The sequence below is a fragment of the Adiantum capillus-veneris genome, chromosome 17 (assembly GCF_014529385.1).
Source record: "Adiantum capillus-veneris isolate H3 chromosome 17, ASM1452938v2, whole genome shotgun sequence".
Classification (NCBI taxonomy): Eukaryota; Viridiplantae; Streptophyta; class Polypodiopsida; order Polypodiales; family Pteridaceae; genus Adiantum; species Adiantum capillus-veneris.
Genome location: NC_140947.1, coordinates 11078512 through 11150600, shown reverse-complemented (window position 1 = coordinate 11150600; position 72089 = coordinate 11078512). Strand labels below are relative to the sequence as shown.

At 41.8% G+C, this 72089-nt stretch overlaps 1 protein-coding gene across 1 annotated transcript; it reads right to left on the bottom strand.

Annotated features, from left to right (window-relative positions):
• Window positions 1-36952: 36952 nt before the first annotated feature.
• Window positions 36953-43647, bottom strand: LOC147436804 (uncharacterized). Its single transcript, XM_086486215.1, has 3 exons — window positions 43448-43647; window positions 43211-43356; window positions 36953-37263 (listed from the first exon to the last, which is right to left on the bottom strand). The coding sequence occupies exons 1-3, from the start codon at window positions 43560-43562 to the stop codon at window positions 37189-37191; spliced, it is 336 nt and encodes a 111-aa protein (XP_086342341.1). The 5' UTR covers window positions 43563-43647; the 3' UTR covers window positions 36953-37188.
• Window positions 43648-72089: the final 28442 nt, after the last annotated feature.

Genomic DNA, 72089 nt, shown 5'->3' with positions numbered 1-72089 from the left:
GAATGATATTGTAGGGTAAAAAGGGATTCTCTACCCGCTAAGAAACATTGACTAATGACTAAGGCTTTATCTCTTCTACCTCATAGTCAATGACGACTATGATGTCAAGAGAGAGGTAATGTCATAAAATCTAATATCTAACCATTCCAAATGATTCTCTCATATTAAGCTGATCATTTAATGTGGGAGAATAACCGGGAACCAGGGTTAGGATATAGACATGTGCTTATGGATCTATCTCAACACGGGGCCAAAGTAAAAGGGTCCAAATGAGAGATGGTCTGTCAAAGAGCAATGCTACCTAATGGAGACTAAAGACCTTAGGGCTAGCTTCATTAAATACCTCCAAAGGTTAGTGTTAGAAATTCCTTTGACCTTAGGCAAACCTTAGGCAAGCTGGGGCTATGCTTGAGGTGGGAACCCGGCCCAAGCTTGAGGTGCTTGTCGTGCTTGCTAAGACTAAGGTGCTTGAGGTGTTTAATGACTAAGGTGCTTGAGGGGCTTGAGGTGTTCCACAAAGTCAGACACATCCCTAATCATGAGGGGGTGAACCCTCATTGTAGGAGCATGAGAGAGAACACACACACCCTCACACAAGGCAAGCTTGGTCTAAAGAAGCAACTAGGACACTTGTCAAGTTCCTCTTCATGTTGCCCTCATGGTGTGCCTAAAGCTTTTGGTTGGGCTCTCAAGGGGTCCAACGATAATTTAGTTAATTATATTAATTGATTATGCATTTATCAAGTCCTCTCTCTCAAAGGGGAAAGGGGGACACTTGTCCCAAGGCTATCATGCTTGCTTGATATGCACTCTACATGTGATTCGCCAGGCTTGAAGGGTCCAATGAGATTCCGTCATGAGCTACAAGGAGGGGTCAACCAAGAGAAGCTAGGGGTGTTCTTGGGGGGATACTCTCTCTCACTCACACACTCACAAGCTCATTCTCAAGCGTAAGAACTCCATCTCCTTCTACAAGCTTGTTGAGAAATTGAGAGCTGACACCAACACTCTTGGCTATGGAATGCAAATCCAACCAAGAGCCATGCTTCAATACTTAAGGTTGCCATATTCTATATCTTCATTACTATGCTATTATGCTATGCTAAGCAAAAAGAGTGATGATAAGTGAGAAACTATGTCTCTCCTGTAAATGTTTCTTCTTCCTCTTCCCTACCCTCATTCCCCGCTAGCTCTCTCCACCTTTGAAGGTGTTTGAGGCCTTGGGACTGGGACAAGGGATGGTTAAAGCTTTTTGCAAAGATTATGTTATGCTCATGATGCATGAATTTTTCCATCTTCATTGCATCCTAGGTCTTCATTGCATCACCTAGGTCACAAGGAACACAAATATTGTATTGTACCAAGTCTTTGTTGATGGGAGAATCTATAATACAAAAGCCTATTGGAGGGGGACCGACTCCACATAAATCTAGTCCTCAACTGTTGGAGAATTTTTATCAAGTTCTCTAACTCTCTCTCTTGCAAAATTATTTTTCATGACAAGTTAATTAAGTATTATAGTTATGTTGCTATCGCTAATTAAAATCACCTTCTATGTTTTGAAAGTAGTCTCACAAAAATGCTCACTCTAATTCTCTTAATTCTGCTATTTTAAAAGTTCATAGGCCATTTCCATTACATGCCCAACTTGGCCAAGAAGCTATGGGATGTTTTTGGTGGATACGAAGCAAGGGTGTCTCTCAAAATGCACCAAAACAACGCCAAGAAAGGAGCATTATTCGCTACCCAAGTAAACATGGAGGGGAAGAGCGCTATAGGTCCTTGACAAGCTTCTTGTCCACAATTTTGTCGCAGGGAGTGCATTGATTGCACAATATGTCCAAAACGGTCAGGGTCCGGAAGCTCTGGGCTGTTTTTAGCAGACGCAAAGCAAGGACATCTCTCCAAATGCAATCACGTACAATTGCACCGTGAAGGCATTTGGCATTACACAACTGCGTTGGTCAACATGTATACCAAATGTGGCGTGCTTCATAAAGCACAAAAAGTGCTTGAGGAGATTCTTGTCCGGGATGTCGTTTCTTGGAATGCACTGATTGTGGGATAGGCCCAACTTGGCCAAGATGACTAGGGGGGCTGTTTTTGGCGGATGCCAACTGAGGGTGTCTCACTAGACGCAATCAGCAGAGCAACGCCAAAAATCACTAATATCTACTACACAAGCAAACATGGAGGGGAAGAAAAAAACACGTCCTTGACAAGCTTTCACTCCACAATGTTGTCTCATGGAGTGCATTGATTGCATGATATGTCCAGCATGGGGAGGGTTAGGAAGCTCTGGGCTATTTTTCACATATGCAGAGAGAGGTCATCTCTCCAAATGCAATCGCGTATTCTTGCACCTTGAAGACATGTGGCATTACACAACTGCCTTGGTCAACATGTATCCCAAATGTGGTGCACTTCATAAACCACAAAAAGTACTTGAGGAGCTTCTTGTCCAGCATGTCACCTCATGGAATGCACTGATTGTGAGATACGCCCAACTTGGCCAAGAAGCTTAGGGCTATTTTTTACGGATGCCAAGCGAGGGTGTCTCTCGAGATGCAATCAACAAAGCAATGCCAAGAACTAAAAAATATCCGCTACACAAGCAAACACGGAGGGGAAGAGCGCACTACCTTCGTCGACATGTATGCCAAATGTGGTGCATTTCATAAATCACAAAAAGTGTTTGAGAAGCTTGTTGTCCAGGATGTCGTCTCTTGGAGTGAATAATTAGTGTGGGATATGCCCAGCTTGGCCAAGAAGCCTTGGGTTGTTTTTGGCAGATGCCAAGTGAGGGTGTCGCTTCAAATGCAGTCAACAGAGCAGCGCCAAGAAAACAACATATCCACTACACAAGCAAACATAGAGGGAAAGAGAAAAACACGTCCTTGACAAGCTTTCTGTCCACAATGTTGTCTCATGGAGTGTATTAATTACATGATATGTCCAATAGGGTTAGGGTCAGTAGGAAGCTTTGGGCTGTTTTTAGCAGATGTAGAGAGAGTGCATCTCTCCAACAATTACGCACACTTGCATCTTGAAGGCATATAAAACTGCCTTGGTCCAATTGTATGCCAAATGTGGTGCACTTCATAAAGCACAAAAAGTGCTTAATGAGCTTCTTGTCCGGGATGTCGTCTCTTGGAATGCACTAATTGTGGGATATGTTCAACTTGGCCAAGAAGCTCTGAGCTGTTTTTGGCGGATTCCAAGCAAGGGTCTCTCACTAGATGCAGTCAGCAGAGAAACACCAAGAAAGTAGCAATATCTGCTACAAAATCAAACATGGAGGGGAAGAGAGCAATAGGTCCTCGACAAGATTCATGTCTGCAATGTTGTCTCATTGAGTGCATTGATTACACGATATGTCCAATGGGGTCATATTCAAGAAGATTTAAACTGTTTTTAGCACATGCAAAGAGTGGGCATCTCTCCAAATGCAATCACGTACACTTGTACCTTGAAGGCATGTGGAGTTACAAAATTGTCTTGCTTGACATGTATGCCAAATCTATTGCACTTCATAAAGCACAAAAAGTGCTTGTGGAGACTTCTTTTCAAGATGTCATCTCTTGGAATAATGCACTGATTGTGGGATATGCCCAACTTGGCCAAGAAGTTTTGAGCTGTTGCGGTGGATGCCAAACAAGGGTGTCTCTCTAAAGGCAATCAACAGAGTAGCACCAAGAAAGCATCAATATCTGCTACACAAGAAAACATGGAGGGGAAGAGTGCAACAGGTCCTCGACAAGTTTCCTATGCGCAATGTTGTCTCATGGAGTGCATTGATTGTACAATATGTCCAACAGGGTCAGGGTCAAGAAGCTCTGGGGTGTTTTTAATAGATGCAAAGAGAGGGAATGCAATAACGTACACTTACACCTTGAAGGCACGTGGCATCACACAAGATACTACTATGTGCAAAAGAATATACGATGATAATATTAGTCAAGTCTTGTATAAAGAAACCGTCGTGCTCGACACTGCCTTAGTCGACATATATGTCAGATGTGGTGCACTTCATAAAGCACAAAACGTGCTTAAGGAGCTTCATGTCTGGGAGTATGTTTCTTAGAATGCACTAAAATGGACTACAAATCCAAATAGAGAGAGAGAGAGAGAGGGAGAGGATACTTGTATTGCAGAATGGAATAAATATGAGAGAGAGAGAGAGAGAGAGAATTATTATCCATGAAAGAGAGCAAATTAGACCGGAATAGAAATTTGTATATTGAAATGGGCTTCAAATTAAATAGATAGATAAGCAGAAAGGATGTCATCGTCTATGGACAAGAGAGAAAGGCATCAAGCACACATCTTAGACTGCACTAGAAGTTTGTATGTTGAAATGGGCTATAAATTAAATAGATAGATAGGATGAAAAGATGCCATCATCTATGGACAAGAGATAAAGGCATCAAGCACACATCTCTCTCTCTCTCTCTCTCTCTCTCTCTCTCTCTCTCTCTCTCTCTCTCTCTCTCTCTCTCTCTCTAAATGTAGGGCTTATGTAGATAGTGTTGGCATGCCTAAGCACCACTTGAGGCCTTACCATTGCACCATTGGTAAGAGCAAGAGGGACCCGCCCCATATGTGGGTCACACGAGCTATGATGCCATAGAAGACACAACTTTTCTTAGAAAGAATGCCACCCACCAATTATTGACAAGAAGTCTATATGAGAGACAAAAAGGTTAGTATCAATTCAAACTGGTTACACCACTTTAATGTATGGATATTGGCAGTTATGATAATGATATTTTTCCATTTGATGTCTTGTTTGATGGCATTGAATCATTGTAGCAAGTAGAAGACCACAAGAAGAAACTATTTTTGTTGCATCATATGTGGACAATAACACCCTAAGCCTCTTTTGAGATGGACATTGAGAGGAGGGAATCTTTCCCACTCTAAACATTGTTGCATAGTGGGCCCAAACTAATGTCAAATTTGGTCGAATAAGGGATGCAATAGGATCTTGCATCATGTACATTGACAATGTATTGCATCCCAAAGCATTGCTAGCTTAGGGTTGAGTTCATGTGAAGATTTTTTACTTCTCTTTTGATAAGAAGTGTTGATGTGTGAGTGTTGATATATTAGCTTGAATATATGCATCATAAGTAATTTGGAGAGAGTAATGTTATCAAATTTTATTTTTTTTTGAAATCTAGTTTCTCACTTATCATCACTCTTCTTGCTTAGCATAGCATAATAGCAGTAATGAAGATAAAGAAGAAGGCAAGCTTAAGCATTGAAGCATGGCTCTTGGTTGGATTTTCATTCCATTTCCAAGAGTGTTGGTGTAGGCTCTCAACTTCTCAACAAGCTTGGAGAAGGAGATGGAGTTCTTACACTTTGCCCAAGTGAGAATGAGCTTGTGAGTGTGTGTGTGTGTGTGTGTGTGTGTGTGTGTGTGAGTGAGAGAGAGAGAGAGAGAGAGAGAGAGAGAGAGAGAGAGAGTATCCCCCCCCAAGTACACCCCTAGATTCTCTTGGTCGACCCCTCCTTGTAGCTCATGATGGAAGCTCATTGGACCCCTTCAAGCTTGGCCAGTCACATAAAGAATGCATATCAAGCAAGCATGCTAGCCTTGGGACAAGTGTCCCCCTTTCCCCTTTGAGAGAGAGGACTTGATAAATGCATAATCAATTAACTTAATTATCATTGGACCCCTTGAGAGGCCAACCAATAGGCTTTAGGCACACCATGAAGGCAACATGAAGAGGAACTTGACAAGTATCCTAATTGCTTATTTAGACCAAGCTTGCCTTGTGTGAGGGTGTGTATGTTCTCTCTCATGCTCCTACAATGAGGGATTTCCCCCTCATGATTAGGGATGTTTTTGACTTTCTGGAACAACTCAAACCCCTCAAGCACCTTATTCATAGAGAACCTTATCAACTTAGTCATTAAACACCTCAAGCACCTTAATCAGAAAGCACGACAAGCACCTCAAGCTTGGGCCGGGTTCCCACCGGGTTCCCACCTCAAGCATATCCCTAACTTGCCTAAGGTCAAAGGACTTTCTAACACTAACCTTTGGAGGTTTTTAATGAAGCTAACCCTAAGGTTTTTAAGCTCCATTAAGTAGCATTACTCTTTGACAGACCATCTCTCATTTGGACCCTTTTACCTTGGCCCCGTATTGAGATAGATCCATAAGCACATGTCTATATCCTAACCCTTGTTTCCGTTTATTCTTTCACATTAAATGATTAGTTTAATATGAGAAAATCATTTGGGTTGGTTAGATATTAGATTTTATGACATGGCATATCCCACAACCAGTAAGAGATGGCATTCCATACAGCAAGCTCCTGAAGCACATAAGAGCTCCAAAGAGAGCACTTCTTGCCTTGCCAAAGTCCCCAAAGAGCTCAAGAGATAGGAAGTCCTCCCCTTCCTTGCCGAAGTCGAGAGAGTGAAGGTCTAATGTTCTTCCTTGCCAAAATCGAGAGGAGTCAAGACAGCGCCTTTGATGAGAGTGAAAGAACTCTCCCTTCTTACAAGGTACGATCGAAACAGCTACCTCTATAGCTCCAAGCCTCCATAGACAGGGAAACTATAATGCAAAAGTGGTTAAGTTTGGAGAGTATTGGCCAAACTTGATACTTGGAGCCAGTGCCTCTAGATGGGCTCTTGGTCAAAGTTTTCTGGGCCTAATTTGGATTCCAAATGGGGAAGTTAAGGCCAAAATGAATGTGCTAAGGTAAAGTTTTGTGAGTTGGAAAATTTCAATGAGGGGATTCTCCCCCTGAATGCCACATGGCAGGGTGAGAAATCCAAAATGGGATTTTTTGGCAATGAATGTAAAGATTTATATAATGCTACTAGCTTATCATTTTTGACAACCAAGTGGAGAGAAAAGATCTCCTCCATGAGCTCCCAACGATGGTGCTTGTCTGCAAGCTTTGTGTATGGCATGGGGACATTTGTGAGTGGCCAATGGTGGGTGTAGTGATTATTATGGGTGTGTTCACACATTCTCATAAAGGGCTAAGTTATTTTGTTATTGGGATGAAATCCTAAGGGCTTAAAATAGGAAATAAAGGGTGGAAATGACATGCAAAGGCAAAGAGATCAAGAAAAGACAAAGGGAAGGGCAACGGTGTCGTCGTTGCCAAAGGCCTTGAGGCTAAACAACAGGATATTTTTAGAGAAAACAAACAGGTGCATGGGCATAAAGGATAAGATAGAAGGAAAACAAAGGGCTAAGGAGAGTTTTCTTCTTGGATTTATTTTTGTGATGAAGGAAAGGAAAGGAACTTGAGGGGAAAGGTTAAAGGTGAAGGGCAAGAAAGGTGGAATTTTTGCATTGAAAGGGAGGTTGGATCAAATTAAATCTCGTCAAACTGAACTAATCCCCCAGGCATGTATCTTGAGGCGGGTCCAAAAATTATAAACCCGATCCTTGAGAATATTGATGTGCCCATAACTTCCCCATTCGGATTATGATTGGTGAGTTGTAAGGATAAGCATGGAGAGCACTTTAAGCACTACATAATTAAGGCATAAATTTGCACTTTGGAATTTTTTAAACATCTTGGCTTACAGGAATCAAAAGCACACTTATTAGCCCCAAAAACTATATCTAGTATACATGTACCTTTTCACTTGCATGTCATCGTGCACCCTGATCAATGCATAATTAACATGTAAACCTCAAAAAGTTTAATCTACATCATTTCCCATCATGGAAGCGGAGTGACACAACAACGATACGTTGTAAGATGCTCTAGGCACAACATAGCTACAACAAGTTAGGAACTTAAAGTCATGACTTATGCAAAGGCTACTGTATGAAATTTATTATCAAGAGCTACACTTGCATCGAGCACACTCGTGCCATACAAGTCAATGAACTTAGTTTCAAGCACCAAAACTTTGTCCACTATATTGCCCACCAGATGGACATGCACTATGGTGTTGTCATCTAATAAAATTATCCCTTCAAGCTTGGGCATGAGTAACATGGACAAAGATGAAAGCAAGCATTCCAAATTATATGCATGTGCATATATGCATTCCAAATTATATGCATGTGCATTGGACATGTATCTATTAGTAAGTAAGGATTGATGAAAAAGACATTGGACTTAAAGCAATAAGCAAACATTGATCACAAGACTCTTATGATTTACTAGGAAAAAAGAGAGGCTTACATGGCCATGTACAAGAGTTAATTGCATAAGAAATGATCGAAGAAAATGATGACTTAATCAATCAACTCATAGGGTTTCCCACGCATAGAGAGTTTTTCCAAAGACTAAAGCTCAATCTAGGTACAGGGATCCTAATGTTGAGGTTGATATTTCAACACCCTCCCTCAAACTCAACATTCTAATCTACCTGAGTATATTCTAAGGACTTCCTAACCTTGCTAAGTGTGGATAGCACAATGGTAATCACTCCAGTGTTTGTTGCACAAATGTGGTTTGGTATAGGTAGCAAAGGCGATATGTAGATGTAAGACGGGCCTAGTATGAGTATGGTTCATCCTATCAAGGATACTTGTGAAGTGTGACTAGCACTCCAAGCTCTTATGTCAATGGTTGTGGCACATGATTTTTGTAAGTAATGATCATAGATTGTACACTAGGGAAAATTCCCACTAAGGTTAAGAGGACGGTTTGTACATAAAAGCTTGCTCATCCAGTGAATCTAATGCAAAGACTTTAGGGAGGTCTTACCACATGCAAAGTAGCATGGGTAGTATCTAGACCTAATGCAAAATGAGCACATGAATGTTTACATGCCCAAGTAAAACTACAAGGGGAAAAACATTGGAAATAATGAATGAAATGCACCTAAACTTTTAATCAAAATTATTGAGTGGGGAAAGTGGCTCATAGTCCAAGTTATCACATTGACTTTGAACATTTTTATGATCCTTTTTTATGTCGCCAAGGGATTTAAGAAAACTTGAGTCTCCTCTGGATGAGATGGGCTACTAAAGATATTCAATACCAAGACCATATAGCTCCAAGTTCTCTGCAAGGAGAGTACCCATGCCAATGATGATTGTTGGAGATCTCGGCTAGGGTGGATGGTGGAGAGATGTGGCCATGGCGAGCTTGGAGCGATGTGCAAAAGGAGAGAGAGAGAGAGAGAGAGAGAGAGAGAGAGAGAGACGAGTTTGACACCAAAAGAACACGCTTGTTTTTATTAAACAATCTATTACATATATAGAGTTAAATTTTACCCATTCATACTCCATGCAAACTGGAGGTGTTTTTGCATGTCATAAAAGATGTTCCCACGGGTGTCCATTTTCTGAATCAGGGTTTGCAAAACCCAACAACCCTCCCTCCCCCCCCCCTCAAGCCCGAACCACTGACAACGGAATTGATACAAGCTATGGCAGAGTTCAATCACCTGAAACTACGAGTAGAAGCCCCCCCCCCCCCATAACAACATAGGTGTGTGTGTGCACTTCCCTCAAACAAGAGTGAGACAACAAGAACTCATAACCAAACATAAATGGGAGGTCAAACCACTTATGTGTGGAAATGTCTATAACAATTTATTGACAATGACTAGCATAAAAGGCAATATAAAGACAAACTAAAACTACAGGACATCACTATCTACGAGAATCATCGGTGCTTCATCATCACCATCAACCATGTTGAGCTATCGTTGTTCTTCTCAAATCACTTATCTGACGGATGATTGGTCTTTCCATAGTGAATACAAGGGTTTTTTGTGAAACGGTCTTTGGTTTGATGATTGTTGCGGCCATAGATTGCACAAGGTCAAGTACTAATGGTAGGTATGGTTGAAGCTGCAATTGAAGTGCAACCACAAGCTACATATGTAGTGGGACTTATGGCAGAACTAATACGTGGTACTCGTTTCTCTTCTTCCTGCAATAAATTAACAATACCGTCCCAAGAAGGCAACAGATCCTTATCCTTTAAAATAGTTACAATTTGACTAAATTTTGCAAGTAGGCTATTAAGGAAAATAGTTATAGGATATTCATCTAGAACAGGGGCCTCAACATAAATTAACTGAGTGTGGATGCTCTTCAATCGGTTAGCTAAAGCGGCAATATCTCTGTTTTCATCATCACGCATGGTAAGAGAATATAACTCCATTTTAAGGCTCATTTTGGAGTACTTGGCTTTGGGACTGAAAACTTTCTCTAATTCCATCCAAGCAACATTCGAAGATTGCACGTCATCCAAATAATGAATAAACTTTTAAGAATGTGAGAATTATACCTAATTCTTGCTCGTCCTTGCATTGTTGCTCGGCAGATAACGCTCTCGTAACTGCAATGGATCTGCCTGATTCACTAGTTGAAAGGGGCTTGACCACGCACTAAAGATTCTTTCGCATCAGATAGCCCTTCCCTTTAATTTTCCAGGTATAAAAGCAAGATCCATCAAATTGTCCACTCTTGATGCCATATTGTAGTCTATTGCGGCTTTTCAAGATGCTTCAAGGTTCGGTTGATTATTTGTTGCGCCCTTGCCAACTACTCTTCTCAGTAGCCTACAAACCTGGCAGCCTTTTGAGATGCTTGCCTTGTAAGCTTGTCACCAACGGTGCACTGAGGCAGCATTTCAAAATGTTGTAGTGAGGACGTAGAGAATAGGAGCCTTGCAGTGTCGTCGCCTGCCAAGGATACCTTTTGATATGCTTGCAAAACTGCAACTTGGAGCGCTTGGGCTCTAATACCACGTGTTGGAGATCTTGGCCAGGGTGGGTGGGGGAGAGATGTGTCCATGTGGCGAGCTTGGAGCAATGTGCAAAAGGAACGAGAGAGAGAGAGAGAGAGAGAGAGAGACGAGTTTGACACCAAAATAACATGCTTGTTTTTTATTGAACAATCTACTACATATGTAGAGTTAAATTTTACCCATGCATACTCCATGCAAATTGAAGGTGTTTTTGCATGCCATAAAATATGTTCCCACGGGTGGCCACTTCTTGAACCAGGGCTTGCAAAACCCAACAACGATTACCAACTCATAGTACCATGGTTTGAGATGTCATGGCACGTTGTTCATGGACCCTTGCTCATCCTTTGGCCCAAATCTTTATTTGATGATGAGGTAACTCGCGTCGAGGACATAGCTTGCGGGCATTATATTCCCAATATTGCTTTTGCTTGTGCTTTGATCGGGCGGTCAATTTTTTTGACCATTCAATGTCATAAGACTCAATTGAAATTACAAAATTCTATTGGATACTGATCTCTTAGTCATATATGGAGCTTTAAGCATCTTTCTTTGATGCGATGTTTGCCAATTTATGCGCTTTGACACCAAAAATGTGCATCACATGCAATTTTTTACTCTTTATATTGCATAATAAGATTTTTGTTAATCTAGTTAGTTTATGGAAGATTTGATACACTTTTTGGAGTTTTTTACTCTCTCGTGAGTCGATGCCCCTTGTGCATCAATGCACTTTTTGGGATTTTTTTGCCCTCTCGTAAGTCAATCCCTCTAGACGAGGATTTTGATTCAAGCAAGAGTTGCTTGCTCTATCAGCATATTTGTGTGCATCTTCTACTTGATAGTAGTGTTTTGGTCTATAATTTTCATGTTTTATATAGAATGTTTGGGGATCATTTCCTTGTTCTCATGAGTGGTATTGTTTTTTGGCATTTTAGGGGAGTTGTCTTGGATTGAGTCATCATAGCTTTTTGTGAGGGTCTTAGTGAGGTTTTTTGAAGCCAAGCAAAGGAGGTCGCATTACCTCGTGTGAGGTGGATTAGGTCATTGGAGCTCCCCTTATCATTGTTGAAGATGATGAAACAGGAAACAGAAGGAAGACAGCAACTCAGAGTAGGAAGAAGATGGAGAAGGAGAAGACACAGAGCTTGTGTACGAGATCTCTGTAGTCTCTCTCTCTGTATTGGAATAATTAATTGTGTATATACAAACTCAGAGCTACAAAGCTTATATGAAACCCTAAGAGATAAGGTGTCCTTTCACACCAGATGTCCAGGGGGAAAAACCCAGTGGGAGAAAAGTGCCCCTGGTGAAGCGCATATACACACTAACACTACTACATGTCTACAAATCCCCCCTGTAGTGATAGTGTGAATCCGTACAAGGTAGCAGATCATCATGTGTATGAGAGTAAGCCCAAAGCTTTTCGGAAAGCTTCAAACTTTTCTCGTGATAACGCCTTCGTAAATAGATCTGCAATGTTATCCTGTGTAGGACAGTAAGTTAGTGTGATCTCCCCTGCATGTAGCCTTTCCCTGACATAGTGGTAGTGAACCTCTATGTGCTTTGTTCTTGCATGAAATACTGGATTCCTTGCAACTGCCATAGCACTCTGACTGTCAGTGAAAATGGTAGTGGGTGCCTGTTGACACTCACAAAGATCTGCCAATAACCTGCGTATCCATACACAATCAACTGTTGCCGTGAAAGCTGCCCTGTACTCAGCTTCACAAGTTGATGTAGCCACTGTGGGTTGCTTCTTGCTTAGCCAAGATATACATGCATTTCCCAAGAAAAAACAATTGCCACTTGTGGAATGTCGTGTGTCAAAATCACCAGCCCAATCTGAATCGCTGTAACCAAGAAGCTGCATAGAACTGTGCTTTCCATACATATCCCCCTTGGAAAGAACATGGCAAGATTAGGGGTACCTGAAAGGTAACGAAGTATGCGCTTCACAGCTTGCCAATGATGCATACCTGGGCTGTGCATAAATCTGCTTGCTTGTGAAACCCCAAATTGAATGTCTGGACGAGTGTTGCCTGCCAAATATATCAAGCAACCAACGGCTGCTGCATAAGTATGTACATCAAAAGGTTCTCCAGCATCATGCATGCTCAACTTTGATCTAGTTTCTACGGGTGTAGAGATTGGCTTACAATTTTGCATACCAAACTTGTCCAAAATTTTATGCAAATATTTTGCCTGCAACATGTATATGCCATCCTCTGATTGCACAAACTGAATACCCAAGTAATAATGTAGCAAACCAAGATCAGACATCTCAAAGGTTTTTCTCAAAGCATCTTTAAACGCTTCAATTTCATCTGCAGTATTGCCTGTAGGCAAGTCCACTAGATCCCATGTATGATTCTTATGAATAGAATCAATTTCTTGCTGCATAGCATCTTTCCACTGAACACACTCTAAAGCTTGTTCAAATGAATCAGGCTCATCTGCATCACAAAGAGTGCTAAAGCAAGCCAAATCTACTTGCTCTCTGCCAAAAGTAGTACCAGCACGTGTTTTTCGTGGCAACGGTGCATCCAACTTGCTATCCTGCAAAGTTTTCTGAACCCATTTAGGCAAGGTTCTTTCTTCCCTGAGAACTTCTTGCTCTTCACGCACAATTTCCTCTACATCATGAGGTGTCACATGCTGATCAAAAGATTGATCAAGATTATCAACCGGTTGTGATTCTTGATTCTCCACAAAAGAAGGAATCAAACCTTCAAATACATCATGTGTCTGCATATGAGGTACATCAAAAGAAACCATAGGTTGAGCAGTAGTTTCTGCAAAAATTACATCACGACTTTCAAAAATCTTGTTTGTAGCAGGATTGTAAAGTCTATAACCTTTACTTCCACTACTGTACCCCACAAATATACATTTGATTGCCTTATCATCAAGCTTCCCACGTAACTGCTGAGGGATGTGAGCATAAGCAAGACAACCAAAAACACGAAGATAACTGACTGAAGGTTTTTTGTCATACCAAGCTTCATATGCAGTAATGGTCTTCAAGGCACGAGTAGGACACCTGTTCAAAACATGTGCTGCACAAGCAACTGCCTCCATCCATAGCTTATGAGGCAAACTCTTAGCCTTGAGCATACATCTAGCTGTCTCCATTAAAGACCTGTTCTTCCTTTCTGCAACACCATTCTGTTGTGGTGTGTATGGCATAGTGCATTGGTGTTTAATGCCTTTCTTTCCCAAAAAATCCTTAAATGCACCTGACATGTATTCACCTCCTCGATCGGTACGAAGAGTCTGTACTTTGCAACCTGTTTCATTTTCAACCATGGCGACATAATGTTGAAAAACTGCAAACACATCTGACTTTGCTTTGAGTGGATACACCCAACAAAACCTGGAAAAGTCATCAATGAAGGTCACAAAATAAAGGCTGTTTCCTATAGATGGCGTCCTCATAGGACCACATACATCACTGTGTACAAGCTGCAACTTTCGTGTCGCTCTAACTGAACCATCCTGCGAAAATGCAAATCTGTGCATCTTTCCAAGAACGCAACCTTCACATACATGTCTTGGTGGCATCTCCAATAAAGACAAATCATGCACCATATTATGACGTTGTAAAGTCATCAAACTGCCATAACTAACATGCCCAAATCTAGCATGCCACAACTCAGCATCCTGCATGGCCTGAGTCTTTGTTTCTGCAATACATACCTGAATCTGCTTTTCATAACGATCTAGCACAAATAGTCCATTTTCCAGCGTACCTGTAGTGATAAGAGAATAACCATTCTCTCGATCTCGTACAACACATCTGTCATCCTCAAAAATGACCCGAAGACCATTTTTTGCAAGAGAGGATACAGACAACAAATTCTTCTTGATCCCTGGAACATATAAGACATCTGGCAAGCATAAATCTGAACCATCTGAAATGGTAATCAAAATCTTACCAACGCCTTTGATTGGATAAGAAGCATTATTTGCACATGTCACCTTCTTTCCTGCTGGAGCTGCATCCAATGAACAAAACAAATCCTTCCTTGAAGTAATATGCCTGGATGCACCACTATCAAAGTACCAAATCATTTGTGTCTTGTCCACACTGTAAGCAGAAAAATTTGAACATACTACAAAAGCATAAGAATCCTGCACAAAGTTTGCAGACTCTTCTTTAGCTGTAGAAGAATCACCAGAAGCTGAAACAACCAAACTTGACTCTTTCTTCTTTTCTTTAGCAATTCGCTTTTTACACTCACTAATGTAGTGACCAGGTTTCTTGCAGTAGTGACATTTACCTTTCTTCTTGGACTTGTCGGAATCACCTTTAGACTTCTCTGAAGACTGTTCTGCACCAGACTTGGAGTGATGAGCACTCTCTTTACCCCTGTTTTTGTTCTGTACAACAAGAGCATGATCCATACCATCCACCTGTAAAGACTTGTTCTTACGTGATTGATCCTCCTGCAATAGCAAAGCCACTAACTCTTCAAAATGAAGAGGGTCAGGATTAGCTCGCAAAGACAGAGTCAAAGAAGTCTGAAAAGTCAAATAAGATGGTGGTAGTGAATTGAGTGTTTTGGAAACCAAGTCCTTCTCTGGAATCACTTCATCAATGCTAAGCAATTGCTCTTTAAGATCCCTGATTTTTGTAAGATGCTCGACAATATCGTCACCTTCGTCCATCTGTATTTTGTCAAGTTGTTTCTTCAAAAACTCTATTCTGGCAGCGTTTCTTCCTCCAAACATAGCTTGCAGAGTGTTCCAAGCATCCTCAAAAGTTCTGCAAGATCTGATATGTGGTGTGATTGTCCTCTTTATGGTTAAGGCAATTTCGTTCTGAGCAGCGTAGCAGAAGTTACTTTTCCGAGGCGTTTAGATCAAGAGGGTGTGCTTTTTGACAGATTTTCTTCAGGTAAACAGTTCTTTTGGGACTATCAACCCAATGTTTATGTATGTCATAATTTAAAATTTATGCCAAAATACTATCAAAACTTTTCTAGAACTTGATAGATCTTTTCCCATAGTTTTCTACTTGGTTTACACATCTCTTTATCATAGTTTTTGCTTGACACATTGTGTGTTTAGTGTCAAAGTTTTGCCAAATTTTCTTGCCATGGTTTTGACTATTGCTTTATGTATTTTCTCGAGCAATTTTTGGCTGAGATATTGTCCAATTATTGCCAAAATTCCATCAAAAGTTTTTTAAAGTCTTCCATAGTCTCATGCTTGAATATGGAATCTTTTGCGTCAATTAAAGAGCTTTATAATATACATAAGTACATGGTAGAAATTTCCTTTGTGGAAAAAGAAAATTCAATATTTTCTTTTCCCTTGGTTTGTCGTCTAAGCCTACTACCATGTTTGATGAGGATTGGCTTGAGTTACATTTATTGACAAAGTCTACAATTTTAGAGTTCACAAAGTTTACATTCATTGACAAAGTCTACAGTTTTAGAGTTCACTTCGTAGATTATTTCTTTCATTGTGACTAATGAGAAGACCAATGTGTCCTAATTGACAAAGTTATGTAGCAATTTGTGAGAAGCAAACTGACACAAATAAGGTAGGTGTTAAACGAGATTTTATCAATGTCAACATTTGCACTATCGTGAAATCAAAAGTACTTTGATGTTGATCATATCTCTGAAGAAATTTGACCCGTCATCTACAAGCAGTTGCACTTCCATGAGCAAAGAATATTAATCATATCTTCGTAGAACTTTGGCTAGTTGCACTTCCATGAGTAGGATCAACATATTGAGTTCTCGATTACATTGGCTTTTAACATAACCATGGACATCAAAAATTATGTAGCAAGCTTTTTGGCCAAAAAATACATAGAACTGTAGCAGGATGTGTTGGCTCACTAAGATACACCCTCAACTTAGGCAACTAGGCCCTCACCTAGCAACATAGACACCTCTACTATCAACTCCCGCCCTTCATTGATGCTTCTCTGCAAGCTACAGCCAAATGCACTTTCTTCTTTACAACTAAAATCCAAAACCTTTATCCAAACTGAACATAAGACCTCTTTCATTCATGTTCATGAAGAGGCTTAATCAATTTCGTAGCAACCCCACCCATACGTACAAAAACAACATAATACTAGAAACTAGCACAACTTTATTTTTCCCAATGATAAATTCCTAGCACCAAAAAAAAGGTGGAAGATAGAATGGTCATAGAGAAAGAAGGGAAGCAATGCTACATGCTTGAACATGACTGAGGGGTGCTAGAGGTACCCTAGGCAGGCTATTATACCTCTCTTGTAGATTTCAATACATTAGCACAACCCTCAAATTAGGACGTTGCAACACCCTTCAAGGGGGTTTTATCCTGCTAGAGAATGTTGGGGTGTGTGGCACATCCGCACCATCACAAGTGAGAACCCCCACTAGTTTGGAAGCCTACACATTGGCATCAATCATTAAGTCATCAGATGCCCTCTTCTAACTCTATAAAAAAATCCTAAGCTACACACTTGTATCCACTTTGCATTCTATCACTACCCCATCACTCTAGCCCACTTTGTACCCATTTTTCATATTAATCTACTCATGATTTGCTTAGCATTAGTGTCAATTTCTCTCTCTAATCTATTGTAATTAACACACTAATTTCACCATGAATGGTTCATTAACGTTTTGCCATAACGTCATTCCCTTTCATGTGGTATCAGAGCCAATGGTTCACACCCATTCCTAATTAACTTCGCCATTACATCATTAATTAGTAGCACATTTGATTGCATTTAATCTCTTCCATTACTAATAAACCGCTCCCTAATCATCACTTGAGATATGAGCATGCTCCACTACCCATGATGATTAAATATTTGATTGCATTTAATCTCTTCCATTACTAATAAACCGCTCCCTAATCATCACTCGAGATATGAGCATGCTCCACTACCCATGATGATTAAATAAAGGAGTTAATTCCGCATTGCTCAATGTTTTTGCATCATTTCCACTAGTTTTTCATCTTTCAATTTGTTCCTTTATAGTCGGGATACACTTGCATTGTGCGTGTGTGTGAGAAGGCCTTGAGACGATATTTCCATAGAGCCTAGATCATTGAGATTAGCAGGCATTAGTATCCTCAAGTAAGCTTGAAAATCTTGTGCTTTGCTTAATCTTTGTATTTTCTTTCAGCAATTGTGTGTGTGTGTGTGTGTGTGTGTGTGTGTTTTGGGCAATGGGTCGATTTTTTGCTCAATCGCCAAGCTTTCCGGGGGGTTTACTTTGGGGCTTGAGGATTTTACGAAGTCCTTTTGGTGGATACTGATGCCAAAAACTTGTTGTTGGAAATGTCTCTATTGTTCTTTGGTACGCAGATGACTCCTGTCCTACCGTGGGCATTAACCAAGGACTATCAAAGTCTTATTCGCCACAAATATCCAGTGTGGGTAGAAATAGTGGATTTCCCCCACATATGGAGACACTTTCTACCGCTATTGGTGGCACAACTCGGGAAGGTGTTATGTCCCCCAAAACTAGATGCGAATACCAACAGGTTCTGTATTTTGTGGGACACTGACAGACCTACATCAAAAGGCATAATGGTTGATTCAGGGGACCGGTGGGTGGGTAAGCGCCCATTTAAGCTCAAATGGGGCAAGTTTGCAAATTCATATTTTCGATGTGGAAAATTTGGGCATATGCAGTCTGAATGTCCTGAACCAGTTTTGCAACCACCTCTTTCAACAGTCCTATCACTTGCTTCTGTTTCTACTGGCAAACCACTTGGCGAGGCTAAGCAAAATGGAAGCTTGGTTGTTAATGTGACTCCCAATATGGAAAAAGGGAAAGCTAAGCCTTTGCAGTCTACAGCTTTGAGTAATGGCATTGCTGTATGTGAGGTCCAGAGAGTCTATTGCTTGGGTGGTATCCAAAAAGACAGGGAAGGCTCACACTCCTCCCTCTTCCCGTAATTATGTTCCACGTGTGAATACAAATGAGAATGTATCATCTAAGCAGCTTCCATGTAACGACAATCAAACATTGATCGATGCATGGGAAAAAGCAATGTACTCTTATAAAGATGTACTCGTTTGTGAGACTTCTACCCCGCGTTTGAATCCCGCAGAAACTTTGTTCTGCAATGACTCAACACATTGGCTCTTACAGAAATGTGGTAGAAGAAGATGTGCACATGGGAACGTCTACATAGTCCCTCTTGTTTTGTTTCCTTTGTACATATGATCTCTCATGCTTGATTGATCACATCAAATGCATCTCGTTCAATGTGCATGGGTTATGCAACCTTGATTAATGGCGGCTAACCTGGCACTATGTAAATACATGTAGAGCTGATATAATAGTATTGCAAGAACACAATCAGAACAAGTTTGCAGGCCAGTGCTCCTATTTTGCATGTTATTGGATTGTGTATGCTGGTTTGCATGATTACTCTGGAGTAATGATAATATTAGTTCAGCATGAGCTTCAACCATTTCTGATGAGCAATGATCCTAGGGGTCGTTGGATGGTGGTGCAATGTTTGTTGAATGGTCACATTTATAAATTTGGAGGTGTATATGCATATACAGCCTCTGGGCAAAGGGATGTTATATGGTGAGATATTTCTTCTTATCCATGGACATCCAATGCACTTCTTTGTGGGGATTTTAACAACACTCTCCTGACGTGTATGATAGCAGCACAGGTAATTTTCATATGTTGCTTGTAGAAATACATCTATGTAAATGCTTGATTTATGGTGTTCCCTCCATCCAGATCTCCCGGGTTTTACTTTTTAGCATACTGCTCATCACTCATATCGCGCATGTCTGGATAGATGGTATGTTCTCCATAGACAGTAGTATGATGACTTTGTGTGTGATATGAAAATGGATTGCGCTTTGCATTTGTCGCCAGTGCTGTTGAATTTGTACTTTGGGCAATAAATTTGTGATAGGCCTCTTCATTGGAAGCGTCTGCTACATATTAATAGTGCTTATCTTAAGCATGACGCCTTTTGAGATTTGATTTCTACGCTTGTTCCTCTTTTGATTGCTCACATGCATCTTGACATGGATGTCGTATGGTTTTTCTTTGTCATGTGAGTGCAATCTGCTATCGAGGATTATGGAAAACAATACTCGCGGCAATGTTAAGGATTCCAAGCAAGTTTGTCAAAATTTGCAAGTATTAGCTTAACGAGCCTTTAACTGAATATGAATTATCAGAGTTGTGTGAAGCTCGAGTATGCATACAGCTTGATGACAAACAAAAGCTTGAAAAATGGCAGAGGCGTGCTCGCCAACGGGTTTTTATTGATAAAGGATGTGCTTCTAAGCAATTCAAGCATTTGCATCACACGAGGGTTTCTCAGGATATTCGGCGTGTGAAGCATTCTGAAATCCTCATGAACTTGTTGATGCCATGGTCTTGCATTATAGACAGGTTTTTGCACCCGAATCGTCAACGGTATGTCAAGAAAGACAGTGGCTGCTATCTCATGTACGATCGATCATCTCTTCTTGTGATGCATTATCTCTTGATGAACCTTTCACTGATTCAAAATTGCATAATGCATTGCTTTTGTTGGGCCGCTGGCGATCCCCTTGCTGGGATGGGCTTATTGTGGAATTCTTTATCTCTTTTTGGGAATCTCTAAAAGAGCCATTACTTTTCATGATGAATGTTGCATGGGAGAAACAAGATTTTTCAGATTCTTGGAAAGAAGCCTTGCTTAAATTTTTGCCTAAGCAAGCAATTTGTGAGCATTTTGCACAGTGGAGACCGATTACGTTGATGCATGTAGTGTATAAGATATTGGCCAAGTCGTTGGATAATCGGATTAAGGATCATCTTTTTGAAGGAATACATCAAGCTTGATATGGTTTCATACCACGCCGTCAGATCAATAATAACCTAGCTAAAGTTTTGATTGGCATGGAATATGAAAAATACACGTAGCATGATGTACTTGTGATGCAAGTTGATATAGAAAAGGCTTATGACACTGTGCAATGGGACTACATTGCAGCCATGATGCGCTGTCTTGGGTTTGGTCCTAAATTAGCCAATATTCTTTAGTTCTTGTATGTTCACGTCTTCGGGGCTTCTTAACGGTGAGTTGACAGATTCCTGGTCTCTTGGTTTCTCGGTAAGACAGCGATGTCCCCTTAGTGCATTGTTGTATTCCATTTCCACGCACCCTTCGTTGATGTATCTGGATCACTTAACTTATGTTGGGTGTCTTCATGGCCTACAGTTACCATCGGGGCGTAATTTTGTTGGGTAGGCTTATGCTGACGATTCATTGGTTATGCTTCGTAATTGCTAGGATGATCTTCGCGTGATTATGGAAGCTATGGATCCGTATGGGCTTGCGGCTGGTCTTCGAGTCAACTTTCCTAAATCGAATCTTCTCCTTATGAATTCTTGTGATTGGCATGAGTTGCTATGGCCAGGGGAGATTGGTCCTCCGAATGTGATTGCGAGGCATGTTGGATATCCAATTGGTTGGAATGCCACTCATCCTCAAAAAGTGAATTGGGTTATGCAATGTTTGAATGCCAATCTGCATTATTGGAAGTTGTCTACATGGCCATTGCATGTTCGTTTGAAAATTATCCAAAGTATCATGATGGCATATGTACAATTCTATTTACCCTTGTTGTACTCGTCACGACATTGTCTTGTATCACTCATGTCATCGATTTTGTCTCATTTGTGGCGTACTCATGCTCACAAGAAGGCCTACATTTGATGTCCATGGAGAAACTTTATACTCCCAAGCGCTTTGGTGGGCTCAATATTTTGGACTTGCGTCGGAATGTTCTTGCTCGGAAGGCTATGCTGATACGGACTCTTGTGCAACAAACTCAGCCGTGGGCTATTATGTTTTCCTCCTTGTGTTGGCATGTTGTTACTTCCTCCTTTGGCCATTGGCAGCCAACCTTTTGGGGGGTTATGTCTGTCAAGATGGAGGGGTGTATACCTAGATGCCCTATCACCTCCAGCCTTATTCCTGATTGGAAGGAAGTTATAGTGAATTTATCATGGCAAGGTCGACAGTAGCAAGACAGAAACGCGACTAGATTAGAGAGTCTTCATTGGAGTCGGATGCTATCTCTTACATTGGTCAACCGCTCGCCTTGCCAGGCCTACTTTCTTTCTTGTTGTGGCCTTCGAGTGGTTGGTGATGTAGTTGATGATGCGGGCTAAACTTTCCAGTTTCCCTTTGCTGCTTGTTGGTTTGGATTGGGAATACATTACCGTAAGAGTTGTAGCACATGCTGGCTAACTTTTAGCATGTTCCACCTGTGTTGGTTGGGGATCGCATGTCTGATTGGTGTTTGCGAGACAAACCCTTTGACACTATGTCGGTCAACAAGATTTATGATATTCTTCTGCCTCAACCCTGGATTGTTGATCATTGTAATGCCATGTGGTCCATGCACAAGCCTGACATTTGGTGAAAAAAAGCGTTTTTATACCCTTTGGAAGAGTCATTTGCCTTTGAAGGAACGATTGTTTCTTTGGCGATGCTTGCTTGGAGTTCTTCCAATGGGTTATTTTCTCAGTGCGCGTCATGCCTGCTCCTCCCACCGTGTTAGTTGCTTGGCTCTAGCAGAGGAGACTGTTAGCCACCTCCTTTTGGATTGCTCCATTACTATAGAATTTCTTCATGGTATAGCACCTGATATGAGGCTCTGATGTCCCTTGATGGTTTTCCATAAAAGGTTTTGGGCATTCTGCATTCTCCCACCACCCACTCGACCATTTGCAGCTTTCTTTATCTGGGTCAGATTTTGGGCCTATTGGACAATGTGGCGTCAACGTAACAGCTACATGTTCTCTCGTGCCGATGCAAATCCACTTCAATTTTTTAAGATTTCCCTTCGGCAATCCTTACGTTTTGCCTGGGACGTGGGTGATATCACTTCAGACATGCATCAGCTTGCCTATGAATTCTTTTAGCCCTTTTTTGCGGATGAATACTTCAATGTTCATGCCTTTGTATTTGCTCTTTTCTGTGGGTTTCCTCGCCTTGAGATTTCCCACTTTAATCCCAAAGATTAAAAGAAAAAAGTGTGTGTGTGTGTGTGTGTGTGTGTGTATTTTTGGGGGATAATAGAACTTTTCAAACCTCTTTTGGAACTCATGCTTTTAAGGCCTCTGGTGAGAATAAGCTCCTATTATTAAGAGTTCAAAGGTCATAAGAATCGGCGCTCACTGGCCGCTCGAATCTAGCACCCCATCAACAAACTTTCATAAGTCTTGGCATCCATAATCGAATTAATTGACACCGATTTGGCGCCCATCAAACCCGTCCGGTGGTCCTCATGTGTTTGCACGCCAACTGGTTAGTGGGCTACAGTATCTCCAACTTTGGCCAACTGGTGGACGGCATCCTCACGATAAATTATTTTTGACAGCTCTTTTTGGTTTCGCCCCTATAGGAGACCCTTCCCACGCAATTGCCTACCAAAGGGCACCTACCATTGAATCAAACCCTTCCCAAGGGTATTGTCCCACGCTAGCAGCTAAGGCCTCAAGCTCTCATACAGTCTTGGTATCCTAAAGTCATTAAAGGCCCAAAGCCATAAATACTTAGGGATTTTTCCCACAAGCATTGGTCTGCATCTCAATGAGCGTGAGTCAAAAATTCGAGCACTTCAAGAGGAAGCTAGGATGATATGTGAAGCTTATCAAGATTTATCCTTGCATACTTCCCATTCATCAGTTAATATGTATGTCAAATTTAATCTCAAGATTTTGAAAACCCCACACCATGCACTTGCACAAACCTTATGCATCCACATTTTTGCACGGACACAAAGCACAATTACTTGGCTTCACAAAGATGACAAAACTTATACAAAGATCAAGCGTTGCCCAACAATGGGTAAGACCATTGTCACTAGCACATTATTTGCATAAGAATTATGTTGTGTATACCCTGTTTCCATCGCCATTCACGATCATTTTGATGGCACATTTGGAGGGGAGGACAAGCATCGACACAACAAATATTGACAACACCTTGTAGCCGACATTGGCAACACGACACAAAGACTTTTAACATTTGCAGTAGGAATTCACCTTTGATCTCCGACATCGAAGAAAGCCCCATTTGTATTTGACCTACCACCTAATTGCCTATCAACTCTAAATCTCTAGGAGAAATGTGTTTGATCTATACTCTTTTGTCAAATTCTTATTAGACAAGCATTATGATCCTATATTCATTTGACAATTCTCTTGGGAGGATGTTTTGACTTTGGTCCTACACCCTGTTGTTAAATTCTCCAAGGAGGTTACCTTTGTACTTTTGGGTACTACTATGACACACACAGGAAGGCTTGTTGAGGTTTGTGACATATCCGCATCACCACAAGTAAGAACCCCTTTTAGTTTGGAAGCCTACGCATTTGACATCACTAATTAAGTCATCAAATGCCCTCTTCCAACTGTATAAAAGAAGCCTAAGCTACACAATTTGTATCCACTTTGAATCCTATCACTACCACATCACTCTAACCAACTTTGTACTCATTGTGCATATTAATCTACTGATTGTTACCATATACATGTGGTAGTGATGTTGTGAACACACTAGGACCGCCGGGGTATTTTTTCCCTCTTTAGGAGGTTTTTTCCCATGAACATTGTATATACTCCATCACTCTAGGGCTATCTATCTTTCCATTGTACACTAAGTAACACACTCTCTATCGTGTGCCTTGAGCTTCCTTCGTCTTCTCCAAGCTGTGTGCGTTTCTCTGCAACCCTAATTCCAACAATTGGTATCAGAGTAGGTTACGTCCTCCCGGGCTTAGTCACCAACTGCTCCAGCACACGCCTACTCACTTTCTCCAATTTCAGTGAGCTTTGGCTCATTTCGGCCTCCGGTTCCACTACAGGCAGTCCTGCACAAGCTATTTCATCATTTCGTGCAGATTTTTTGTCAGTGCCGTTTTCTGCATAACAGGTGTCTTACAGTCTTCTACGATTTGTGCTATATAGCACGTGTTGTTTCCGCTCCGTTTTTCCTATTTTCCAGCAGTTTTCACATTAGGTGCATCATTTACCATGGCTGACAACAACACAGATGTCTTTAACATGTTTGTTGTTGAGGACAGGTTGGATAGGGACAATTACCCTATGTGGGCTTATATGATGCAACACGTTCTTGTGTCAAAGGGCGTCTGGAATATTGTACAGGGCACTGATGTACGTCCCGGTTCTGAGGATGTAGGCGATGTTGAGGATGTTGCAAGGATTGCTGCTATTAGAGTTGTTTTGCCTACGACAGAACAAGCTCGTTGGGATGTAAAGGATGCGCAGGCTCATGCATTGATTGCGTTGTCTGTGAAGCGCACCATTGTTCCTCACATCTGCTCAGCAAAATCTGCAAAATAGGCCTGGGATATATTGGTTGGTCTTTATGCAAGTCGCAATGAGGCTAAAATTGCTTTGCTGCATAAAGAGCTGGAGTCGAAGATTATGCACGAGGAAGATGATATAGACACTTTCCTTGCTAGTGTCAAGGATATCAATGAGCAACTTATTTCTGCAGGTGAAGTCATTTCAGACAGTTCCCTTGTGCAGACTGTTCTTGATGCCTTACCAGATTCTTACCAGACTTTTGCTAGTACTTAGAGACTTAGGATCTAAGGAAATCCAGAAGTTTTCAAGTTTGATGCATTATGCACATTGCTGTTGTAAGAGTCACTTTCCAAAAAAAACAGGACTAGACAGCGTGCAGTTGAACAGGCTTTTATTGCTTCTCAAAGAAAGGGTGGTAATTGCAATGCAGCCACTTCTTATGGTTCTGCTGCGAGTGGAAAAACTTTTGTTCCTAATGCTTCTACTGGCAGCACTTCGTCTGGCAATTCTGGTGATAAGAGCAAAAAGAAGATGCATTGCCATTATTGTAAAGCTAATGATCACTTGATCAAGCAGTGTCCTAAGTTGAAGGCCAAAGAGACTAAGAAGAAAGAGGGTGGTTCCACTACAAATGCTGGTTCCACTACAAATGCAGCCATTGTTGAGTCTTCTGTGAAAGGAGACTGTGTTGCTGATGTTGATGCAGAATGGGCTTTTAGCGTAGAGTGCACTTACAATCTTGTTGTCCATGATGCATGCTTGTCAGTTGCTGTAGATTCACATGTGTGGTATTTCGACAGTGGTGCTACAAAGCACATTACCTCACATCGTGAATTGTTCACCTCTCTCGAGTCTGTCCCTCATGGGAATTCAGTCACTTGTGCCAACAATGCCTCTTATCCAGTTCAAGGAGTTGGAAAGATTGTGCTTACTGCTGCTAATGGCAGTTTTCTCACACTTGTTGATGCACTTTATGTACCTAGGATCAAGAAGAATCTTTTGTCTGTATATGCACTTGCTAGACTCGGACTTGTAGTCAAATTTGTGGATGACAGATATACAGTTCATGATCTCAGTTTTGGTGATGAAATTGTTGCATCTGGCCTTTTGTGCCGTGGGCTGTATAAGCTCACTTTGTATGACAAGTGTGGAAAAAATTTTGCAAATGCTGTTGCAGATTCAAGGGCTATTTCAATGCAAAACTTTGGCATGCACGTTTTGGTCATCTGAATTTTACCGGTTTACTGCGTTTGCAAAAATCTGATATGGTTGCTTCTTTGCCGCCTCTTGAAGAACCTCTCAAACATGTTTGTGAAGGCTGTATTTTGGGTAAGATGCAGCGTTCGAAGTTTCCAAAGGATGGTTTAGTTAGGGCCACATGCAGGTTGTAGCTTGTGCCTAGTGATGTTTGTGGACCCATGCAAACTCCGTCCTTGGACAATTACCTGTACTTCGTGAATTTTATTGATGATTACTCCAGGCATGCATGGGTATTTCCGCTTAAAGAGAAGTCCGAAGCTTTTATGTGCTTCAAACAATTTCTGGCTATGGTTGAAAATGTCTCGAAATGTACTATGGACACTCTCCGTTCCGATCGAGGGAGGGAGTATATGTCTCATGAATTCAATGCATTTTTGGCTAGTCGTGAGATAAAACACCAATGTACAGTGCCTTATACACCTCAACAAAATGGTGTTGTTGAGAGAAAAAACAGGTCACTTACGAAAATGGCACGATGTATGGTCAAAAGTCAAGCTTTGCCGCATTTTTTTTGGCTTGAGGCCATCATGTGTGCCACTTATGTACTAAACAGGTGTCCTACGAAAGCTTTGCAGTCTATTACTCCATATGAAGCATGGCATGATAGAAAGCCTTCTATTGAGCACATGCGTATTTTTGGCTGTTTGGCATATGCTTTGGTGCCACAAACACAGCGCAGAAAATTGGATGATAAGGATGTCAAATGTATTTTTGTTGGTTATAGTGCTGAAAGCAAAGGTTACAGGTTGTATCATCCGCAAAGAAAACGAATTTTGGTTTCACGGGATGTAGTGTTTGTGGAAGATTCTGTTCAGCCCTTGCTATCATGTACTAGAGACAGTAATGTAAGCTCACATGACATTTATGACACTTTGTTGCCTCTTTTCAGTGGTGGAAATACGAATGTAAGTTCCAATGAGGCAAATGTACAGCCTATGGGGATTTCTGAAAATGTTACAGATCAGCCTATTACTGATGCAAATGCACATGATGTACTTGATGAGGAAAGGGCTGAAAATGAGCAGGCTAGAGGTATGCCAAAATGGCTGGTGCACACTTTGCGTGACAGTAAATTGGATGCACTTTGTCTAGTCGTACTCGTTCAAGCTCTCGCCATGCATCTTATGCATCAGATTGTTATGCTTTGGATGTGTCAAGCTTACATGATGTTGAGGAGCCTCTGTCTTTTGATGTAGCACAGAATTCACAAAATGGGATGGCTACCATGCAATCAGAATATGATGCACTTATAGAGAATGACACATGGACTTTATGTGATTTGCCTCTTGGCAAAAAGGCCATTGGTACGAAGTGGGTTTACAAGATGGTGAGATCGATCACCATAAGGCTCGACTTGTTGCAAAGGGTTATGCATAGCAAAAAGGCATAGATTATGAAGAGACTTTTTCTCCCACTTGTTGTATGACTACTGTGCGTTTTCTATGTGCATTGGCAGGTCATTTTGGTTGGGATGTACATCAATCAGACATTGTTACCGCTTTCTTGAATGGTGACATATTTGAGGAAGTTTATGTAACGTAGCCTCGCGGTTTTGTCATAAAAGGACAAGAGGACAAAGTGTGCAGATGTAAGAAGGATTTGTATGGGTTGCAGCAATCTCCTCGTGCTTGGTATGAGAAAGCTGACACTCATTTGGTCAAACGAGGTGTCAGGCCAAGGGCCAACCAAGGGGTCATGGACTCGGCCAAGGGCCGGCTGCCAGTGGGAAGGGGTCCGAAAGTGGCTAGGAGCCTATTAAAGGGAGGTTGGGCGGATGGACTAGGACCTGGCAGTCCTCTGGTTTTAGATTGGTATCAGAGCTTCATGCTATCTTTAGAACTTGGGCACGTTTTTGCTTTGCTGCATGTTGCATGCAACCTCAAAGGGAAGAGGAAGACGAAGACGAGGTCGTGGCGTGCAGGAGCTCCAAGTCGGGAAAGGAACAAATCCCGAGAAGCACCAAACTGGCCGGAGTTAGGCTTAGTGGGAGCGCAAGGCAAAATCAGGAGTTTTTTGTGCTTGGCCCGCCCCCAAAACCCTGCTACATCGCTCGCTCCATCTCCTTCTTTGCCACGCGCAGTCGACGGCTTCTGTAACGAGAAAATTCGTCAAAAAAAAATTTTCCTCTTCACTTGAGTTACCCTAAGACTCAGTGAAGAGCCTTTGCCCACGGGGTCACGGACCGGCAAGGCCGGCTTACTTCTTTCGCTGCCCTCCTTTCCTCGGTGGCCATACCTAACACATCAGTTGTGGATTCTTAACAACTGAGCAGTCCAGCTGTGCTGCAACTCAGCCTTACAAATTTCCAAGAGCCGACAATTGCTCGTAACTTTCTCCGTTGTGGCTTCTTGCATACGATGCAAGCCCAATCGGTGGCAACTGCAACTTGATTAGTGTCTTCAAGTTTCTTCTTGGCTGCAAATTTTGTCACCAACTTTCAAGTTTATTTGCGGTATTGCATACGACGCAAACCAGACTATTGGCAACTCGAATTTTCTCCGTGTTTTGGATTGAATCATCCACTGCAGTTTTGCTCGTTGTTGTCAAGCTGATATCGGTTGTGGATTGAACTTCCTTTTCGACATCGGCGTTCTCTCTTCTCAAAGGCATAATTATACGATTCCTTGTTGCAAACGGCTATGAGCTTGTCAAGAATCTGGTATTTTTCTTTCTTTTCTTGCACAGTACGTTCACAACATGGATTCGGACATAGATATGCATCATGCATTCGATTTCGAGCAGTCCGCACACGTTTCGTCTGCCGATGCCACGCGGCCGGTTCCTCTCACGGAGAGTAATCGTGTCACAGCGGCGACAGACGATGCGTATGAGTTGCTGGACATGCAAGATTTCCGTGCATTGCAAACACGCATGACTGTGCTTGAAACGAATTTTACACAATTAAATCAGAATGTCACAGCATTATCCGATTTGATTAAGTTGCATATGCGGCAGTAGGCCATGGGCCCTGCTAGTCAGCCAACTCAGGAGCACGGCTCCACACCAGGCCAAGGGCCGGCTGCTGGGCAAGGCCCTCCTCCGGGACCGCTGCACTCTCTGACCCAAAAAGAGGTGGACAATTTGTTGAAAAATACAAAGCCACCAATTTTTCAAGGAGAAGAGCGTGAGCGAAACAAGGACACCATGAATATTTTTCTCAGTAAGTGGGATGGTATTCATGACCTTAGACGTACCCCGGATGCAGCCAAGGCGCTGCAGACAAGTCTGACTTTGGACGGCAAGGCCTACAAATGGTGGATGTCTCTCAAGGAGAAGGGCATGCTACCACAGACTTGGGCAGCTTTTGAGACTGTCTTCAGGAAGGAATTTCTACCTACCAATGAGAAGGATAGAAATTGGACCGCCTGGGATGAATGTTCTATGCGCCAGCATAAAACATTATTGGAATATATTTCCCATTATTATGATGTGATCCTCAAGCTGGAAGGGATGGATACCTTTCAGCAGGTGTGTGGGTTCATCCATGGGTTAACTCCCGAGCTTAAGAAGCACGTTAAAACCCAGGATCCACAAACACTTGAGGACGCAATAGTGCAAGCTCACATCCATGATGATCCCGATGATCGGGCATTGCATAGTTCGCATGTGCATGGCACTCCACCTGTTTCAACACGTCCACAGCATGTGCATCATAAAAGAAAAAATGTCTCTACTGCATCAAAGACCTCCAAAAAGCCCAAGGGGTCTAGAGGTCCTCTCTCAACGGAAGAGTTTAAGAAAGCCAAAAAAGAAAAGTTGTGCTTTAAATGTTTGGGAACTGGACATAGCAAAATGGATTGTCCCAAGGGGAAATCTGCTGCTCAAGACAAGAGGAAGGAAAAAGCAGTGCACATGGTGCACCTTTTACCTCTTGAATCCTCTTCCCAGTTTGCTAATGTGGAAGTAACACACACCGAGGCGGTGCATGAGTGTTGTATCACGGCCTCCATGTGGCAGCAGACTTTCGGACCACATGAGTTGGTGCGTAAGCATGGCTCTATCCAAGGGCACAGGGTGCGGATCTTGGTAGACGATGGTGCGTCGCACAATTTCATCAATTATAAATTGGTAAAACGACTCAAATTGCCCCAAACCCCGAGTTCCCATCGCTACAAGGTAGCAATGATTAACGGCCATGATGCTGAGATATGGGAAACTCGGGTTAAAGATGTACCTCTGGAAATTCAAGGATACCGTACCTCTTTGGATTTCCAAGTCATGAATATGGAGAGGGCGGATGTGGTTCTTAGTCGTGAATGGTTGCATAGTTTAGGATCATCCCTTAGACGTAGCTATGAGCATAATAGTCTAATGTTCGAATCCAATGGTGTGCACGTGCTGCTGTTAGGGGAGAAGGATGTACCTTCCTCACCACTTATTTGTACAGCTGAGCTTATGAAGCTCGCTTTTGATGATGCAATAGAAGTACTCTTTTTGTGATACTCACTGTGCCATTTTATTTCCAATGTGGATGATGTTTTTAATGATGATAAAGTTTTGAATAAAACTTCCTCAACGCCGCATTCTTCTCTCTCTCCTCTTCCAGCTATGTCTACTAATTCAAAACAAGCAAATGTTGCTAATGAATTAAAGGAACTTTTAAGGGAATTCAAGGATGTTTTCCCATATGATTTACCACCAGGGCTACCGCGGACAAGTTCTATGCAATATGGCATAGACGTGGTTGCAGGCAGTAAGCCAGTGAGTAAACCGCCTTACAGAATGAGTCATTCTGAGGCTGCTGAGGTGGAACGTCAACTTGCTGACTATCTCAGTAGAGGGTTTATTCAACCAAGTTCTTCACCATGGGCCTCTCCCATTCTCTTGGTGAAGAAAAAGGACGGTAGTATGCGCATGTGCGTAGATTACCGTGGATTAAATGCGGTTACTGTTAAGAACAAGTACCCATTGCCACAAGTGGATGAGCTGTTTGATAAACTCACCCACGCTCGTATATTTTCAAAGATTGATTTAAGATCGGGATATCATCAAGTACGCATCAGGCTTGCGGATATACCCAAAACAGCGTTCCGAACAAGGTTTGGACATTATGAGTTTTTGGTGATGCCCTTTGGGTTAACCAATGCTCCAGCTACGTTCATGACACTCATGGATAGTGTCTTGCGACCATACTTGGAAAATTTTGTTATCGTTTTCCTCGATGACATTCTTGTATATAGTGCATCTGAGGAAGAGCACTTAGTACATTTGAAACAAGTGTTTCATTTGTTACGCCAAAATCACTTATATGCCAAGGAATCCAAATGTGATTTCCTCAAGGAGGAAATTCACTACTTGGGGTGTGTTATTTCGGCTGCAGGGTTACACATGGATCAATCCAAGGTGGATGCCATTCGGAGGTGGCCTTCTCCCAAAATTTTGGAAGAGCTCCATATTTTTTTAGGCTTTGAAGGTTTTTATCGTCGATTCGTTAAAAACTATGCCCATATTGTTGTTCCCATGACAGATCAACTGAAAGCCAAGGGCAAGACCTTTCAGTGGGGATTAGAACAACAGCAAAGTTTTGACAAACTTAAGGACACATTAGTCACAGCTCCTTTTTTGGCTATTGTGGATCCCTTAAAGCCATTCGTTTTGGAAACGGATGCTAGTAATCGTGCGATTGGAGCAGTCCTTCTGCAGGAGGGAAGGCCAATTGCATTTGAAAGCAAGAAGCTGGATTCAGCACAGCAGAATTACTCTGCTTACGAACGAGAGCTCTATGCAATCGTGTCTGCTTTAAAGACATGGCGACATTATTTGTATGGTGCACATTTCAAGATTGTGTTTGACCATGAAAGCATCAAGTGGTTCACACAACAAAGTGATTTGAAGGGTCGCAAGGCCAGGTGGGCTGAGATTCTTCAGGAGTATGATGCCAAGCTACGATATCGCAAAGGGCGGTACAATGTAGTGGTTGATGCTCTCAGCCGAATGCCAGAGATCAACTCTCTCCTTTTCACGGAATTGCGGAGTGAGTTTTTGGAATCTCTCAAAGGTAAGTGCGAGCATGATACTGCATACTCCAAGGTGTGAAGCTATGTTAGAAAGAGGGATCCTTCTCACTCCAATGTTGGTGGTGGTTTTGTTCCTCCACACCCAGTTCTCCTCTTTCGAGTGATGAACTGCAGAGATGGAATAATTTTTCTATAGATGATGGGTACCTACTCCACAAGGGGAGAGTGTGTGTACCGACGGACGCGGACATTCGGCGCCAAATTCTTTATGAATGTCACGATAGTCCAAGTGCAGGGCACCCGGGAATTAAGAAAACTTATGCACTCATAAGACGACAGTTTTACTGGCCAGGTTTGCATGGGTATGTTCAAGACTATGTCTTGCATTGCCAAAAATGTCAAGTTAATAAAGCAGAGCGCCTGAAAGCAGGAGGACTCTTACATCCTTTAGAGATTCCCAATGGTAAATGGGAAAGTATCTCCATGGATTTTATTGTGGGTTTACCAACCACTATTCGAGGACATGACTCGGTATGGGTGGTCGTAGACCGGTTGACTAAACTTTGTCGGTTTATTCCAACCAAGTCAACCATTAAGACTCCAGAATTAGCGAAGTTATTTGTGGACAATCTTTACAGGTTATATGGATTGCCAAGTAACATTGTCAGTGACCGTGATCCCAAGTTTAACAGTCATTTTTGGAGGGCTATTTTTAAACGATTGGGTACACAACTTAATTTAAGTACGGCTGATCACCCTGAAACAGATGGTCAGACGGAACGAGTCAACCAAGTGCTAGAGGATATGCTACGAGCATACATTAGCAAGAAGCAATCCGATTGGGAAGATTATCTTCCTATTCTTGAGTTTGCATATAATAGTGCTAAGCATGTTACAACTGGTTTTAGTCCATTCATGCTTATGTATGGTTTTCAACCTAGATCACCAGTGACGGTGGGGTTGGCAACTGAAAAGCTCCAACAGGTCAAGGAGTTCCTCCAAGATCATATGGAAATGCTGAGACTTGCTCGTCAAAATGTTCGACAAGCACAGGATCGGTATAAGAAGTATGCTGATGAGAAACGTTGGCAAGTTACCTTCACAGAAGGGGAAGAGGTATTTTTGCGTGTGCCAAAGCATTCAGAAAGTCTGAAGACTGGGCCTACACCAAAATTATCTCCACGTTATTGTGGGCCATTCAAGATACTCAAGCGAGTTGGAGATAGGGCCTACAAACTTGAGTTACCTGCGCACTCTCGTGTCCATCCGGTATTTCATGTAAGTCGTTTACGTAAATGCTTGCATGGGGACGACAATGTTATCGGCCAGCAGATATTGGTTGATTTCACTGAACCTCCCATTCCACCGCATGAACCTGAACGCATTTTAGATTTTCATGAACTCCGTACTCGTCATCATTTACATAGTCAAGATTTAGTCAAGTGGAAAGATCGCCCTGAAGAGGGTGCCACTTGGGAAAACATTAGTGTTCTTAAGAAGAAATTCCCCACTTTTGTTTTCGAGGACGAAAACGCTTCTCCAAGGGGGGAGTAATGTCAAGCCAAAGGCCAACCAAGGGGTCATGGACTCGGCCAAGGGCCGGCTACCAGTGGGAAGGGGTCCGAAAGTGGCTAGGAGCCTATTAAAGGGAGGTTGGACGGATGGACCAGGACCTGGCAGTCCTCTGGTTTTAGACGAGGCTTTCATAACAATCCAACAGAAAGCACATTGTATGTAAAGCGTGAGAGTGATGTACTTCTCATTGTGGTTCTTTATGTCGATGATTTGTTGATCACTGAACCAAATGAGAAACATTGCTGAATTTAAGGCTGATTTGAATGCTACTTTCAAGATGAAAGATTTGGGGTTGTTGCATCATTACTTGGGTATACAGTTTAAGCAGTGTGATGGTGGTATTGCCTTGTGTCAAAAAAAGTACATAGAGACATTGCTATGTAACTTTGGACTTGAGGATTGCAAACATATTGCCACTCCCATAGAAACAGGGTTGAAGTCTACATGATGCTGGCGATCCTGCTAATGTCACTCTTTACCAAACTGCTGTTGGCTGCCTCATTTATGTATGCAACACGAGGCCGGATATTCAGTTTGCAGTCTCACAGGTCAGCAGATTTATGCATAGCCCAGGGTCTAAGCATTAGCAGGCTGTCAAGAGGATTTTCTGCTACCTTAGTGGCACTTTACATCTTGGCTTGTTTTATCCCAAGGGGGAATCATTGCCACCAAACTTACATGCTTTTTCGGACTCATATTGGGCTGGTTGTTTTGACACGCGAGTGTCCACAAGTGGTTTTTGTTTCATGCTTGGTAATTCATGTATGTCATGGTTGAGCAAGAAGCAACCTACTGTGGCCACTTCGAGTTGTGAGGCTGAGGACAGGACAGCCTTCACAGCTACGGTTGAGTGTGTATGGCTCAAACGCCTTATGGCTGATTTGGGTGTTGGCCAAGACACTGCCAACACTATCTACACTGATAGTCAAAGCGCATTGGCAGTTACGAGGAACCCAATTTTTCATGCTCGCACAAAGCACATTGAGGTGCATTACCACTATGTCAAGGAGAGGCTCTTAGCAAGAGAGATGAGCTTGGCTTATGTACCAACACAGGACAACCTTGCAAATCTTTTCACAAAGGCATTGTCTCGTGAGAAGCTCGAAGCTTTCCGCAAAGCTTTGGGTTTACTCCCCTTTGTGGACTGATAACATGGCACTTCCCTTTACTCATGTGCCAACTCTCGTTCACCGCATCACTCCAGGGAAAATTTGTTACCATATATATGTGGTAGTGATGTGTGTGAACACACTAGGACCGCCGGGGCATTTTTTCCCTCTTTAAGAGGTTTTTTCCCCCGATCATTGTATATACGTCCATCACTCTAGGGCTATCTATCTTTCCATTGTACACTAAATAACACACTCTCTATAGTGTGCCTTCAACCTTCTCGAAGCTGTGTGCGTTTCTCTACAACCCTAATTCCAACACTAATGATTTGCTATTAGCATTCGTGTCAATCTCTTTCTCTAATCTCTTGTAATTAACATAGTAATTGCCCCATAAATGGCTAATTTAATGTTTCTGCCATAACAACATTATTCCCTTTCAAAAAGAGCTACGAAAATGCTATCCTTGAAAAGAATTGCGAAAAATTTGAAACAATAGTTACATGCTCTTCCAATGAGTGTGAAAAGAAAAGGGAGTTTCTTTAAGTTAAAGCCTTTAAAATGAAAAGTAGAGTAACCCTTCCAATTTGAGGGCTTCGTTGGCACACCAAGTTTCGCAGAAGTTTTACCCTTAGCTCTTCATGCAACCATCAAGAGACATGACAATGGCACTTGGCCCCTCTATATAGAGACATCAGCACTTGAAAAAGACAAACAGAGAGCTACAACAAAAAAACGCCCTATCCTTGTTATGTATCCAACCAACCCTACTTGAATCTACAAAGCTAACAACTTGGATGGTTATGCCATTTTTTTATCCCTATCACTACTTAAGAACTAGCAGTCCCAACAACCTGGTCGATAGGACTAGAAGTCAAAAACTGAGAGTGTGAAGATAAAAAATGACAAATGACAACACCATAGTGGGATCACAACCAACCCTCTCAACTAGGCCACTCCTATGGTTACTACATGACTTTTATCAATTCCCAACAGAACAGCAAGTTATCTTCCAAATAGAAATGGCACATATCGATACACCACCCAACTGCAAGGAACAAGCAGAGTAGGAGCTCATATTTGCATCATGCATTGTCCAACATCTTGTTGTTTTACATGCTGTAATGCAGCCCTAAAATGACGCATGAGTAGGCACGCACACACATGTGGATAGATGCGTGTCTTAGTGAGCAGCATGCAAAAAACTGACGCAGCGAAGACTGCTCAAATTCAATTCCAAAGCACATGAATGCCAGAGTCACACATGGAATATAGCCTCAAATACTAGCAAAGAGCTTAACTGCTTGTCGACAAGTTGCACGTGAACAATTCATGTACTTTTCTATTCACAACCCCAAAGCAGTGCCACAACTCGTGCTGCATGTTATTGAACTCGTGCTGCAGGTTATTGACCGTAACTCGAATCTCTAGCCATTCAACACACGGCTTGCACCCAGCTCCGTCAATCTTCACATGGGACCTTGCATCCTTGGTCCCTACCACAGCGCAAAAGTTCACGGCTTCCACAACCTCGTTCCTCAGCCATATTCAGCATGAACATAAAGAAGATACCCATGGGCCTAGGTTAATTCCATCCTCTAAAACATGAACAACTTCCCTTGATACTCTTTTAGCAACCTCCAGCTACTCACCAACAATGTATATGTGAGGCAGCTCCCATTCTGGACGTTGTGACTGTCTCTCACATCCATCATAATAATCTCTCAATCCCCACATTAACATAAAACTTTACAGAACTGCACACCTGCATGATTAATTGCCCTGGTTTAATATTAGAAACAAAATTCCCCTTTCCAGATGCAACATCAGCAGAGCACACTCATACAATGTTAGATGACCGATCCATGCATTATGATCTAGGTTCATTTACTGTCTGCTTCAAACAAACAAGATCTCCCTTATGACTCGACACTTGCTGGTTAAGTTGCAAAGGCAGAAAAAAGTCACTTTGTGTGACCACACAAGACATGAACTCTCTATAAGAGATCTACCAGTCCCATGAAAGATATATCAATTACCTCCAATTATCCACTACGACCAAACAGTGGACATAAGTGTTTTTCATACCCAGCTATTAAGTTCAAGACTTCAAGCCTCGGAGCACGAGATACAAAAGCTATGAGCAAGATTTTCAGCTACTAAGGACCTCCTGCAATACAATAGGATCTCTGTGCAGTCAGCGATGATATCATTTCCGTCGCCAATATGCTCCTATACTCAACCACCACACTCAGGAGGATTCAGCCACCTTAGGTCGCCAAAGGTTTTGTCTATATTTTTCTGTGTAGCGCATAATCATCTTCCTCTGAAAATATGATTATCACAAAATTAGGAAAACATGAAATATAAGGCATCAGCATACACAGCGTTGAGATGTGAAATGTGCAAAGTTACTAAACATGAAACTGTGTGATGCTTTTTCATTCACAGCTTGGCAAGATTGCAATCAAATGTGAAAACAGAACGATCAGCTATGAGAGAGAGAGAGAGGGGGGGGGGGGGAGAGTCTAAGCCTAAAGGCGTAACTGCCTATATGAAAGTACATCCATAGCCAAAATAGTAAAAATATCTCTCTTGATGGAGTATCTCGATGCTTTCTCTTGGAAAGATGTAATATGTATCTCTACGTTATTGGAAGCCTTGGCATCTTCCTCCTCTTGATGTGTTAGATTCTTCATCTGCAGATGCTTCGCACCCTACCCACAAGCTTCACACACATCACGTGCATTGGCCCTTGGTTGTGGGTTGGCCACCCGTACACCTGTTGGACAGGGATCTTCAGGCACATTTAGGGTTTTGCTCAACACTTTGCCCGGCCAGACCTATTCTGGTTCTTTTCCATTTTTTCCTCATTTATGGGTTATTTTGTGCATTGTCGTTGGGGTTTCTGGTCTGCCCTACCTACTCCCTATTCTCCTATATATAGGAGGGGAGGATGCACTATCCCATACATATCTTGTCTTGAACAGGCAGGTTTATGCCATCTGGAGTTATTGGGGCTTGCCAACCTTTTCCATCTCTCTTGTGTGTCCATCGCCATTGTCTCTCTCTCTCTCTCTCTCTCTCCACCTTCCGCTGCTCACTCTGACATGGTTTCAGGGCTCTAGGCTTGGATCTGCCATCGCCATCCCCTGGGAGGACAGAGCGGAGGATTTCATCGCAAAGAAGTGCTTCTTCTACATCAGCGTTTTCTTGGGACCAGCGTTCTCTGCTTTCAGCCCTAGCGTTTTGTGGATCTGCAGCATCTTCTGCAACCTCTGCTCTCGCCCTCCCTCCCTCTACCTTGATCGCCACCTACTGCCCCTCCCTTGCACTAGCGTTTTTCAGCCAGATCTGGATCTAGCATTTTCTGCAAGAGGACAACCATCTTGTAAGGTGCAGCGGAAGTGAATGTTGAACTTTGCTCAAGATGAGTGCTCCGAACTGTGCTCAAGGTTCCTTTTACTTACGAAAGGGAGAGCCTTCCGTTCCTTTAGTGAGAGAGTGCAAATGATCACAAACAAAGTGGTGAACACTGTGAATGAAGGTACTAAGACTGAGAGCTAGAGAGAGAAGAATACGACACCAGAATGTTGTCAAACCCTCCTCCGAAGGCCCCACTCTCTATAACGAGAGCGGTTTACTACTGATTGCACAAATCTCTACAATGCTTGGACTTGCCGACGATGAGGACGACGACAAGACGGGCTGAAATCTGAAAACGCTAATGGCCAAAATCTGCAAATCTTTATCTGCTGAATTCTAACTCTATGTCGGTGACGACGGCGATGACGACAATGCAACGACCATGCACCGAAAACGTTGGGCTTTTCTGATGAAGAACGCCAGGCTTCCCAGTCTTGCTGAGAAGGTGCATGTTAAACAAGGTGTTCCTGCTGCCTCTTCTGCCATATTATGCTAGCGCTAGGTTTCTTATATATTCTCTTGCAAAGTTTGCCCTACCTAAAGTCACTTAAAAATAATAAGTGAAAATTGGCTAACATAGGAAAAATAGGTCTATGCACTGTAAAAATGCTCCTGATGGGTTCTGATGGAAATCTGATGATCATGATGTGTGCAACCAGAGCATATGCACCTACTCTAAGTGTCTGGATATGCACGGTATGCGAACAGACTCACAAAAGTGCCACACTTCCTAATTTAGGCTGACTGAACTGAACTGAACCCATGTCATGAAGTAGCTTGTCCACGTGCACATAGGGTTAGATGTGTCACGTGACATCCCCTCCTTTTTAAAGTGAGACTCTTTTCAGTTGTGCAGGTGCAGTTTGAACAAAATCAGGAGAAAGAGACTCTGTCACGTGACACATCCCAACCCTATGTGTCCGTGAACAAGCTACACCCAGTCAGTTCAGTCAAGTCTAGATTAGAAGTGATCTGGCACTTTTGTGAGTCTCTTCGTAGACCGTGCATGCCCAGTCACTGAGTGTAGATGCATATCCTCTGGTTGCACACAACATGATCATCAGTATTCCCTTCAAGATCCATCAGATTCAGTCAGGGGAATTTTCCAGTGCATTTAGCCTATTTTTCTATTTTTGGTTATTTTCACTTATTATTTTTAAGTGACTTTCCAACAAAAGTAGGTAGGGCAATTTTGCTAAGTTAATATATAAGCAAACCCAAGTTAGCAGTAATTGGCAGAAGAGGCAGCAGGAGCTTCCCGCTCAACGGGCAACTTCTCAACATTAGACCAACCTTCCCTTGGCGTTTTCTTCACACAAGCCTCGCCTACAAGATCCACCCTTTGGCGTTTCTCCCCTATAGCAAACCATCGCCTAGAGCCTCTTGCCTGGCGTTTTTCCCACAACAAAAACAGCCAGCCATTAGCGTTTTTACTAACGCTAGACAACCAGCAGATTTCAGCGTTTTTGTAACGTTTTCTCAACAGGTATACATCAGCCTTTGCAGCGTTTTCAGCAGCTGATAACAGCCCTAAAAACGCAGCCTGACAGATGCAAGACTTCAGCGTTTTTACCATCAGCATGACCCCTGCCAGATCCACCATTTTCAGCCCTTAAGACAACAGTAAAACAGTCCATTTCAGCCCCGAAACAGTCCACGAAATTCAGCCAATAGAAGATCACAGATTTCAGCCTAAGTCTTCGTCATCATCATCGTTGTCGTCATCGGCATAGTCCAAGTTGCATCGGTCCATTGCATACGCATTGTACACCTTTGTGCAATCAAAGTAGACCACTCTCGCCGACGAGAGTGGGGCCTTCGAAGGAGGGTTTTACAAACTCTCGGGTGTCGTATCTCTTCTCTCTCCTTCTCTCAGTCTCATTCACTTGCACGCACAATATCCACTCACTTTATTTGTGATCATAGCACTCTCCATAAGACAGAAGGCTCTCTCCTTCCCTCAGAACTAAAAGGAACCTTGAGCAATAAAGATCACTAATCTTGAGAAAATACAACATTCATTCCGCTGCACCTTACAGACTCTCTCCGTCTCTTCTTCTCCAAAGCACGACACATAGGATTTGCATGATGATAAGCATGATGAATTGCCTAATAATGATAAGCATGATGATCTGAATGATGATGATGAGCATGATGATTTGGATGATAAGGACAAGCATGATGATTTGCATGATCAAGATGTGATTTCTCACAAGCATGATGATTTGCATGAAGATGATGTGATTGTTCACAAGGATGATGTGATAGTTGATACTTTCTCTAGTGAAGCTAACCTCATTGCAGATTCAATCAATCATGAACAACCGATCTTGGCTCTCGAGTCGAGGTCCAGAGAACCCCCACAAAAAGATTCGATCAAACACGAAGAACCGATCTTGGCTCTCGAGCCTACGTCCAAAGAACCCCCACAAGAAGTATTATGTGTTCGAATGATTAGTCAGCACACATTGTTCGAGTGTTTCATTCGTGATGATTTCTTGTATTTTAGTCAACGTCTTTATGTGATCCCTTTTCATAGGCATCCCATATTGTACGTTGAGCACGATTCACTCATGAATGAGCACGGATCAATGCGGATTCCTCATGAAAAGATAAAACATTTGCATTCAAGAAATTCACATTCCATGTCTCTTCCTTGGCATGACACAGTATCTGAAAGAGCACAAGAAGGATTGAGCATCAAGCACGGGCATCTCCATTGTGATTTGCCACAGGTTGATTGATTTAGATTAGAAAGTCAAGATTCGACCCCATTGTTTGCGTGTGTTTGATGAACGGTTTCGCACTCGTCACTTTGTTCATCTACATTGCATGCATAGTTTGTTCGAAAGAATTGCCTTTTTCCAGTCACTTTGGCGATCTCCCTCGACGCCATACAATTCGGTACCAGTACCTCACTTTGAAAAGGAGGGGATGTCACGTGACACATCCAACCCTATGTGTCCGTGGACAAGCTACAGCATGACCAGGGTTCAATCAATCAAGCCAGTCTAGAATAGGAAGTGATCTGACACTTCTCTGAGTCTGTTCGCAGACCGTGCATGTCCAGACACTTAGATTACATGCATATCCTCCGGTTGCACACAGCATGATCATCAGCATTCTCGTTAGAATCCATCAAGAGAATTTTCTAGTGCATTAAACCTATTTTCTCTATTTTTGACATTTTTCACTTATTTATTAAGTGACTTTTGTTGGGAACTAGGTAGGGCAATTTTGCTAAGATAATATATAAGCAAACCAGAGCTAGCACTTTCTAGCAGAAGAGGCAGCAGGAGCACCTTGCTCAACAGGCAACTTCTCAGCAGGACCACCACAAAGGCCTAGCGTTTTTGCCCAACAGCAAAGGCTAGCGTTTCCAGTTCTAGATCAGTCTTGGCGTTTTTGCATTGCAGAGCAACCCCGGCGACCACAAGACAGCAGATCCCCTAGCGTCAGTAGTTTCTACAGCAGTTAGCAGATTTCCACTGCAGAAGATCATTTTCCACCCTAGTGTTTTTGCATCAGCCTGGCAGTCCAGCGTTTTTGCAAATCTTCGCGACAAGACCTCAGATAGCATCAGCGTTTTCAGTTTTCAGCAGTCAGTACCCGCAGCAGAACCCCCGAACCTCGCAGATCTCACCTTCCCGTAGCAGATCCTTGCCACACGATGAGATTCATCAAGTTTTACAGTTCCAGCCCAGAAAACGCAAATTTTAGCATCTGCTTTTTCAGCACGTCGTCGTCGCATCGTCGTCATCGACATAGAGTCAAAATTCAGCAGATAAAGATTTGCAGATTTCAACCATTAGCATTTTCAGATTTCAACCCGTCTCGTCGTCTTCCTCATCGTCGTCGACATCGTCTGCAAGTCCAAGCATTGTAGAGATTTGTGCAATCATAAGTAGACCGCTAGAGAGTGGGGCCTTCGGAGGAGGGTTTGACAACTTCCTGGTGTCGTATTCTCTTCTCTCTCTATTTCTCAGTCTCAGCACCTTCATTCACAGTGTTTATCCACTTTGTTTGTGTCCATTGCACTCTCTCACTAAAGGAATGGAAGGCTCTCCCTTCCGTAAGTAAAAGGAACCCTTGAGCACAGTTCGGAGCACTCATCTTGAGCAAAGTCCAACATTCACTTCCGCTGCACCTTACATGAAAATTCAAAAATTTGACCATGGATCCACTATCTTTTAAGTCCTTAGGCTGATTTGATGCCATGCCTGGAGGTGGATCATAGGGGTAGGCATACAGGCTCCAATCCAAGTGGCAGTGGGGGAGGTGGCGGCAACGGCGGTCGTGAAGGCGGTTGCACTAGGTAGAAGTCCCCAATCGGAATAGAAGATTGTGTGGGTTGCCAAGAGGACCCCCTTGTGCTTTCTCATGCCAGAGGAGGAAAAGCTTGGGGCGACAGAGGTGGCAACATGTAGTTCAAAAACTGTTGGAAGCTCTGCAGAATTGTCTACTCAGGAAGGGGTTGGTGTGCTTTCAGAAAAGAGGACGTTTAAAGCTCTAATTCCACTATTATCGGATGGCACCACTTGCCATCTGATACACACATATTTGATGGGTGTTCTTTTACAATTTCATGGGCATCCAACAACACTAGCATGTAGATTAGGGCTAGAGGAATGTGTCAGTTCAATTCTCATGTCAAATGCATCCCCGGTGAGGGAGATATAGTGGAAAAATCTCAGAAACTCCATGTGTGCACATTGCACTCACGACGAATGCTTCTAGAGTCATTGGATGGTGAACTCATGTCTATGGATTTCCCAGGCTTAAAAACTTACAGACCCTATGAAGCGAAACAACGGTGTAACAGTTTGTGTCCAAAATCAGAAACCCACCTGTTTACAAGGCACTTCAATCTTTTTAAGTTTCATTCTTCTAATAAGCAGCAGTTCATCCAAGGTTTCGACCTTCTTTGCAATCTTTTCAGCATGAGCCTCCACCCCATGGCCTATGCTTTTCAAGAAATCGACAACAGACAATCCTGCATGTAAATCAGAAAACTCTCTCTCTCTCTCTCTCTCTCTCTCTCTCTCTCTCTCTCTCTCTCTCTCTGTGTGTGTGTGTGTGTACACCTGTGTTAGAAACTGTCTCTGACGCGGACTCTGCTGCAGCGCCTTCTGAAGAGGTTGTGCAATAGCGGGCCAATCCTGATCTCTGAACTCCCCGACACATGACTCGGCTGGCCATACGTTGGTGGACCGTGGAGCTTCAGTGTGGCCTGCTGATAATTACAAAATTTTTGGCAAAGCTTTGAACTCTCGACCAATTGGGAACGGTTCGTCAAACTGGTGGACGTTGCTATAGAACGTGAGAGGACATCCACAGATTGACATTAAGCATCTAGCGCTGAAGTAAACGGTGCAAATTGCATTGACAAATTTTTTTAAAAGAATTGCATGTGTATTTATTAAACATATAAAATGATTGATTGGCTCTATAGATGTCTCTAAAATGGTCCAATTTCATGGCTTTCTCTACGATTGTTGAAGCAATGAGACCAAGGTGCTACTCTTTGTCGTAGTGTTCTGATAGATTTTGGAGCGCAGTTGGTTAGTTGGTTGTGATTGATGTTGCCTCGGCTTTTGTTGTGGAACATGAGTGGGTGAATAAAACCAATTGATAGGCAACAACAATAACTCAGCTTGGGACTTGATGAGCATTGGAAGAAGCAAGTTGTGTCCCATAGGGCTCACTATACAATAGAGGGCTAGTAAAGGAGGTAATTGAATCGAGCAAAGGGTTGCAACTTAATTATTCTCTTTAAACCCTACTCCTTAACTTACTTTGGTAGTTTATTTATAGATTGCTATTCAATCCGATAATATCAGCCATTTAGTCTCTAGATCGGGGATCCATATTTGAGGCACCCAACTTACTCTAAATTAAGCATAGTCAATTTTCTCTTATTTCTCGTAGAACCTGATATATATATATATATATATATATATATATATATATATAGAGAGAGAGAGAGAGAGAGAGAGAGAGAGAGAGAGAGAAGAAGAAGAAGAAGAGTATTTTAACGTGGTAGGAAACTATCCTCAGTGAGAGAGAGAGAGAGAGAGAGAGAGAGAGAGAGGAGAAGAAGATGAAGAAGAGTATTTTAACATCATTGGAAACTATCTTGAGAGAGAGAGAGAGAGAGAGAGAGAGAGAGAGAGAGAGAGAGAGAGAATAAGAAGAAGAAGAGTATTTAAACATCGTAGGAAACTGTCGTGAGAGAGAGAGAGAGAGAGAGAGAGAGTTAAGTGTTGTCAGAATCAGAGGGAGCAAGGAGTCTTGGTTGTCAATCACAGAATCTCGTGCAAATATATGAGGAGGAAAATGATGGGATAAAGGGTTGTCTTTGTGCTATAGAACGGTTATGCAGAGAGCCAAACAAGGACATACATAGATTGCCATCAACCACCTAGGAATAAAGTAAACATGTACAAAGTGCATTGAGTACTGCAATACATAAGTTGAATTTCCCAACTGTGAGAAAAGAATTGTGTGTCTATACGATTTATAAATACAATGATCGAGATTGAGCATGTATTAGTGAGGAAAACACGTAGCTAAACTAAACTTAAGGAAGCATTGACAAACTCAAAAATACAAAAAGCATCAGCAGACCATAAAATTTAAACTGCACTACTAACTTAATAATCATGTATGGGCGGCGTCATCCAATCGTGCAACCCGAAGGACAATGTTTGAGTCAAGCTACATAAAAGCAATGTAAATAGTAAAACATTTTGTCTTGCAATGAAGCGTGAAAGAGTGAAAATACTTAATATATAGTGCACGTCATGCAAAAGTGCCATACAAAAGTATGGTGGAGAGTTAACCCTGGTGGCAAATCATCTAGGAATACATCTTTGTATTCCATTAATAATTCTTTTAACTTATTTGCAACGTTTGCTTATTCTAGTGAGAGAGAAGTAGCCATAGTTGGAAGAGCAGAGAGAGAAGCATGCGATGTTGAGGAATTGTCATTAAAAACATTATTAACGTTTGACAAAAAATGACACTATGAGTAACACAAAAAGAGTTCTTTTATTTCATCTTGAGAAGAGAGCTTTATAAGCTCGGTTGTACAAATAACTGGCAAGGAAGGAACATCCTTCTCCCCCAATAGCAGCACGTGTACGCCATTGGATTTGAATATCAAAATACTGTGCTCATAGCTATGTTTTAATGATGATCCTAAACTAAATGACCACTCTCGACTAAGGATCACATCTGCCCTATCCATATTCATGACTTGAAAATTCAAGGACGTGCGATACCCTTGAATCTCCATCAGTGCATCCTTCACTTAGGTATTCTACACCGCGGCGTCTTCGTTTAACGATGGGAACTCCGAGTCTAGAGCAAATTGTGATGTTTCACTATCTTATAGTTAATGAAATTGTGTGAAGCACCATCTTCTACCAAGGTTTGTACCTTGTGACCATGGATGTAAATGCACCAACTCATGTGGACCAAAGGTCGGATGCCGCATTGAGGCCGTGATACAACACTCGTGCACCGCTTTGGTGTGTGTACTTCCACATTGGAAAAACGAGAGGAGGACTTGAGAGGCGGAAGCTGCAACATGTGCACCGCTTCTTGGGCAATAGATTTCTCCTTTGAACAATCCTTTTTGCCGTGTCCACTCCCTAAACATGTAAACATAACCTTTTCTTCTTAGCCTTCTCAAACTCTTCATTAAACAGATGGTCCCTAGGCCCCTTGGGCTTCTTGGATGCATTAGATGCAGCAACTATAAATTTTCTCTTATTATGTGTCATAAAATCTAATATCTAACCAACCCAAATGATTTTCTCATATTAAACGGATCATTTAATGTGGGATAATAAACGGGAACAAGGGTTATAATATAGACATATGCTTACAGATATATCTCAACACGAGGCCACTGGTAAAGGGGTCCAAATGAGAGATGGTATGTCAAAGAGCAAGGTTAACTAATGGAGCTTAAAAGACCTTAGGGTTAGCTTCATTAAAGACCTCCAATGGTTAGTGTTAAAAGTCCTTTGACCTTAGACAAGCTAGGTCTGAGCTTGAGGTGGGAACCTGACCTAAGCTTGAGGTGCTTGTCGTGCTTGATGACTAAGGTTCTTGAGGTGCTTGTCCTGCTTGATGACTAAGGTACTTGAGATGATTGTCATACTTAATGAGAAAGGTGCTTGAGAAGCTTCCCATGCATGGTGGGTAAGGTGCTTGAGTCAAAAAGAGACCTTACAAACTTAATGAGGAAGGTGCTTGAGAAGCTTCGCATGCATGGGGGGTAAGGTGCTTGAGTCAAAAAGAGACCCTGCAAAGGAGGGAAAAGTCCCAAAGTTAGGGGAATCCTTGACTTAACCTCCCACCCACCCAAAGGGCACCCCTTTTCTCAAGGGGCACATGGGACACATGTCAGACTCTCCCTATGCTTAGCCACATGGTGTGCTTGAATGCTATTGCATGGGCTAAAGAGGGGTCCAATGAGCTTCTAGTTCCATCCAACAAATATCTAGATATTTTCAAGCTCTCTCTCTCTAAGGGGTAAGGAGGAAGCATTGACAAACTCAAAAAATACAAAAAGCATCAGCAGACCATAAAAATTAAACTGCACTACTAACTTAATAATCATGTATGGGCGGCGTCATCCAATCATGCAACCCGAAGGACAATGTTTGAGTCAAGCTACATAAAAGCAATGTAAATAGTAAAACATTTTGTCTTGCAATGAAGCGTGACAGAGTGAAAATACTTAATATATAGTGCACGTCATGCAAAAGTGCCATACAAAAGTATGGTGGAGAGTTAACCCTGGTGGCAAATCATCTAGGAATACATCTTTGTATTCCATTAATAATTCTTTTAACTTATTTGCAACGTTTGCTTATTCTAGTGAGAGAGAAGTAGCCATAGTTGGAAGAGAAGAGAGAGAAGCATGCGATGTTGAGGAATTGTCATTTAAAACATTATTAACGTTTGACCAAAAATGACACTATGAGTAACACAAAAAGAGTTCTTTTATTTCATCTTGAGAAGAGAGCTTTATAAGCTCGGTTGTACAAATAACTGGCAAGGAAGGAACATCCTTCTCCCCCAATAGCAGCACGTGTACGCCATTGGATTCGAATATCAAAATACTGTGCTCATAGCTATGTTTTGATGATGATCCTAAACTAAATGACCACTCTCGACTAAGGATCACATCTGCCCTATCCATATTCATGACTTGAAAATTCAAGGACGTGCGATACCCTTGAATCTCCATCGGTGCATCCTTCACTTAGGTATTCTACACCGCGGCGTCTTCGTTTAACGATGGGAACTCGGAGTCTAGGGCAAATTGAGATGTTTCACTATCTTATAGTTAATGAAATTGTGTGAAGCACCATCTTCTACCAAGGTTTGTACCTTGTGACCATGGATGTAAATGCACCAACTCATGTGGACCAAAGGTCGGATGCCGCATTGAGGTCGTGATACAACACTCGTGCACCGCTTTGGTGTGTGTACTTCCACATTGGAAAAACGAGAGGAGGACTTGAGAGGCGGAAGCTGCAACATGTGCACCGCTTCTTGGGCAATAGATTTCTCCTTTGAACAATCCTTTTTGCCGTGTCCACTCCCTAAACATGTAAACATAACCTTTTCTTCTTAGCCTTCTCAAACTCTTCATTAAACAGATGGTCCCTAGGCCCCTTGGGCTTCTTGGACGCATTAGATGCAGGAACTATAAATTTTCTCTTATTATGTGTCATAAAATCTAATATCTAACCAACCCAAATGATTTTCTCATATTAAACGGATCATTTAATGCGGGATAATAAACGGGAACAAGGGTTATAATATAGACATATGCTTACAGATATATCTCAACACGAGGCCACTGGTAAAGGGGTCCAAATGAGAGATGGTATGTCAAAGAGCAAGGTTAACTAATGGAGCTTAAAAGTCCTTAGGGTTAGCTTCATTAAAGACCTCCAATGGTTAGTGTTAAAAGTCCTTTGACCTTAGACAAGCTAGGGCTGGAGCTTGAGGTGGGAACCTGACCTAAGCTTGAGGTGCTTGTCGTGCTTGATGACTAAGGTTCTTGAGGTGCTTGTCCTGCTTGATGACTAAGGTACTTGAGATGCTTGTCATACTTAATGAGAAAGGTGCTTGAGAAGCTTCCCATGCATGGTGGGTAAGGTGCTTGAGTCAAAAAGAGACCTTACAAACTTAATGAGGAAGGTGCTTGAGAAGCTTCGCATGCATGGGGGGTAAGGTGCTTGAGTCAAAAAGAGACCCTGCAAAGGAGGGAAAAGTCCCAAAGTTAGGGGAATCCTTGACTTAACCTCCCACCCACCCAAAGGGCACCCCTTTTCTCAAGGGGCACATGGGACACATGTCAGACTCTCCCTATGCTTAGCCACATGGTGTGTTTGAATGCTATTGCTTGGGCTAAAGAGGGGTCCAATGAGCTTCTAGTTCCATCCAACAAATATCTAGATATTTTCAAGCTCTCTCTCTCTAGGGGGTAAGGAGGAAGCATTGACAAACTCCAAAAATACAAAAAGCATCAGCAGACCATAAAAATTAAACTGCACTACTAACTTAATAATCATGTATGGGCGGCGTCATCCAATCGTGCAACCCGAAGGACAATGTTTGAGTCAAGCTACATAAAAGCAATGTAAATAGTAAAACATTTTGTCTTGCAATGAAGCATGACAGAGTGAAAATACTTAATATATGGTGCATGTCATGCAAAAGTGCCATACAAAAGTATGGTGGAGAGTTAACCCTGGTGGCAAATCATCTAGGAATACATCTTTGTATTCCATTAATAATTCTTTTAACTTATTTGCAACGTTTGCTTATTCTAGTGAGAGAGAAGTAGCCATAGTTGGAAGAGCAGAGAGAGAAGCATGCGATGTTGAGGAATTGTCATTTAAAACATTATTAACGTTTGACAAAAAATGACACTATGAGTAACACAAAAAGAGCTCTTTTATTTCATCTTGAGAAGAGAGCTTTATAAGATCGGTTGTACAAATAACTGGCAAGGAAGGAACATCCTTCTCCCCCAATAGCAGCACGTGTACGCCATTGGATTTGAATATCAAAATACTGTGCTCATAGCTATGTTTTAATGATGATCCTAAACTAAATGACCACTCTCGACTAAGGATCACATCTGCCCTATCCATATTCATGACTTGAAAATTCAAGGACGTGCCATACCCTTGAATCTCCATCGGTGCATCCTTCACTTAGGTATTCTACACCGCGGCGTCTTCGTTTAACGATGGGAACTCGGAGTCTAGGGCAAATTGAGATGTTTCACTATCTTATAGTTAATGAAATTGTGTGAAGCACCATCTTCTACCAAGGTTTGTACCTTGTGACCATGGATGTAAATGCACCAACTCATGTGGACCAAAGGCCGGATGCCACATTGAGGTCGTGATACAACACTCGTGCACCGCTTTGGTGTGTGTACTTCCACATTGGAAAAACGAGAGGACTTGAGAGGCGGAAGCTGCAACATGTGCACCGCTTCTTGGGCAATAGATTTCTCCTTTGAGAAATCCTTTTTGCCGTGTCCACTCCCTAAACATGTAAACATAACCTTTTCTTCTTAGCCTTCTCAAACTCTTCATTAAACAGATGGTCCCTAGGCCCCTTGGGCTTCTTGGACGCATTAGATGCAGCAACTATAAATTTTCTCTTATTATGTGTCATAAAATCTAATATCTAACCAACCCAAATGATTTTCTCATATTAAACGGATCATTTAATGTGGGATAATAAACGGGAACAAGGGTTATAATATAGACATATGCTTACAGATATATCTCAACACGAGGCCACTGGTAAAGGGATCCAAATGAGAGATGGTATGTCAAAGAGCAAGGTTAACTAATGGAGCTTAAAAGACCTTAGGGTTAGCTTCATTAAAGACCTCCAATGGTTAGTGTTAAAAGTCCTTTGACCTTAGACTAGGGCTGGAGCTTGAGGTGGGAACCTGACCTAAGCTTGAGCTGCTTGTCGTGCTTGATGACTAAGGTGCTTGAGGTGCTTGTCCTGCTTGATGACTAAGGTACTTGAGATGCTTGTCATACTTAATGAGGAATGTGCTTGAGAAGCTTCCCATGCATGGGGGGTAAGGTGCTTGAGTCAAAAAGAGACCCTACAAACTTAATGAGGAAGGTGCTTGAGAAGCTTCGCATGCATGGGGGGTAAGGTGCTTGAGTCAAAAAGAGACCCTACAAAGGAGGGGAAAAGTACCAAAGTTAGGGGAATCTTTGACTTAACCTCCCACCCACCCAAAGGGCACCCCTTTTCTCAAGGGGCACATGGGACACATGTCAGACTCTCCCTATGCTTAGCCACATGGTGTGCTTGAATGCTATTGCTTGGGCTAAAGAGGGGTCCAATGAGCTTCTAGTTCCATCCAACAAATATCTAGATATTTTCAAGCTCTCTCTCTCTCTAAGGGGTAAGGAGGACACTTGTCCAAAGACTACCCATGTACCTGAATGCATGATGCATGTGATTGGTTAGGGGGAGAGGGGTCCAATGAGCTTGAAGCATGTGGAAAGGCTAGAACTCGCCCCAAGCAAGCAAAGGGGGTGTTGGGGGGGTATACACCACACACACACACTCATTTTGTGGACCATTCTTACTTGGTGAAAGTTGAGGAACTCCACCTCCTTCTCCAAGCTTGTGAGAAGTGAGAGCCTACACCAACACTCTTGGCTATGGAATGCAAATCCAACCAAGAGCCACGCTTCAATGCTTAAGCTTTCCATCTTCTCCATCTTCATTACTATGCTATTATGTATGCTAGCAAGAAGAGTGATGATAACTGAGAAACTATTTCTTTCTCCTATGGAACGTTTCTTCTTCCTCTTCCCTATCCTTATTCCCCGCTAGCTCTCTCCACCTTCGAAGGTGTTTGAGGCCTTGGAACTGAGGCTTGGGATAGTTAATGCTTTCTTCAAAGTTTATGTTAGGCTTGTGATGCATGAAGCTTTCTATCTTCATTGCATCACCTAGGTCACAAGGAACACAAAGATTGTACTGTACCAAGTCTCTGTTGATGGGAGAAACTATAATACAAATGCCTATTGGAGGGGGGACCGGCTACGTATGAATCCGGTCCTCAACTGTTGTCATGTTCTCTAAACTCTCTCTCTTGCAAAAGTATTGTTCATGCCAAGTTAACTAAGTACTATGTTTATGTTGCTACCATCAATTAAGTTTACCCGCTATGCTCACAAATTAATCTCACAAAAGTGCTTCATCTAATTTCCTAATTCCGCTACTCTCAAAGTTCATAGGCCATTCCCATTACATTGGTATCAGAGCATTTGGTTTCTCTTTTCTTGCTTAAGAAGAGAGGTCCTTAAGTAGCCTATTAATGGTTGATTTTGTTAATTATATTAGGGTAAGTGCGACTGGGATCTATTATCGGTTTTGTTGAGCCCACTATGTGGGATATGGTGCACACCTTGGGAGCTTTGGTCTTAATAATGGAGTCTTTTTAAACTTGCCTACGGCTTTACCATTATTGAACCATAAGAAGTCTAAAAGGATCTATCCCTCGGCAACTTCGCTATGTTAGACTCACTCCACTACTCTCTATAATTAACCAATTCGAGCTGTTCGTGTAGATACTTAAGTGCCTATTTTCAAAGGCTAAGAAGAGTAGAAACTAAGGTTTTGAGTTGCCAAAGCATACACTAAGTAAACACATAAGTTTAATTAACATGGTTGAAAATAACCAAGAGAGTAGAATGAACATTAATAACTTTGATTTTGCACATGAAGGTGCTAATGATGATGCCCCCATGAATTATCTTGTCACTAGGTTGCAACAAGCTATGGGCAACCCCGCTTTGCAAGCCGAATTTCCTTTCCTCTTCAAGAGGAGAGAGAGCTTAGGAGGCCTCTTGATGAGACCACCAAAAGAAGACTCTCTCCCATACGAGAGGAGGAATCCAAAGATCAAGAAATTAATGAATCCCTAAATTACTCCAAAGATGTGGCTCCACGAAGAAGGTGAACTAAAGGATCACCAATTCCTCCCAAGAGGAAACGGTTAACCCATACTTCTTCTCCTCGTCACTCCAAAGGGAAGAGAGGCAACAAAGGAAGAAAAGGGCAAGAAAGAGGTCACCCTCTTCTCTTTCTTCTTCACCTTCCTCCTCTACCGATGAAAGCTATGGCTATTCTCCTAGAGAATACAAGAGGGGAGGACATCGCAAATCTTACCCTGCATGACGAAGGTCACAAAAGCTAAAGAAGTTCAAAGAGGGAGGAAATAGTATCTCTTTTCTCACCTATGATGGCACCTTTGGTGCTACCGACAAAGTATTGGCCTTTATCCAACAATTTGATGCGGCCTTTGGAGACGAAGGCTTCACAGAGTCCTCCAAGCTACACCATGTAGCTATGCACTTCCAAAAATCAGCTCGTCAATGGTGGTCTAGCATTTGTGGCAACTGCAAAGCCCCAAAGACATGGAAAACTCTACGAGTTTCCATCATGAAGCAATTCCTTGCAAGCGATGCAAAGGACAAAGTGCTCACCGAATGGTGGAGTTTAAGGCTTCTCTCTCATGAGTCTATCCACAAATATGTGGACAATTTTTGTGATTTACATCTCAAGGCTAATGTCTTTCAAAAGATAGACTTTGCTGAGAAAAAGCAACAATTATGTGCGGGATTGCCTGAAGAGATGGTTGAGTATGTCAACTCTCAACGGCGTGCTACTCTTAGCGAAGTAATCCACCATGGTAGCCTGCTTCTGTCAGCGAAGTAATCCACCATGGTAGCCTGCTTCTGTCAGCGAAGTAATCCACCATACTATGGTTGCTTCACGCATCAATTTTCAACAAGGGGCTAGACGGAATGTCAAGCCCATGGAAAATAAAGACAAAAGTGATGCAAAGGGAAATATTAATGCCCAAAATTCTTCCCAAGGTCATTCCAACAACAACAACAACAATCGGTCCAAGGAGAAAGGAGTTTACAAAGGTAAAAATAAACTCTCTCTTGAAGAGCTTGAAACTTTTTGCAAGGATCACAAATGTTTTAAGTGTGGTCTCCAACATGAGGATGCTATCCTAGGGGCACCATGGTTCAACCGCATGGCTGCCAACATGAAGTTCCCTGAAAGGAGAATCTACTTCAACTACAAGGGAAAGAATATGTATATAGATGCTAATGAAGGAGTACGAGCGGAAGTGCGACGCGAGAGAGAGTGAGAGAAGAAGAGCATGACGATATGGTGAACTCGCTCTACTGTAATGTGTAGAGCATAGTGAGTTCTTATTAGGTTTTTACAAAAGAATATGTGTACATACCTGGCGGCCCGCCCACTTACCTGGGCCACCACATTGGGCTTTATACCCCAATAACCTCCCACTTAAAGTCCAATGTGTTACTTTAAGTGTGAGAGAAGCTACTATACAAGCTAATATACAAGAGATGTAGAGAAGTGGTGTACTACCCTACACCTAACTGCTTGCGAAAATGCGCAAAGCTCTCTGAGGGAAGTCCTTTTGTAAGTAGATCAGTAGGATTTTCTGTGGTGTGAACTTTGACAAGCTGAAGTTGCTTATCCTCGAGCATTTCCCTGATGAAATGATACTTCACATCCACATGCTTTGTCTTTGAGTGATAAACTGGATTGCGAGCCAATTGTATAGCACTTTGACTATCACAATATAACACAGGCATCTCTTCTTTGATTCCCAAATCTGTTACTAGTCGATTAAGCCAAATTGATTCTTTGCTTGCCTCTGATGCTGCAACATATTTAGCCTCTGTAGTAGACTGAGTAACACAATCTTGTAATCTAGAACGCCATGATACTGCTCCACCAGCCAATGTAAAGACATACCCTGACGTAGACCTTCGGTTGTCTAAGTCACCTGCATAATCTGAGTCTGTAAAACCCTTTACACTTAGCTCCTGACTCCCATAGCATATACGCATACTCTTTGTAGCTTTCAGGTATCTCAATATTCCTTTCACTGCCTCCCAATGTTTCTTGCATGGGTTTGACATGTATCGACTTACTACTCCCACTGCAAATGCAATGTCTGGGCGAGTAGCAATCATTGCATACATCAAACTACCCACTGCAGACGCATATGGAATCTTATCCATTTCAGCCTGTTCTTCCTCAGACACAGGACAATCTTGTTTGCTAAGTTTCACATATGGTGGCAATGGAACACTCAGTGCCTTTCCCTTCTCCATATTGAAACGTTGCAAAACCTTGTCAATATACTCTGTTTGAGATAACCAAATCAACTTCTTTGATCTGTCTCTCTCAATGCGCATACCAAGTATATGACTTGCCTCACCCATGTCTTTCATGCCAAATGATTTTGCCATCTTTGACTTCAAAGCTGAAATTTCTTCCAAGTGCTTGCCAGTGATAGCCGTTTTTCGGCTCTCTGTAATTGCCATAGGGAGTTATCTCACCCTATCAAATCACTCAAACACTGTGGTTACCCTCACCCTTTCACTGTATATAGGTGCGTGTGAGTTAGGGGACTTTTCCCATATCTCCTTACTGAAATAAAAAACCCTCAATTAGCTAGTCATTAGGCTAGTTGAGCCAAAAAAATAATAAAAATAAAAAATATAAGTATATTATGGCCCATGCGTATGTAAATATTTCTTTGTATATAGGGCCTAAATAAAAGATTTTTTCATAATTATTTTGGTATTTATTTAAATATTTCTACCTAGGTGTGTGTTATTTATGCTCTGTACATTGCCTCACCATTACCATAATTTTTCTTACCATTTTTCATACTCTTTATTCCATATAGAAATATTTTCATGTAAGCTTCTCTTATATTTGGTGTAACTCCACCCCAACAAAAATCCAAAAAACTAGTTTTATTTATGTGTATATTTTTTCACTATTGTGATTTTTCCCTTCCTACATCTATTTTGTTGTTTTTCTAAAAAATTAGAACACCAAAAATATTTATCTTTTTATGGTAGCCTCATAATGAGAGAGATTTCTTTTGACCCCTTTATATTTTTTCCACTTATATTATTTATATTTGACATGTACATATTTTTTAGACCCTCAATATTTGATTTTCTTAGTTGTACTATTCACTTATATCCTAATCTCAACAATATCTTCAATTATAGACCTACCAAATAAGGTCAAGGGTAGGTGGCATGCATACATGCACTATGGAGGGCTCACTCTTGGAGGTATTCAAAAGAATCATCCAAAGAAGGACCCCACAAGGACCTTGTGCAGTGGAAAAAAACGGTCGGTTTTGCTGAATTTTTAAAGTTCACTTGCTCTCCGAATTTGAAAAGGTGATACAAACAAAAGTTGTAGCTCGTGGGTTGAACTTTTGCCTCAAATTTTTTCATATTTTTTTGAGCTACGAGCTGTGAGCTATGATTTTATTAGTGGACCCCAGTTTTCCCATGCTATGCAGCCACACTCTCTCTTCCACTTTATCATTTTCCTCTTTCACACACACTTCTCCACTCCTCATCCCCACCTCTCTCACCACTCCTCTCTGCACCCTACTCACCTTCTCCTCAACCTTGAAGAATAAGAGAAACCATGGTGAACTCATACCTCCCACACACAATTCCATTCCAAAATTGACCACCTAGTCTCATTTTTCCTCCTCCAAATTACCCATATCTATCAAAAAACCACAAAATTCAGCCTCTTCTCTTAAAAGACAGCATCATGGTGGTTGATTACTCAGCTTCAATTACCTTGTCTCTCAAGGAAGGTCAAGAGTGGAGAAAAAATGTACCGTCAAAGCTAGTGGACCGTCAACAAGCGTCAAAATTGGCCCTACTCAAGACACTTGGAGCATCAACCTTGTAAGAAATCCACCTTTTCTTACCTCTTAAGAGTTTTTCTTCCTTATTTGTATCCTACATGGATACTCCCATTGTAAATATCCAATTCCATTTGTAAATTAATACTAACTCTACTAACACTAACCCACTATGAAAAGTCCTATCACCTCCATTTCTCTCCTCTCTCTTTCCCCACCAACTTCTTGATAATTCCAAGCAAAAGAAATTAGATAAATTGCTGAAAATCTAACCCAACCATGGTTAGAGGAGTAACCCTAGCCTTCAAAATTGCTATAAAAGGAGGGTGTAGCTAGCACAAAAAGGGGGAGCCATAAGCAAGAGCACTATGCTATAGCTTGAGAAGCCAAGCTCAACCTCTCTAGAAGGAGCTCTTGAGTGGAAGCTCATTGTCTTATGCATGTGCATGTGTGGTAATAGGGGATCAGCAAGGGAAATCTATGCCATTGTAAGAGAGAGAGTGATCATTCAATTGAGAGTAGGAAATCTATCATTTCTCCTACTAGTGTAAGCCCAACATTTGCTGAATCAAGGAGGGTGGATTTGGACTAAGCTTGGATACTTTGTCTCCCTTCCAACGTGAAGTAATGGACAACAATGATGCGTAAGTGTCTTGGTGTTTTTTATTAAGTTCTTGATAGCTTGTCTTGGGTGTTGTCATCAATCTAGCCATAAATCCCACATACTGTAAGAGGGCGACAGGGTGGAGAGGACTCCCCTGGCCTTAAGACAGTGATTGGGGTGGTTTTTCTTGTGATGCGTTGTGGTGAAATTTACGCAAGCTATGTTGAACAAATACTAATCTCACTTTGATTTGTCATGACAGATTTGTAAGAAGGTATTAATGCAACAAGCACCCTCTCCCCCTTTTTCTCTCTTTCTTACATATATATATTTATGTTTGCTTGATCATTAACGATGCATTTCAAAGCAGCCCGAGCACCATCTCTCTCTCTCTCTCTCTCTCTCTCTCTCTCTCTCTCTCTCGTGTTTTAGTGTGTGAGAGTATTCCATTGGTGTTAGGGTTAGTGTAAATTCCTTGCTTGTTTGTGGGTTGCTCTAACGATTCTCCTCTTTTGCGTCCTAGTTCGCTCTTAAACTAGGTGGTGCCCCTTGTGTAGTTGGGATTTGGCTGGGGTTTGTTGTTTTGGTTTGTGTTGTGTTGTGCCCCAGCCCCATTGAGCAGCACGGGAGCCTTGAAGGGTGTCTAGAGGTTGCTCTTCTTGTTGCCCGCCCCGGACCGCCTCAAATTGGTGCCCCCACGGAGGACGGCTTGTGTATTTTTGTGTAGAATCAACCTTTAGCATAGTCAAGTAGTTTGCATGAATCACGAAAATTTGTATGATCCCTTCATTCCCATTGCAAGGCAAAAGGTACACATAATTGTTAGTACTAAGTTGCAATTTCAACGTGTCATTCGTAGAATTTTAGGTCCTCTTAGGTTGGCCGAGATAAACGCTTCAGTAAATCCTTTTATTTTGCCTCTCATTAGGTACGACCTTAGTTTGGACGTCTATGTTTTTGTTTTGTTTTAAGCATTAGGTCATGCATAGACCATGGATAATGGCCCAGGAATAGAGGTTTTCCCCTTCCATTTCACTCCACACATTAGAATAAACATTGCAATTAGTAGGAAAATCCATTTTCAACAACGTATGGTGTTCATGTTTGGTGCCGAAAGAGCAGAAGAAAGTTTCGCATCACCAAACCCTGTCATCCTACCTCTTATTGATTATCATAGGTCGTTTGATGTGAATATCTTTATTTTGTTGTAGAATAGATTGCAAGCTAGAAAACATTATTGTGTAAATCTTTTTAAGAAAGAAAAACAAAAACGGGTGTCACTTTGAAATCAATTCAATGGAAAGCCAACGCCAAATGTCTGGGTATCCTCTTTTCTTTGGAGAGCCTGGAGAGGATGCAGAATTATTTTTAGCGAATTTCAAGATGTCTTGCCGTATCAAGAGGATAATAACTGATCAAGAACGTGTAGAAATGTTTGAGGTGGTCCTTAGGAAAGATGCTAGCACTTGGTTTGACTCTTTGCCTGAGGAAGTTAAGGGGAATTACACAGAAGTTTTGAATCGTTTCAAGAAATACTTCTTTGATCCCCAAAACACTCAAAAATTATGGCAAGACATTGTTTCTCATAAGCAAAAAGACTTAGATGACTACTACTTGTACAAGCAAGAGTTTCTACGTCTTTGGGCTCTATGGATACGAAATGTTGCTAACCCTGGTGATGGTGCAGAATTTCTAAAGAAGGAAAGGTTCATAGCCGGACTCTTTCCTAACCTTAAGGTAAAAGTTGAGGCGGGTGCACCTGCTACCTTTGATGCAACTGAAACTGGGCTGCTGAGAAATATAGGAAACTCAAGTGCTTAAGGGGAGAGGTTCCAATAGAAGGTCTTAGACCCAAAGGTAAGTCACAAGCATCAACATCGAGGGAGCTTCCTGAGGTAACGGCGGAAGTAATTGAGAAGTTAAACGAATCTTTAAGCAGCCTGTCAATTCACCTTGCACAAGCTGTAGGTCCAAAGGGACAAGCAAAGAAGTCTGAAGAGCGAGATCCACGACCTAGGAGAGTCTTGCAATGTTGTTATTGCGGAGAGTCTGGACATGGGATGTATAATTGTCCTTGGCCCCGTGGGGAGCCAGGGAGACCTAACTTGAATTACCCAGTGATGAATGCAGGTGAAGGAACTGGTCAACAACCAAGGCTTCTACAAAGACCAAATGGACCAAGACCACCTCCACAAGGGGTAGAAGGAGTTCCACCTTTGCCAGATCCAAATGTGCATGTGGTAGAGGTGACAAACTCAAATGAGGTTGACATGGAAGCAAATGGCATTAAGCGTGGCCGAGGAAAAGGTAAAGAGAAAGAGGGTGTCCCATCACAGAGTGACCATGGACAAGGCAAGAAGGCAAAGGAGACCAAGGAAGCTAAGAGGACTCGACGTCGTATCAATCTCCAAGACTTCCCTCTTGGACATGGTATGGCTCCATACAACCTGTTGGAAGACATGCGAGGTAAGGGTCCTAATATCTCATGGCCTCAGTTTCTTGCATTATGCCCACAAGTTAGGAGGGATTTAACAAAGGCAGTTAGCACTAGGAGAAAGGTAAAAGATAGTTTTCCTGTTGTAAAAATTGCACATGCTGAAATGAACGAGGATATTACACCTGTGCTAGATTGTTACATAAAAGGAAGATTGGTTAGGAAAGGTCTAGTGGATGGGGGTGCACAAATTTGCATCATGACAGAAGGGCTCATGCAAAGTCTAGGCATGCACATCCATGAGACACCTGAAATCAAAGTGAAAATGGCAAACAATAGCAAGGCTAGGTGCGTAGGCATTTGTAAAAATGTTTTTGTGGAGGCCTTTGGCATTAAGAAGGCAGTGGATTTCTATGTCATGTCTACCAAGGGAAATGGTTACCCATTTATCCTAGGAAGACCATGGCTAATGAAAATGCGAGCTTTGCAGGATTGGGAGAGTGGGAAATTAATTTGCAGGAATGAAAATTATAAGAAGGTTGTCTTTGACATGAAGGAGCAACGCCAAGAGGAGCTCTATGAAGAATCATCTCAAAGTGAGACGGAAGAAGGTTGGACCGATAGCACTTCAGAAGAAGAAAGTAGTGGCAGCATTACTGAAGAGGAGTCTTCCATCAAAGTCATGGGGGTAAGGTTTAAGCCAAGCAACCAAGAGACCTCTTGTCAAGGCTTGGAGGAGGTAGGTCCTCAAGAGAACCAAAAGGTGGAAGATGAAGGAATGTTAGAAGGTATGTTGTCTACAACACTTACAAAGGATGAAAGAGAGGAGTTCAAATGTGTGCTAAGGAAATTTCCGAGGCTTTTTGCTAAAGACTACACCGATGTGCGTGGAGTAGATGTTGTTCAACACAAGATTGAGTTGAAGCCAGAGGCCACACCTAAGACTCAAAAGCTACGAAGGCTAGGAGTCATTAAGGAGCAGGCTCTACTCAAGGAGGTAAGAAAGCTTCTAGCAGCAGGTTTCATTTATCCAGTGGAGAATTCAGAGTGGGTCTCTCCCGTTGTTGTCACTCCTAAGAAAAACGGCAAGTGGAGGGTGTGTGTGGATTATCGTCCACTTAATGAGGCAACAAAAAGAGATCACTTTCCCCTCCCATTTCAGGATGAGATACTAAATGAAGTAGCTGGTCATGAGAAGTACACTGTGTGTGATGGCTACTCGGGTTACTTTCAAATAGGTATCGCATTGGAGGATCAATTGAAAACAACCTTTATCACTCCTTGGGGTTGTTATGCTTTTAGAGTCATGCCATTTGGCCTGACAAATGCTCCTGCAACTTTCCAACGCTTCATGAACATGGTGTTTCAAGCATTCTTTGGAAAGTCCATTAGGGTTTTTATTGATGATTTTTGCATTTATAGCTCAAAATCATTGCATCTACAAAGGGTAGAAGAAGGTTTAAAGAAGCTCTATGACATGGGAGGTCAACTCAACCCCGACAAGTGTCACATAGCTGAGGATGAAGTGATCTTGCTTGGTCACAAGGTTTCCTATAAAGGCATTGAGGTGGATCCTTCAAAGGCAAAGGCTCTTATTGAGCTCCCCTCACCCAAGAATCTCAAAGAGGTCATATCATTCATTCAAAAAGTGAAGTATATGTCACGCTTTATTCACTTAGCTTCGGAGTTGCTTCATCCTTTGCAAAAGTTGACACAACAAGTAGAATTTGCATGGTCTGATGAGCTTGAAGAGTATTTTTGTAACATTAAAGTCATTTTGTCAGAGCTACCAACACTCATGCCTCCTTGTTGGGAGTACACATTCTTTGTTAGCTCTAGTGTTGGAAGGGAAACAATTGGTGCTGTGTTGCTACAACAAGATCCCCACAGTACAAGGATGCGACCCATCTACTTTGCTAGTAGGGTCATGAATGCTTTGGAGAGAGACTACACAGAAGCAGAACTCATGATGCTTTCTCTCATGTTTGCAGTGAGAAAGTTTAGATCCTACCTGCTACCAAAACCTTTTGTAATTCTCACTGCAGAGAATTTGTTCCCTTGGGTGTCATCTCAAATGAATCTTAGTACTAGGATCTAAAAGTGGATTATGGAGTTGCAAGAGTTTCAATACTCTTTCAAGGTAGAAGATAGTGTGCGTGCACAATTGGCAGGGATTCTCACTTATAGGGTGCATGAAAAGGAGATTAAGGTGCCTGAAGTAAAGACCCTACCATTACCACCACCAAAAAGTATTCCTAATGCTTTTACCTTGTTCTTTGATGGAGCTTTTCGTCGAGCCACAGGAAAAGCAGGGGGAGGGCTAGTGTTGCTCAACCCAAGTGGAGAGGTGGTCATGAAAGAGAAGTTCAATCTACCAAGTTCAGCTAGCAACAATGAAGCAGAATACGACACACTAATTCATGGTTTGAAGATGTGCATTGGCCAAGGGATACAACGCCTCATGGTAAAGGGAGATGCACTTCTCATTGTTAAACAGATTTAGGCATTTGGGCATGCAAGAATGAAAGCTTACGAAAAAAAGTTCATGCCATTCGTAGATTGTTTAATCAATTTGAAGAAGTGCAACTATATCATATTCCTAGGAAACAGAATGAAGATGCCGATTTACTTGCACAGCAAGTAGTTACATGTGTTGAGAAAGAAGTGCAGGTCATCATGGTGGCAGCAACTGTCAAGCAACAGAGATACCAGGGATTGGAGTCATTGACTCCCATTATTAGCTACATTTTGGAGGGTGAGTTTCCACAAGACTTCACGAAGACTCAGAAGAGGAGACTCATGAAGAAGGCAAGTTTCTATCTCTTCCTAGAAGGGTCCCACTATCAAAGAGGGAAGGATCAAGTGTGCAGAAGAGTACCAACTATCGAGGAAATTCCAGCCATTCTAAAAGGTTTGCATGAAGAGGCATGTGGTGGTCATTTTGCCCAAGAATCAACTGTGAAGAAGATTTTGCTTGTGGGGTATGTTTGGCCAAGCTTGCATGTGGATGTTCAACATTGGTGTAAAAGCTGTCATAATTGTCAGATAAATGGAAATAGAAGGTTGGTGCATGGCCCGAGGCAAATAGTGATTGCAAATGGACCCTTTGAAAAGTGGGGCATTGATGCCATGGGTCCTCTGCCTAGGACAAAAAATGGTAAACTCTACATTCTAGTGGCTGTAGACTATATGACTAGGTGGGTGGAAGCTCAAAGTGTGGCAAGAGTGAATGAGAGGACAGTTAGCAAGTTTGTGTACAATCACATTTGTTGCAGATTTGGCACACCTTTGGAGATTGTTTCTGATAATGGTCCAAGGTTTAGGAAGGGCTTGCTCACAGAAGTTTGTGAAGAGCTTCACATTCTACATCGTCATAGCACACCATACTACCCACAGTCAAATGGTTTGGTGGAGAAGGCTAATGGTGTCATTGCAAGAATCATTAGAAAGATGATGCAAAACAAGACAAAGTTGTGGGATGACTTCTTGGATGGTGCCTTGTGGGCGTATCGAACCACATATAGGGAAGCCATGGAGTTCACACCATTTCACTTGGTCTATGGTCAAGAGGCTTTACAGCCAATTGAACTAAACATTCCTACAATGCGACTTCATGGCAAATCAGCACAAGATGATCAAGAAGCATGGATGGATCGACTTCTTACCTTAGCTGAGCTTGAGTGGAAAAGAGAAGCAGCATACGAGTGCTACAAGAGGAAAGCTACGCAGGCGAAGGAGAAGCTTGACAAGAAACTAAAGGACAAAGGCATCAATGAAGGAGATCTGGTGCTAAGGTATGACAATCGACTCGATAATCGTTTTGATGCCAAGTTTGAAACTAGATGGCAAGGGCCATACATAGTCAAGAAGGCTTTCAATTCAAGTTACTATCAGCTTATGGACTTGAATGGTAAAGAGCACTCCAGGAAAGTAAACGGGTATCGCTTGAAGCCCTATTTGAGTCGCCTTCTACCAAAGGATCTACCAAAGATCTGTCAAAAGGTCACTGTCTCATGTAAGTATTGTTACATGAAGCATGAGTGTAACTCTAGCCAAAATTCCGAGGGGCCAAACAATGAAGATCTTGTCAAGGACTCTGAAGCACTCTCTTTGGAAAAGATGCTCTATGATGGTACATGAATATACCATCATCCTGGGGGAGGGCTAATGATAGCCATTTTTCGGCTCTCTGTAATTGCCATAGGGAGTTATCTCACCCTATCAAATCACTCAAACACTGTGGTTACCCTCACCCTTTCACTGTATATAGGTGCGTGTGAGTTAGGGGACTTTTCCCATATCTCCTTACTGAAATAAAAAACCCTCAATTAGCTAGTCATTAGGCTAGTTGAGCCAAAAAAATAATAAAAATAAAAAATATAAGTATATTATGGCCCATGCGTATGTAAATATTTCTTTGTATATAGGGCCTAAATAAAAGATTTTTTCATAATTATTTTGGTATTTATTTAAATATTTCTACCTAGGTGTGTGTTATTTATGCTCTGTACATTGCCTCACCATTACCATAATTTTTCTTACCATTTTTCATACTCTTTATTCCATATAGAAATATTTTCATGTAAGCTTCTCTTATATTTGGTGTAACTCCACCCCAACAAAAATCCAAAAAACTAGTTTTATTTATGTGTATATTTTTTCACTATTGTGATTTTTCCCTTCCTACATCTATTTTGTTGTTTTTCTAAAAAATTAGAACACCAAAAATATTTATCTTTTTATGGTAGCCTCATAATGAGAGAGATTTCTTTTGACCCCTTTATATTTTTTCCACTTATATTATTTATATTTGACATGTACATATTTTTTAGACCCTCAATATTTGATTTTCTTAGTTGTACTATTCACTTATATCCTAATCTCAACAATATCTTCAATTATAGACCTACCAAATAAGGTCAAGGGTAGGTGGCATGCATACATGCACTATGGAGGGCTCACTCTTGGAGGTATTCAAAAGAATCATCCAAAGAAGGACCCCACAAGGACCTTGTGCAGTGGAAAAAAACGGTCGGTTTTGCTGAATTTTTAAAGTTCACTTGCTCTCCGAATTTGAAAAGGTGATACAAACAAAAGTTGTAGCTCGTGGGTTGAACTTTTGCCTCAAATTTTTTCATATTTTTTTGAGCTACGAGCTGTGAGCTATGATTTTATTAGTGGACCCCAGTTTTCCCATGCTATGCAGCCACACTCTCTCTTCCACTTTATCATTTTCCTCTTTCACACACACTTCTCCACTCCTCATCCCCACCTCTCTCACCACTCCTCTCTGCACCCTACTCACCTTCTCCTCAACCTTGAAGAATAAGAGAAACCATGGTGAACTCATACCTCCCACACACAATTCCATTCCAAAATTGACCACCTAGTCTCATTTTTCCTCCTCCAAATTACCCATATCTATCAAAAAACCACAAAATTCAGCCTCTTCTCTTAAAAGACAGCATCATGGTGGTTGATTACTCAGCTTCAATTACCTTGTCTCTCAAGGAAGGTCAAGAGTGGAGAAAAAATGTACCGTCAAAGCTAGTGGACCGTCAACAAGCGTCAAAATTGGCCCTACTCAAGACACTTGGAGCATCAACCTTGTAAGAAATCCACCTTTTCTTACCTCTTAAGAGTTTTTCTTCCTTATTTGTATCCTACATGGATACTCCCATTGTAAATATCCAATTCCATTTGTAAATTAATACTAACTCTACTAACACTAACCCACTATGAAAAGTCCTATCACCTCCATTTCTCTCCTCTCTCTTTCCCCACCAACTTCTTGATAATTCCAAGCAAAAGAAATTAGATAAATTGCTGAAAATCTAACCCAACCATGGTTAGAGGAGTAACCCTAGTCTTCAAAATTGCTATAAAAGGAGGGTGTAGCTAGCACAAAAAGGGGGAGCCATAAGCAAGAGCACTATGCTATAGCTTGAGAAGCCAAGCTCAACCTCTCTAGAAGGAGCTCTTGAGTGGAAGCTCATTGTCTTATGCATGTGCATGTGTGGTAATAGGGGATCAGCAAGGGAAATCTATGCCATTGTAAGAGAGAGAGTGATCATTCAATTGAGAGTAGGAAATCTATCATTTCTCCTATTAGTGTAAGCCCAACATTTGCTGAATCAAGGAGGGTGGATTTGGACTAAGCTTGGATACTTTGTCTCCCTTCCAACGTGAAGTAATGGACAACAATGATGCTGAGGCGGTCCGGGGCGGGCAACAAGAGAGGCGACCTCTAAACACCCCTCAAGGCTCCCGTGCTGCTCAATTGGGGCTGGGGCAACCACAAGCACAACACAACAACAAACCCACAGCCAAACCCAAACAAGATAGGGGCACCACCTAGTTATGGTATGCGAACTAGGACGCAAGAGAGATTTTGGCACAACCAAGAAGATGCACCACACAACACACACAAGCAACCTCACACCAAGACACACATGAAATGGACCAGAGAGAGCTAGAGCAAAGGGAAGAGAGAGAGGGAAGGATCTTGCGTAATACCTTATTTGTGACTTGCAAATGGAGATGGTTCGTTATGATGCTATCGTAGAACTTGTACAAAAACTCACTCAATGCTTAGTGATTGCTAATCATTGCCAAAACACACACACACTGTCTTAGGGTGTGGGAGACCTCTCACCACAATACCCTCTTACAATGGACACAAAACTGGCAATGAAAAACACACTAAAACACTTACTAAAATCAAGATCAACCGATAAAAACTCAAAATACACAAGTCACCTTGAATTCACCGAACCGTATTGCACAAATGGAAGGACGAAGATTTGAACGTCGAATCACGCCTTTGATGCACCAAACCTCTATTTATTGATGATGAAGGAGCATATACAATAGTGGTTTTGAGATTTGTGGAACTCACGCTCTCTCACTTACAATGTGTAGCTCGAAGGCTTCTCTCACACCAAGAGGGAAGGTCACAAGTGGTTGCTACACCCAAGTCTCTCCTCACGCATAGAGTGTTGGGGTGCTATGTGAGATGTTGGAGGTTGTTTTACAAGAAGGAGAGGGGCCTATTTATAGGTTGGAGACCCCATATTAAGATTATTGGAAATCCTAATTTACAAGCTAACAAATCAGGATTATTATTTTTTTGAATATCAAAACATTGCGGGCCTTCTTTGTCTGCTTGAGTCATGGGTGTGGGCTCAAAAGAGAGCATTATTGATGGTAGATAAGGTGAAAGTAAGTTTTAAGGAAGGGGAGAGAGAGAGAGAGAGAGAGAGAGAGAGAGAGAGAGAGAGAGAGAGAGAGAGAGAGTTACTATACATGTCTTGAGGTGAGGTGTCTTTTATGGTTAGGTCAATGCTATTTTGTGTTAGTATGTTAGTCGTTAGTAATCACTAGAAAGTTAATGTTACATTTACAATGGGTAGAGTGAGTTGATTTGATGAAGGAAGAGGGGTGAATTAAAAGAGAATCATTGAGATGGTGAAGCTTTGAAGAAGCTTGAACTCACCCTTGTGTAGATTGTGGAAAAAATGACCGCTGGTCTTCTTCTTCTTCTTCGCTTCTTTACGCCGCCGCCACGGTTGACCACCACGATGAAAAGAGGATTTGTTGATGAAAAATACTCAATTTGCAGAAGTTATCATGGTTAAGATGCTGAATTTTAGATATTTTAGGAGAGGTAAATGAAATTGTAACATAGAAGCAATAGAGAGAGACATGGAGAGGGTGTATGTATGTAGAGGTTCATAAAAGAACTATAGGGATGAGAGAGAAGGGTAATGGTGAAGAGGGTGGGAGAAGCCATGGAAATTGCAGGTTTGAGTGAGAGAAGGAGAGGGAGGGATGTGTAAGAGTGAGTAGGTGTGTGGAAGGGTGAGAGAAGACTAAGGGCTACTTGTGAGAAAAGTGGGCAGATTGGGGTCCACTCAAAAAATCATAGCTCACCGCTGGTAGCTCCAAAAATCATGAAAAAATTTAAGGTGATTATTCAGAGTGTGGGCTACATTTTCTCTTTTGACCACCACTCCAAATTCGGAGTGGAGATAGGTGCCAAAATTCTCACCAAAAAGCCTATTTTTTATGCCTGCAAAAGTCTTTTAGTGGCCCCCTCCTTTGTTGAATTTGTACAATGCATCCAAGAGTGAGCCCCTCCTTTGTCATATTATAATACAAAGCATTCAAGTCACCCTTGACCCATGCATGGAGGAGGATTATTGGTGAATAAATAAATATATACATGGTGGGACTAGTGTATGGACTATTCATGGACTTTAGCTCAATGAGCACATGGTGTTAGAATAATGAGTAAAAATAATAATAAAAATATGGAGGAGTTATGGATATGGAAAGATATTGGAATCATATGATATGGTCCCTCCTTGAATTATTTTGGGTGAAAGAGGAAAAGGTATGCAAGTAAATAATATAATAAAAGTAACCAATCAGTAGAAATCAATTTTTTGTTTTCACGAGGGTGAGGGTGAAAATGTGGGAGTGATTTGTATAGAGGAAAAATATGAGGTTAGAGTATGTACATATTGGCAAAAAAAAATAAAAAAATAATTATGGTGTAAGAGGATGAAAGAAGATGTACATAGGTTTAATAAAACACACACCTAAGTAGAATATTTAAATAAAATACCAAAATAATTATAAAAAATCCCTATATTTAGGCCATATATACAATGAAATATTTACACACAAAGAGGCCATAATATACTTTTATTTTTTTATTTTTTTATTTTTTTTGGCTCAACTAGCCCAGTGACTAGCTAGCTGAGGGTTTTTAAGAAGATATGGGAAAAGCCCCCTAACTCACACACGCCTATGTACAGTGAAATGGTAGGGATACCCATAGCGTTTGGGTGAATTTGGTAGGGTGGAGTAATCTAGTATGGCAATTATGGAGAGCCGAAAAACGGCTATCAATGCGTAAGTGTCTTGGTGTTTTTTATTAAGTTCTTGATAGCTTGTCTCGGGTGTTGTCATCAATCTAGCCATAAATCCCACATACTGTAAGAGGGCGACAGGGTGGAGAGGACTCCCCTGGCCTTAAGACAGTGATTGGGGTGGTTTTTCTTGTGATGCGTTGTGGTGAAATTTACGCAAGCTATGTTGAACAAATACTAATCTCACTTTGATTTGTCATGACAGATTTGTAAGAAGGTATTAATGCAACAAGCACCCTCTCCCCCTTTTTCTCTCTTTCTTACATATATATATTTATGTTTGCTTGATCATTAACGATACATTTCAAAGCAGCCCGAGCACCATCTCTCTCTCTCTCTCTCTCTCTCTCTCTCTCTCTCTCTCTCTCGTGTTTTAGTGTGTGAGAGTATTCCATTGGTGTTAGGGTTAGTGTAAATTCCTTGCTTGTTTGTGGGTTGCTCTAACGATTCTCCTCTTTTGCGTCCTAGTTCGCTCTTAAACTAGGTGGTGCCCCTTGTGTAGTTGGGATTTGGCTGGGGTTTGTTGTTTTGGTTTGTGTTGTGTTGTGCCCCAGCCCCATTGAGCAGCACGGGAGCCTTGAAGGGTGTCTGGAGGTTGCTCTTCTTGTTGCCCGCCCCGGACCGCTTCACCAGCAATCAACATGTCATCCACATACAAAATAAGGATCAGCCAACTACCATCCTTAGCCTTCTTTGTATATAGACAGTGATCGAACTCACTACGTTTGTAGCCTTGAGAAAGCATAAACTTGTGGAATTTATGGTACCATGCCCTCGGTGATTGTTTTAAGCCATAAAGACTCTTTAACAACTGGCATACCCAATCTTCCTTGCCTTTCTCAACAAACCCTTCTGGTTGCTGCATGTAAATTTCCACATCTAAATCACCATGCAAGAACGCTGTCTTGACATCCATTTGGTGCAACACCAAATCTAATATGGAAACCAATGCAAGAAAGCATCTCAATGTAGTCATCTTGACCACCGGAGAGAAGACTTCATCAAAGTCAATGCCTTGTTCTTGCTTAAAGCCCTTGGCAACAAGCCTTGCTTTGTACTTTGGCTGACTATCATGAGCGGTGATCTTATACCTGTAAACCCATTTACAAGGTAGAGCCTTTTTGCCCTGTGGTAATTTAACTAGCTTCCATGTCTTGTTTTTATGCAGAGCTTTCATCTATGACTGCATGGCCAATTGCCAATTCCCGGAGTCCTTCATTTGCACTGCTTCCTTGTAACATGAAGGCTCATTGCAATCAGTCAACATGACATAGTTCATAGATGGAACAAACCTATCAGGAGGTCGCGTGACACGTCCAGATCTACGCATAATAGGTGGCTCAGGCTCAGCCACAACCTGTGGTTCCAATCTATCCTATCCTTGCTCCTCTTGAGCCCTGACATTTTGTCTTGCACGTGCAGGTCCATCTTCTTGGAAGACAACTCTTCTAATCTCCTCAACCCTCTCTAGTTTAGAATGATATTTGGATTCATTAAAGTGAACATCATTGCTGCGGACAACCTTTCTGGATTCGGGATCCCAAAGTCTGTACCCCATCTCACCAGAATTACCATAGCCTAGAAAGATGCACTTTCTACTCTTTGGCTCAAGTTTGTTCCTAAATTCCTTTGGAACGTGAGTATATGCCTCACAGCCAAAGACTCTGAGATGCTTGTATGAGGGCATTTTGCCTGACCATACCATCTCTGGCACTGAATCCTTTTGCAAAACCTTGCTAGGAGATCTATTTACAAGATGAACAGCTGTTGATACAGCTTCAGCCCAAAACCCATTTGGCAGCTGTGCATTAGACAACATACTTCTGACCTTCTCTTGTATGGTCCTATTCATCCTCTCAACAACACCATTTTGAGGAGGATTGTAAGGAGCAGTAAGTTCACGTTTTATACCTTTTGACTCACAAAAGTCCTGAAAGGCCTTTGAAACATACTCTCCACCATTGTCAGTGCGTAAGCATTTAAGCTTCTTGCCACTCTGATTCTCCACAAGTGTCACAAACGTTTTGAAAACACTAAACGCTTCATCCTTGTGCTTGAGAAAGTAAACCCATACTTTCCTCGAGTAATCATCTATAAATGTCATAAAGTAAGAAGCTCCCCCTAGAGATAGGTTAGGCATAGGTCCACACAAATCACTATGAACAAGTGCCAACTGTGTATCTCTTCTACTGCTTCTATGCTTATGTGGCTGCTGTGTTTGCTTACCATACAGACAATGTTCACAGAATTCAAAATCATTAAATGAAAATCCAGGCAAATAACCAGAACGAGACAAGATTTCCATTCCCTTCTTGGACATATGTCCTAACCGGCTATGCCACAAAGAAACGTTCGGCTGCTCGGTTACATTGATTACATTTTTAGAGACATTTGATACATAAATCATGTAAAGTCCTCCAGACTTTACTCCATGTGCTACTGTTTCCACATGTTCTGTCCAAAAGTGGTGACGTAGCCAGCATCATCAAGTAAACCTGTGCTGATCAAGCTCTTTGTAATTGCGGGAACATGTCTCACATTCTTCAGCGTGAAAGAAGAGCCATTCTGAAACTTCAATTGAACATCTCCAACACCTAAGATCTAACATGTCTGCCCATTGCCTAGCCGAACATGATCTTTAGTGGTCACATAAGAAGTAAACCACTCCTTGTTTGGAGACACATGAAGTGATGCCCGTGAGTCTATAATCCAGTCACTCAGTGCATTTCCATCAGATGCTGTAAGAAGAGCTGAGTCCATTGTATTCTTCAAGAAGTAGATGTCTCCTGACACTAGACTTTCATCCTCTGCAACAGTGTTTGTCACATTTATTTCTTGAATCTTCACTAAGGACTTGTTCTTCTCACCATGGTCTTCAGCTTTCTCTTTGCCTTTTTCTGCTTTCCATTCTCTGCAGTCTCTTTTCATGTGACCCTTCTTGCCACAATGGTAGCATTCTATGTCACTCTTGCCTTTAGCACTACGGGACTTGCTACGAGACCGATTCCTCTTTCCACCTTTGTACTTTTCTTTGGTCCTTCCCCTGACAACTAAGGTTGTTCCTTTGCCTTTGTCCATTCTCTTTCTATTGGTTTCTTCAGTAAGCAGACTTCCTTCTACACCTGCTATGTTCAAACCATCTGGAGGTGCAGAATTACTCAAAGCTGTGCGAAAAGTGTCCCAACTTTCCGGCAATGTGATCAATAGGAACATAGCTCTAACAGGTTCATCAAACTTGACACCTTGAGCTGACAACTGACTGTAGATTGTGTTGAATTCATTCAGATGATTGGACATAGGTGTCCCTTCTTTCATCTTCAAGTCAACAAGCTTCTTAATCCAATATACCTGTGAAGCTGCACTGTGCTTCTCATAAAGATCACTCAGCTTTAACCATGCTTGATAAGCCGACATCTCGTCTGCTACATTGAAGTAAACGCTTTCTGCCAAAGTCAGCATAATGGTAGAAAGTGCCAATTCATCCATTTCGCTCCATTCATCTTCGTCCATATCTTTTGGTTTTATCCCCTTGAGCTTTATAGGTTTTATCTGCTTCTTTTGTACCAACATGTGCCAAATCTGCTTCTTCCACAATGGGAAATTGGTTCCATCCAGCTTCTTGATATTGTAAAGAGCAGTGTCCTGTGATCCAGCCATAGCTACGCTTCACAGTAGTTTACTTTCCTAGGAAAAATTCGGCAGAGTTTCCCCTGTAAACTGACCTCTGAACCAATATCAACCTGTCAAATGAACCAAGAAAGCTTCAAATTCTGCATAAATTTTGGCAGAGTCTCCTTTGTAAAATGGCTCTGGTGTACTCAAAAAACAGACCAAAAAACAGCTCAAAAAACCATTGTCTCTCTAACACTGTAAGCTGTCGATAAACCTGTCCTTCACCTGTACTGTCTCTCATTTTCCTGTCACT

What these genes read in the sequence shown, in the direction of transcription:
- LOC147436804 (XM_086486215.1), bottom strand. Translation starts at nt 43,562, where the DNA reads ATGGCCAGCCGAGTCATGTGTCGGGGAGTTCAGAGATCAGGATTGGCC. An exon ending in AGAGACAGTTTCTAACACAG is followed by an intron (nt 43,357 to 43,447) that starts GTGTACACACAC and finishes ATTTACATGCAG; the next exon opens with GATTGTCTGTTGTCGATTTC. An exon ending in TTGAAGTGCCTTGTAAACAG is followed by an intron (nt 37,264 to 43,210) that starts GTGGGTTTCTGA and finishes TCATATTTTCAG; the next exon opens with AGGAAGATGATTATGCGCTA.